Here is a 72,089-nt window from a genome sequence, read left to right on the forward strand (position 1 = left end):
TCGTGGCGCGACTATCCTTCTCATGAAAGGTGGATTTCACAAATTTTCCCAAACTACACCCCTTGCACTAATCTGACTGCACAAGAGTGCCTTTAGGAAGCCCAGTAGTGATCTGCTGCAGTATCTTCAAGGCTCCATGGTGAAGGTGACCCAATCTCCTGTGCCACAGCTCGCCATCATCCCGGATCACCAATCCTTCTACCTTGCATGCCATTGCTGCGCAGCCATCTACATGCAACTCATAAAGGTTCCTGACTCGAACCCCTATCTTCCGGGTTTCTCCAGTTGTCTTACTGCACAGGAAAGCCTTTCCCTCGCTGAAAACAACATCATATCCCTTGTCTTCTAACATCGCCACAGAGATAAGATTCTTCTTCAATCCTAGAACATGCATCACTTCCTTCAATACGAAGGGTTTGCTAGACTCCCTCTCAAAGGAAATGGTATCGATACCGGTCGCACTGTATCTACCATCATCGCCCATCTCGATGTGCACTCCAAGATCTTTCTCCTCCAGATCAGAAAAGAAATCTCGATCTCCTGTCATGTGAAAAGACGCACCACTGTCCAAGAACCATACCGATCCCATCACACTTGATACCAAGCATGCGATCAACGAAAAATCAAGCTCAAACTGCGAGGCTAAGGCCTCTCCCGCTGCAGATCCAGCAGCTTGCTTATTTTTCTTCTTCTGCGGACAATTTGTGGCATAGTGTCCGTGCTGGTGACAGTGAAAGCACTTCACCTTGGACATGTCCTGCTTCTTGTCTTTCGCACTGGACTGAGAAGATTTCTTGTTCTTCCCCTTCTTTACTTTGGCAGCCAAAGCGCAATTTTCTTCATCAGTTGCCTTTGATGAAGATCCATCCCTGGTATTCCGCCTGATCTCCTCCTTCACAAGATCTGACCAAAGTCTCTCCCATCCTGGCAATTTCTCCCAACCATTGACAGAGTCCTGATAGGAATGCCAACTCTTCGGAAGACCAAGGAGAGCCAAGCTCACCAAGTCCTCATCATCGACAATTACCCCCACACTTCCCAGCTCATCCCGGCATTGAGTGAACTTCATGAGATACTTGGGCATACTGTCTCCCTTCTCACACTTAATGTTTCTGAGTTTATCCTTGAGCGCCAACTTCCTCTGGTCACTCTTGCTTTGGAATAGATCTGTCAACACTTTCCACATCAAGTATGGAAAAGCCTTTCCGTGCAGGCTGGACACAATGTGATCCTTCACGCCCTCCAACAAATTCCTTCAACACTTTGATGTCTTCTTTTGCCAAGCATCAACTTGAGCAGTATCAGTAGGCTTTGGGACCTTAGCCTCTATGAACTCCTTCAACCCATTATCATCTAACACCACCTCCATCCTGTCTTTCCATGCAATATAATTCGAGTTGCCCTCAAGAGCATACTCCAATCGCAATCCGTTGAAAGACATTTCAACTTTGACACCAAGAAAACACTGCTGCAAATTCGAATTCCACCAGCTCAAAACTCAACCGCTTCTGATCTAAAATTCGTGAGAACAAAGTATTTCTCATACAGAGATTGACTGTATGGGCTTTTACCGGATATCTCACCTTCCAAAGGAAGGATGAATCCAGAGGCTACCTGACCCGATTACAGACTCTGCCTGAAGAAATAAAATGTAAACACTTTCTGAATAATAGATCTGATGATCAACAGCTCTGATACCATGTAGAAATTTTGAATAATATGACACTTATTCATAGAGATTATCCCGATTATACACTATTGCGGAATACATGCACAATACATAACCTCCTCTACGTTGATCATCAATTTTGTGGAATTAAAAACAATGAAACATCAATCGCATGCACACATTAACACAGTATGTAACCCGGGGAAAGCATACAGCTGAAAACCCACACTATCTGTATATTATAATGATTGAGAACATGTAACAATACATAGTACAATACTCCTCACAAGTACTCAGTACTATCTCCACCTGTTACACACAAACTAGCTCAGATCTGATGCCTCAAATCTCCTCCACTGTTTGCCTGCCTCCACTGCGCAATCCTGCATGAGAATATATGATGAATGGCTGAAGCAAACTCGTATTTCCTTGGTTGAACCACACAATCCTCATTGGCAATACTCAATCCATGCATGTGCAAAATCTCATGCACAACTATAGTCACAACTGATAGCAATCTCAACCTCTAACACCTGTCTCCACTGAACTGTCCATGCACTGAGTTAACTGATGTATTCTTTAGTTGCTTTATGAGTTAATAATTAGTGAATTAATTAAAAATTAATTCACATCACTCATCACTAGTGTATTCTACAGTTAAACTAAATAAAACTAGTTTAACCAAGTCAAACTGAACACAACTCCATCAACTCCTCAATCAACTCCACCAAACTCAATCACTTGAGTTCTAATTGAAGTCCACCATGCAATAGCTCAACTGACTCATAAGAAAAGCGTATTTCCTTCTGACAGCTGCATGTGCCACATCTGTAGCTCAAACTAAAGTGCTCCAAGAGGATAAGATAATGTTTATAGTCCAAATATTATTATGAGCTAATAATATTTGACTGTTCTATTTTTAGCCTGGCAGTCTAAAAATAGAAACCGCCCATATGTCTAAAAATAGAAGTCCATCTATTTTTACCAACATGACCAATCATCCACAAATAGCATCTTGAAACTCATAGACCATGATCCATATGTCTAAAAATATACTTTGCGCCAAAAATAGCCTGCGGGCCCACTTAGTGAAGGCGACTTCTTTCCACTAAACTCCATCATCTTGTTGCATTCTGAACATTTCTCGACTCTTAAAATATGAAAAGTCAAAGTTTTGTTTCAGTGTCTTAAAATTAACTACCCATGAAATATTCCTGGTTAAAATTATCTTCCTTAGTGATTCTTTAGGGTCGATTCCAATGGCAACATTTCCAGAGTCCACCAGTCAAGGATCTCCCTTGGATGGGAATCTTGGTCCTTCTCCTTCTTTTGGAAATGTTGGTGCTCCTCATATGAAAACGTTGTCCCTCCCTGGGTTAACCATTGGTTTATCTGTCTGGTTATTTTCGACCTCGGTGGTCCCGAGTGTCCCAACTCTTGCCCCGCCATCTCCTTCATTCGAATCACGTCACAATGATTCTAAGGTTGACCTCTTGCCTTCTTCCCCAATTTCTTCACCCTCCTCTTCTACTTCGTTTGGTGAAAGTTTGAAATCCAGTAACCAGGAGGCTAAGAAGAAGAAGAAGAAGTAAAATAAGTGAGAGGCCAACCGTGCAGCTATTACTCCAAATGCACCCCCCATTGACAAACCTTCTGATCCTTCGCGGAAGGTAAAATTCCCTTGCAGGTTGTGTAAGGGTGACCATCTCCTTCGAGGCTGTCTTGGAATTCTTAGAGTCTTAGAGGTATGGTCTCAAAACCTAAATCGACCATCCCCATCGACCTCTGGAGATCATGTTGATGCTACACCTTCAGCTAATGATGGTAAGAAGAAGGGAAAGATTAGATTCCCCTATAGGTTATGTGAAGGAGAGCATCTTCTTCACCTTTGTCCTCTTATGGATAAAGCTTCCAAAGTTTTGGAAAACCTTGCAACTCCTCAACCCCAACTTCCTGTTGGTGGTCAAAGGTTTTCTTCTAACCCTCTCCTAGTTGGTAAAGAGATTGACTTGGATTCCTCTCTTTCCCATCCTACTCTTCCTGAGCGAAACTCTCTTGTGTCTGTTCCCGACCAACCAATGGTCAGAAAGAGTTTCGACTTGGTTCCACCACCAGTTTCTCACTCTGTTCCGGAAGAGAGTGGTGATCATACTTCTCATGTTCTTCTCATCTCCTCAGATTCTCATGAATCAAAGAGTGACCCTCTCGTCCTGGTTGTTTAGGAGAGTCCTTCTCCTATTCCTGTACAGCATGGGTGTAATCATATGATACCCCCACCAAGTAGTTTTGTTGTCTCTTTCAATTGGGGGCCATTGACTGCTTTCTGCCTCCCATCTTATGTGCCTTTCCAGATTAAAGTACAAGCCTATAATATGGTAGTACATGGCACTATATTAGATGAAGGTGCATCTGTTAGTATCATGTCTTCTACTACTTGGCAAACATTGGGTTCCCCACAACTTGTGCCTGTCACCCAGATTCTATTGGCTTTTAATGGAGGAACCAATCAACCCTTAGGGATCCTTCCAAGGTTCCCTATTACTTTGGGGGGAAAGACCATCTATATACACTTGATGGTATTCCAAGGTCTGTTAGATTTCAATCTTCTCCTTGGACGTGACTATGTTTATGTCATGGGAGCTCTTGTTTCTTCACTTTTCCATGTGGTTTGTTTTCCGCATGAAGGGAGAATAGTGACCATTGATCAATTGTCATTCATTGGTCACCAAGCACCTCCTTTGCAACCATCGTCCCCTATCGGCTCTTGTTTACAAGTAGTACCTTCCCTGCCACAGGTCAATTATGTGGCTACCTGTTCCGTCTCCGCGTATGTTGATGATCACGCAGATGGTATAGTACATTATGTACTGGGGGCATTGGAACCCGATCTGTCTATGGTACCAATTGACATGTATTCCTCCCAGAGCGTGGTTCTTCTGTCTAGTGAAGACCTCTTGGGAGCCATGTTCTCGTATGGTTCATGAACAGACGTATGAGGATACTTCCTGGTCTTGTGTCAATATCATTAAAAAATGAAACAAGAGACGAGCATAGTTCCTTTTCTTGTGTCAAACTCTTTAAAAAATGAAACAAGGGTCCGAGGACAATTTATTCCTGTATCTACCTCGTTAAAAAATAAAACAAATGTCTGAGGATAGTTCTTTTAATGTGTCAACCTCATTAAAAAATGAAGCAACTCCCTTTTCCAAATCAAATCTTTTATTAAGATCTCGTAAAATCCCAGTCGAGTCTTTCAAAGATCTCGAAAGTGAACCTTCATTCCATCTACCTAGTTGACAGAAATGAAGCTTGGGGAGCATGTACCTCGAATTGAGTCATTATATTGGGGGCATGTGAACTTATTCAAGCATAGTTTTTCAGTTCAAGCTTGTTTAAACATGAAATTGAATCCAAGCAGAGTTATCCATGGTTCAAGCTTGTGTAAAAATGAACCCATGCCCTATTTACATCTCGTGATTTCCCTTTTTATCAGCTAATTTCTGATGAACCTTGTTACCATCTCTTTGGCCGATCATATTCTTTCACTTGGTTGTTTTTCCTTTCCTGAGGAACTGCAGCGATGAGTGGTTTTGTTAGCCAGCCTCTTGACCATTACATGTTTTGAGCAGTTCCTCCATTGCCGGAACTAGTTGTTACCGTTTATACTACTTGTTCCTCCAGGACGAGTCACCTTTAAGCTCTTTTCTCAACTCGTAAAACTCATATGAAAAGATAAACGAGTATATTTCCCTTTTGACTCGTAAAAGAGAATAAAATGGGGGGTCCAATTTCAAGCTCTTTTCTGACCCTTTGAAAGCGAAAGGATAGTTGAGCCCTTGTCGTTTTGAACTCGTTAACGGATGCAAAGCATCATGTGCCCAGTATAAGTTTACCCCTTTTTTGGGCTGGGATGCACTATTTACGAAAAAGGTTGTCCTTGACTGAAATGGTCAAGCGGTTCTCTCAAGTATCGTTTTCTACCTTTTTGGGCTCAAGAGACACAAATGGATGAAAAGGGGCCATGTGGAGTTTTATTTTCCGTATCTTTTTCAAACTCTCTAAACATGAAAAAGATACCGAGTTGCACCTTTGTTGGACTCGTTAAAATATTAAACGACATCAGATTCGTCGTCATGACGAACATGAGCTTCTCCTTCCTATGTCTCGTTAAACTTACTAGGTCAAATTCATCCGAAGGATGAACTTACAGTGCAAACATATGCTATCCCCTTCAAGCTTGCAATTAAAAATAATTGGGGTACCTGCCAGAGAAGGCGAGCGAAATTTGGAAATTGATCAGTTGTATTGGCAGCTCACTCTTGAACATGACACTTTCTGCTTCGTGTCAGGTTGGGATATCCTACTTTGTATCATTGACCTTCCTCGGTTGGGTCGTTCATTTTTTCCTTCCATTTGATATCTTCCACATCATCATGACCACCAATCCTACGAATCCAAAAGCTGCCAAAATTCCAGTCGTGTCGTCGATATGTTCAAGAGTTGTCCTTCTGCAGTTACATTTACCTCTGATTCTTTGTATCATCCACAATCATTTTGCATCTTTTTGTCTTGTGTTGATGATGTGGGAAACATTATGGCCCTCCTTCGACACAGTCGTTTCCCGTCAACTTAAGCTCATTATCCGGGATGTTGACCGAGAGACTCCCTTCCAGTACCTTAGAGCTTGCATGCCCTAATGGCAAGTTCTTCGCACTCGATGACAAGTCTACACCATTGGCTTTCGATTGAGTGATTTCACGGGTGTTCGACTTTAGTTCCTCTATTCACATTCTGTGGATTATGCTGATAGTACCTTGAGGACCATTGTCATTATTGGTGGTTTCTCTCGCGCTTGTTAACAGTTTACATCATTGACTGGTAATCAAGCAACATTGTAGCATGTTTGACATCAACACATCTATTCGGATGTTAGAATTTGTATTTTGATCAGGTCATGTTGGAGCGCAAGACCATAGACTCAGATCACAAAATTCAAGGTTGTGAAGTGATGTGACATGGTTATGTTGATATACATGTCTCTTTCAGATGGATGGTTGCGACCATACCATGAATTGTCATATGTGATCCTCCTCATTATTGGATGGCTAAGACCATACCTTGGTTTCATTATGATCCTATTTTATGGATGGTTGCACCCATACCTGGAGCCATTTACATGAACATTCTCTGGATTGTTGCGTCCATGCCACGATTCATGTATCATTTGACAGAGTCCTCAGTTATGTATGTGGATCTGTACTTGTTTGCAGGTTTTATGATGACAGACTGATGAGCCTAGGTATTGCAACAAGAATGTTGCAACTCCCGGGGCTACCAGCTTTACTTATCAACCTGGGGTTCATACAAACTTAGAGGTGATAGTGCTATATGCACAAGTAAAAGTGAAGGTACTACCTATTGTCACTGCTCATCTGGCAAGAGACCCTAGGGGTTCCAAGCCAGACTTTTATAGAGTCAGAAGAAGCTTAACTATTTGATGGAAGAACAACAAATATATCCTAAGGGAGAGCTACTTCTACTATAGTATTGAAGAAAATAGCATGTAATGATAAACCACACCATACCCTAATTAACCAATTAAACAGCTATGCTAAGCAGAATTTCTAAATTAATCACTAACCTAATGTTGCTATCTAAGTTACAAAAGCAAATATCATTAAACTATAATAAGGTGTAGCAAAGAAACTTAGGCTAAATCGAGCTTCAAGCGGAAAAAGCAGTCGGAGATCGAAATTGGTGAAAGGAGGATGTAAGGACGCAGTAGCGCATAGGGATTGTTGGATTGATCAACGAACAGAAGATGGATGGTGGAGATCTTATCGTGGCTCTTTAAGCGAATAAACGGATGAATGGGGTTAATGAACAAGATGAATGGCAGAGATCGTATCACGAGGGATTAAGTGAATGGATGGACGAACAAGGTTAATAAGAGATGAATGGCTGAGATCTAATCATGGAGATTAAGTCAAGAGATGGACGGACAGGGTAACAAAGCGATGAACGACTGAGATCTTATCGTGCGGATGAAGTCAAGAGATGGATGACGGAAGTCGTATCACGGGAAAAAGAAACGTGTGGAAATGGTGGAGCAGGTTTCTAAGGCGGTAAGTAGTTTCTCGCACGCCCTCAAGGCTGTAAGCTGTATTTTAAAATTTCACGCAATTAGACTAACTACGTGACATGTAGCACGAGAAAACTACTTTTCTTGCGTGCTCTCGGGCGGATAACGGCTGTGCACTAATCCTCGCGATAGCCATTGGATCAAACAGGGTTGATCAACATTGGATATCAGCCAAGCTAGTTGGAAATCAGGTGAAGCGATAGCCATCGAATCAAGTGAGGCAGATCGATGGTGGGGGTTTTAAAGTGCATGAAGTGCTGAGGTGACGTGATAGCCATCGGATCAGGCGAGGCAGATTGACGGTGGGGACTTAAAGTGCATAAAGTAAGTGGAAGACTTCACGCGAGGCAGCAATTAGAGAAAATAATGAATCAGACAGTGATTGTGAAGGTTTGTTGGGGATTGGACAGCGAGGAAGCGATGCATGAAGAACATGTTGAAAGAGGTTTTTAAATGAAAACGGCAGAAAAACCAGTGTGGGTGAACAAATAACTGCATCAAAAAATGAACTTCATAGCTCATGTGAGAACCAAAAACCTGTGTTTTTGGGGTTGTTAAAGGGTCTCTTCCTCAAGCCATGGTCCCAGAGGGAGGAGAAGAGGCCGAGACACCTGCACACAACCTTATGGTGATCTTTTTCACCTAGCTAACTTGTAAACTGAAAGAAGGCACAAATGGAAGTAAACTACAACACAACTGATCTTCTCTACACTACTATAATGAAAATGCAGCTACCTAAGCAAATAACTAGAAAAACCATGAATCCTACTTAAGAAAATGAACAGAACCAGGAAGCTACTTAAGCAAATAAACAGAACTAGAAAGCTACTAAGCAAATAAACAATGAAAAACCATGAATCTATTTAAGAAAATGAACAGAAATCTATGCTAACAAATATGTACAATGAAGAGGAGATTTTGCTGCTCGGTTCAGGCCCTAACCCAAGAGCTTCAGCCCTCTAAGTTAACTCAAAGATGGATTAAAATAGAACTCATTCTCATTATGAAAACCATGGATTACAGAACAAACTGTCACAAGTCTTGCAGCTTAGAAATAAAGCAGAGTTTTTACAATAGAAGTCTGAATCCTACTGAGGTCCTAAGCCTCTCTATTTATACATCTGAAGTCTCTAACGACTTCCTTCAAATTAGGGAGGCTTGGCTCCCAACTCAAGAAAAACTGGTTTCTGTCCCTTTCACTTGCTCGGTTGTCTTCTAGTCTTCAAAGTGATGGTTGTTTGCACTCCGAGTTGATGGAGGAATATTTGAATGGAGGGGTAGTAAATGAGGAGGATTTACCTCCTATAATTACTCTCCCTTGTCCCATTCGAGTTTTTACCAAGGTCTTTGCCATAGTTCCTTGCTTTTATCCTTTATGCCTGCATTTTTCCTTGCTTGTATCCTTTATTCCTACATTATATGCACATTAAACCACAAAGAAAAATATCCAACTCTAACTCATCTCATAAACAAAGTATAATCAAAAGTATGCAATAAGGGGTGAGAATAGTTGGTTTGACAAAGCTAGGAGGTGAATTAAGGCCCATATAATTACCCAATGATGAGACTCATCAACACCCCCTTACTGAAAGTGTTGCTCATCCTCTAAGCAATTTAGTCAATGTCCATGCCCTTCATGGCTCTGGTAGCCTCTCTAACATCCCATGCTTCTGTTGTGGTCTCTTCTTCTTGTTTATAGAAGCCTACTTTCCTTTCTACTTCTTCCCATTGCCTCTTTTCCTCTTCTTCTTTTCTCCCTTCTAGCATCCCTAGGAGTAGTGGTGGAATGAGTTTTAGGCCTATCTAATTGACCTTCAACCTTTTCATTGATTTCTTATACATAGGTGTCATGTTGAGTGCCTCACTCAACCTTTGAGGGGAGTGATATTCTCTGGTCTTCAAGCTATGTAGCAGTGTTTTCCATCTCCTTTAACAGGCATGTATATTATCATCTCTTAGCAGCCTAAACATATCCTCAAAATGTGAAATTGCTTGTTCTTGGGTACCAAGATATCTAAGTGTCAGCTGAGGATCATTTTCAATTAGATTATGGGTGTTGATTAGGGCCATGGGATCTGATTGTTCAACTCTAATGAAAAGGGGTTCATTTTTCTCTCTGGTCAATATCATTTTCATCTCTACAGCCCTTGACTTCTCATGGTTCATCGATGATGCCAAAGACATTAATTGTAGATCTTTTGGCTCTACATTAGGATCCCCGATATTCATGTCTGTGAGGGCCATGTTTTGCAAGTAAAACTCAGCCATTTTGGCCCTATCCTCTAGTGCACTTTGATCACAAAGATCAATAAACTATCTGCAGTCTTGAAATGGCATGGTGCCCCTTTGTGCTAGTGTTTTAATCTGAAATTGCAACCATTGTTCTCTGAGGTAAAGAGTATAGGATTTAGCTGGCATCCTACACTAGATGGCCTCCAAGGAGAGGCTGGCCATACATGCTATCCAGTTTTCCTTTTCCTACAGTTGTCCTCTCTGTTTTTCTTATCTTCTTCCTTTTGTTGTTCTTTCTCATCTCCATCAGTTTCTTCCTCTGTTTCAACATCATCCTCCTTGTGTTCTATTTCAGCATCATCCTTCTTGTGTTCTCATTCATCATGTTCCTTTGTATTAGCTTCTTCTTTCTCCATGACAAAAGGACTAACATCATAGATGAGGGTTTTGATGTCATCCTCTGCTAGTAAGTCTCTGAAGACTGACCATTTTATAGGGATCCTGAGGTTTTGGAGGGCATCCTTAATGAGGATCCTGATCAACCCATGGTGAGCCAACTGTTGGGAATTCCCTTTCTTTACTTTGTTGTTGGAGTCTATGGTGAACTAGTGTTTCTACCCCAAGTCTTAATTCTTCAATTCTTCTCAAATGGTTGCCATAAAAATACTGTATATATGGACTCTTGCATTCTCTTTTGACTTATTAAAGAATTTCCTTTTTTCCATCTTTTCACTTATAAACCAAATACCTCTTAACCTTTACAAATTTTGATCAAATGATGCATATGAGTGAGTGAGTGGGATACTTACCTATGGTCTTGATGCCATGTTGCAGTTGTCAAAGATCAGAGGTGTTGTTGATGGTCATTCTTCTTCCTCCTCTGCTGTCTGCTGATGGTTTCTTGGCTTTTGGAGGTGTCTGTGACTGGAGATCTGATGTTGTTGCTACTGTGGAGCTCCTGGATTTGATGTTGTTGCTGTTGTGGAGCTCCTGGATTACCACTTGGAAATTTTTGGTGTCTCCCTTAGAATTTCTTGATCATGTTGCTGGCTGGTGCTGTGAGGATGTTGTAATGAATGGACAGAGGGAGTAGGAGTGTATGTGGATGCAGGGATGATGGTAATGGTTGAGGTGATTTTGTAGAAAACACAATCTTCACTTGAATTGAAGCAATGAAGTGAAAAACAATGGAATTGATGGAGGGATGCATGGTAAGGAGTAGAGGAGATCAATATATGTGAGGCAGGGTTCCCTTTGGATCTTCTCTTTGCTCCTTTCTTGTCTTTTTCACCCACTTGCAAATAACAATTATGTTTTTTTTTTTTTTTTGAAAACACCTAGGCTACCTCAGAGAGGTTTTCACCCTAGATATCTGCCCTGGGCACCTCAAGGAAGGTTTTCACCCAGGGATCTTCTTACTCTTTTTCATTTCTTCTCATCCTTGGGCCGCCTCATGAGGTTTTCAACCCAAAGATGGGACTCAGGCGCCTCATGGAGGTTTTCACCTGAATCCTTATTCTTTTTTCTTTTTCAGTGTCTTGATGAGGGAGGAGTTGGAACTTGCTCCACCATCATCACTGTCTTATTGATATTGTCAATGAACTCTTGTTTTGATAAAGGCCTCTTGTACATTTTCAATTGGTGTCCATTAACTAGCAATGGAATGGCTTCTTCATCAATAGTTTTGATTTGCACTGAACCATTTTCATGGCATCTTTCCACCACATAAGGTCTGAGCCATCTTGTCCTTAGCTTTCCCTTGAAGTCTTTATACCTGGAATCATATAACAATGCCCAGTCTCCCTCTTGAAATTGCTTCTCCTTGATATGTTTGTCATGCCAGATCTTCCTCTGAAGTTGAACTATCTCTGTATGTAGGAGGGCCTGCATTCTGAATTCATCCAAGCCATTCAAATGTAACAACCTTTCTTTTTGTGCATGACTGAGATCCAAATCTAGTTGGGTTTCCATCCTCAATGTGTTATATTCAAACTCAATGGACAACAAAGCCTTTTTCCCATAGACCAGCTCATAGGGTGTAAATCCAATGGTGGTCTTCCATGTTGTATTATAGGCCTAGGTGGCCTCAACTAGTCTCTCTACCCAATCCTTCCTGCTGCTGCTCACTACCTTGGTTAAGATGTTCTCCAATGCCCTGTTGGTCACCTCCACTTGCCCATTAGCTTGTGGATGATAAGGAGTGGAGGTCCTATGCTTGATTTTGTGATGGTTGAGCAGTTCTTCAATCATGCTGGAGGTAAACTGGCTGCCTTGGTCTGTGACTAGCTCTCTAGGGTACCCAAATTTGTAGAATATATTCTCCCTTAGGAACTCAGCCACCTTCTCTTCTGTTGCTGCCTTAATTGCCTTGGTTTCAGCCCACTTAGTCAAATAATCAGTGCACATAATGATGTGTTGTTTTTCCTTTGAAGGAGGGCTAATAGGCCTAATGAAGTCCATGCCCCACTTGTCAAATGGCTCGAAAGTCACTTGAGGTTGTAGGGGCATTTCATCTCTTGGAGTAGGCTTTCCCATCCTCTGGCACCGATCACACTGACTAATGTACTTTTTCACATCTTGATGAAGAGTAGGCCAATAATAGCCTGCTTGCAACACTTTGAATGTTGTCCTCTTTGCTGAAAAGTGACCTCCACAAGGCCCATCATGACAGGTCAGAAGGATGTCAAAGACTTCCTCTTCCCTTACACACCTTCTTAAGATTTGATCTGGGCCAAGTTTGAACAAATTTCCCCCAATCCAGGTGAAGGGGGCGCTCTTTCTGACTATCTTGCTCTTTTCTTTGGAGGGCAAGTTTGGTGGAAACTGTGTTGATACCAAATAGTTTGTTGGCTGGTGTTGTGAGGATGTTGTAATGAATGGACAGAGGGAGTAGGAGTGTATGTGGATGCAGGGATGATGGTAATGTTTGAGGTGAATTTGTAGAAAATACAATCTTCACTTGAATTGAAGCAATGAAGTGAAAAACAATGGAATTGATGGAGGGATGCATGGTAAGGAGTAGAGGAGATCAATATATGTGAGGCAGGGTTCCCTTTGGATCTTCTCTTTGCTCCTTGCTTGTCTTTTCACCCACCTGCAAATAACAATTATTTTTTTTTTCTTGAAAAACACCTAGGCTACCTCAGAGAGGTTTTCACCTTAGATATCTGCCCTGGGAGCCTCAAGGAAGGTTTTCACCTAGGGATCGTCTTACTCTTTTTCATTTCTTCTCATCCTTGGGCCGCCTTATGAGTTTTTCAACCCAAATATGGGACTCAGGCACCTCATGGAGGTTTTCACCTAAATCCTTATTCTTTTTTCTTTTTCAGTGTCTTGATGAGGGAGGAGCTGTAACTTGCCCCACCATCATCACTACCTTATTGATATTGTCAATGAACTCTTGTTTTGATAAAGGCCTCTTGTACATTTTCAATTGGTGTGCATTAACTAGCAATGGAATGGCTTCTTCATCAATAGTTCTGATTTTCACTGAACCATTTTCACGGCATCTTTCCACCACATAAGGTCTGAGCCATCTTGTCCTTAGCTTGCCCTTGAAGTCTTTAGAATCATATAACAATGCCCAGTCTCCCTCTTGAAATTGCTTCTCCTTGATATGATTGTCATGCCAGATCTTCCTCTTAAGCTGAACTGTCTCTGTATGTAGGAGGGTCTGCATTCTAAATTCATCCAAGCCATTCAAATGTAACAACCTTTCTTTTTGTGCATGACTGAGATCCAAATCTAGTTGGGTTGCCATCCTCAATGTTTTATATTCAAACTCAATGGACAACAAAGCCTTTTTCCCATAGACCAGCTCATAGGGTGTAAATCCAGTGGTGGTCTTCCATGTTGTATTATAGGCCCAAGTGGCCTCAACTAGTCTCTTTTCCCAATCCTTCCTGCTGCTGCTCACTACCTTGGTTAAGATGTTCTCCAATGCCCTGTTGGTCACCTCCACTTGCCCATTAGCTTGTGGATGATAAGGAGTGGAGGTCCTATGCTTGATTTTGTGATGGTTGAGCAGTTCTTCAATCATGCTGGAGGTAAACTGGCTACCTTAGTCTGTGACTAGCTCTCTAGGGTACCCAAATTTGTAGAATATATTCTCCCTTAGGAACTCAGCCACCTTCTCTTCTGTTGTTGCCTTAATTGCCTTGGTTTCAACCCACTTAGTCAAATAATCAGTGCACACAATGATGTGTTGTTTTTTCTTTGAAGGAGGGTTGATAGGCCCAATGAAGTCCATGCCCCACTTGTCAAATGGCTCGAAAGTCACTTGAGGTTGTAGGGGCATTTCATCTCTTGGAGTAGGCTTTCCCATCCTTTGGCACCGATCACACTGACTAATGTACTTTTTCACATCCTGATGAAGAGTAGGCCAATAATAGCCTTCTTGCAACACTTTGAATGTTGTCCTCTTTGCTGCAAAGTGACCTCCATAAGGCCCATCATGACAGGTCAGAAGGATGTCAAAGACTTCCTCTTCCCTTACACACCTTCTTAAGATTTGATCTGGGCCAAGTTTGAATAGATTTCCCCCAATCTAGGTGAAGGGGGTGCTCTTTCTGACTATCTTGCTCTTTTCTTTGGAGGGAAAGTTTGGTGGAAACTGTGTTGATACCAAATAGTTTGCTATATCAGCAAACCATGGGGAGAGAACTGAAATAGAAAACAAATGCTCATCTGGTAACTGGTCATCCACCATTCCTTCTTCACCTGCAGGCAGATTCATCCTAGATAGAAAGTCAGCAACAACATTTTCCTTACCAGGTTTATCAATAATAGTTAGATCAAATTGTTGTAATAAAAGCAACCATCTTATAATTCTAGCATTCACATATGGTTTTTTCATTAAATATTTGATTTTTGCATGATCAATATGCACAAATTCTTGATAGCTTGTAATGTAGTGCCTAAATTTGTTTAATGCATGCACAACAGTTAGGATTTCCTTTTTGGTCACAGTATAATTCAGCTCAGCCTTTGACAGGTTCTTACTGATAAAATAGATGGCATAGGGCAATTTCTCCTCTTCCTGACCTAAGCCTGCTCCTATTGCTTTGTGTGAGGAATCAGCATGAATAAGAAAGGGGAGGGCCCAATTTGGGCCTCTAAGGATTGGTGCAGTGGTTAACTTAACCCTTAGAATGTCTAAGGCCTCTTGACAGCTCTTTGACCATATAAACTCAGAATCTTTGGCCAACAACCCAAACAAAGGAGAGGCCAACTTGCTGAAGTCCTTTATGAACCTTCGGTAGTATCCAACTAACCCTAAGAAACTCCTGACATCTCTCTACTTTTGTGGAGGTGGAACCCTTTGGATGATTGCTATTTTGTTTGGGTCCACCTGCAATCCTTGCTGAGATATTGAATGACCTAGCATAGTCCCTTCAGTCATTAAGAATTCACATTTTTCTGGACTGAGAGACAGATTCATTTCAATGCATTTGTGTAATACTTTGCCTAGGTTAGTCAGGGCTTCTTGAAAATCACAGCCATAAGGTGTAAAGTCATCCATATAGATTTCCACTGCATCATATACTAATTCAGCAAAAATACTTAAGACTGCTCTCTGGAAAGTGGCAGGAGCATTACATAGGCCAAAAGGAAGGACCCTATAGGCAAAAGTACCCCAAGGATAAGTGAATGTGGTCTTGTCCTGGTCTTCTGGGTAGGTTTGGATTTGATTGTACCCACTAAATCCATCTAGGAAGGAAAAAAACTTCTTCCCTGCTAGGTCATCTAGCACTTGGTCAATGAAGGGTAGGGGAAAGTGATCCTTCTTTATGGCTTTGTTCAACTCCCTATAATCAACACAAATCCTCCACTTACCATTTTTCTTGGGAACTAACAATAAAGGAGAAACCCACTCACAGTCTGAGATAGGGTAAATGAATCCTACATCTAGCAGTTTTTACAGTTCTTCTTTGACTATGTCTTTAAGAGCTGGATTCATCCTCCTTTGTGGTTTCCTGACTGGCTTGCAACCTTCTTTGATGTATATGTGGTGATTACACACTGAGGGGTGTATTCCCTTCATTTCCTTATAACTCCAAGCGAAGGCTTATGGGTTCTCTCTCAATGTGTTGCATAGCTTTTCCTCTTCTAAAGCAGAAAGAGATGGATTAATTTTCAAAGTTTTCTCTAGGCCAAATTCTATGGTTTTGACACTAAGTGGGTTGGAACTGGCCAAGCATAAGTTAATTGGATGATTATTCTGGGTTTCCCTTACTTCTTCTTCCAATGGTAATGAACTAGGAGTTGGATTTTGGAGCAGGTGTTCAATTAAGTCATCCTCATCTTGCTGTCCTCCTCTTATGGTTGCTTCCAAAGCATAAACTTGGGTAGAATAAACCTCATCTTCTTCCTCCTCCTCCAACCATAAAGGTAAATAAACCTCTAGGGAAGGTTGAGCAGGAGGGTATAGGACCCATTTTTTGGACATATGCCCATTCTTGATGGTCATATTCCCAGCTATGCAGCTAATGTAAGCATCAACTGTGGCCAACCATGGCCTCCCAAGGATGAGAGGGTAACTAGTAAGCTTAACCTTAGGCTAGAGAACTAGGAAATCTGCCGAGTACTCCCAGGAGTCAATGGAGACCATCAAATCCTCCACAATTCCCTCAGGGGTGACTGTGGAACAGTCTACAAGTTGCAGAACTATTGTGGTCTTCCTCAATGACCCTTGGAGGTTGAGCTTGAGCATGGTACCCTTGGTCATCACATTAATGGCAGCCCCAAGATCAATCAGGTTGTGTGGGACAATGGTGCCATTGATGTGCACATCTACTACATGGCTTCCAGGGTCCAAATATTTTGGACATATTACCTGCCCCAGCATTAAGTTAGACAACTGCCCAATGACATTAATGGTGGGGGCATCCCTTTTTCTTCTTCCTAGATGCTTGAAGCACTTCTCCTTAATCAGCTTGTTGTAAATGGGAACATCTTTCATTGCCTGGAGAAGGGGGATCTTTACTCATAGATTTTTCAATTCTCCCAGAAGTTTAGTTTCTTCTGGGGTAGGTTGGAGTGGTTGGGCTAATCTCTTAGGAAAGGGTGGATTTACTTTAAGGTTTCTTTCCTCCCTCTCTTCCTCAACCTCCCTATGTGGAGAGGGAGGTTGGTTATCAGGGAGAAATCTCCTGGATCTTAGGTTGATCTCCTGGATTTCTATAGCATAAGTTGGGTATGATGTCTCTCCATTGTATGCTTGTTGAGCCTACCTATTGCTTTGGTTCGGATTTGGTTGGGCAGGCATCTGGGGTTGCTTAGGTGGAGCAGAGTGCAGGAGTTGTAGTTGGGTAGGTGGTGGAGGCAATAGGGCTGGAACATTGTTGAATTGGGGCCTCCACCCCTGGGGTGGTGTCTTCCACTGAGGTTGTGGTTGAACATAAGGTTGAAATGACTGGCTGGCTCAATGGGAATGATACTGAGATGCATAGGACCAAGGAGGGGGTGTAGAACAGGAAGGATGAGCAATGGATCCCCAAGAAGCTATAGTTGTGGTTTGGTTGGGGTTGTAATATGCATAGGATGACCCTTGCATACCCTGCTGGTATGGTCTAGACCCAGGAGGCCTCCTTTGGTTGATGTAGCAAATTTTATCATTGACCCCTTCAGCTCCTTGATATACAGCTTTGAGTCCAGGTAAAGAAGGGCACTTGTTTATGGAGTGGTTTTCTTCACAGACTGAGCAAATCTTAATACAGTTCAATGGACATTCGTTCCTAGGATGCCTCCTGGTGCATCTAGGACAAAAGATGGCTAAGGCTCTCTCTGCTTCCTCTTGCTTCCTTTTGATGTTCATGGTGTCCAATTGCAAGGCAAGGGTTTGTAGCATATCACTTTTGAAATCTTCCAGCATATTTCCAATTTCACCCTTGATGGATAAGTTGGAGGATGATGTACTGGCCATAGGTTGACTACCCCTACCCTTTTTCCTAGTTGCCCTAGAATGGTTTCTAAAGATAGTCTTAATATCCTCATAGGGTAATTGGTAGACATCTCCTCCTACTATCATATGTAAGGTATCTAGAAGATCTTCCCTTACTCCTCTAAGCAGGACCAGCTTTAGTGACTCAGGGTCAAGTGTGCACCTGGCCCTTTTGTAACTGAGCTGGAATCTTTCTTCATAGTCTTCTAAGGATTCATCCTGGCCTATGGTCATCCTGAAAATATCTTCTTTAGTATCCTTTGACCTACAGTAGTCCCTATATTTGTTGTTGAAATTCTGCTGCATCTAAGCCCAAGTTGTGATTCTATCTCCAGGTAAACCCATGAACCAACGCAATGCTGCATCCTTGAGGGTAGATGGAAACAGTTTTAACTTTTTCTCATCATCTGTATAGTCATAGGTTCGGCATATAACAGCAAACTAAAATAGGAAAGTGTCAGGGTCCTCTGTGGTCAGGCCATGGAAATGAGGTAGAGCAGAGGGGCTTATATTCTTCATCTTAGTGTCCCCATTGGTTTCCCTGATGGGGAAGGCACCCTCAATTCTCTCTCTATTCCCTCTATCATTTCGGTTTTCAGCCATTGGTTTAGTAGGAATGGGTTCTTCCTCTTCTTCTTCCTCTGTAGGTTCCTCAAATAGGTAAGGTTGCTCACCTAAAGGGTCTTCCAATTCACCGTCATTGAAGAAGAGAGAAGGTTGACTGTTGGATGCAGTGGGGGTATTTGACAAGAATTTCCCTGAATTTTCCCTATTCCTACGAGGCATGAAAGGAAATGTTTTTGGGTTGGTTTTTGTAAGATTTTTTTTTTTTAAAGCTAGAAAGTACTTGCAGAATGGAAAGGAAAGAAGATAATGACAAATGAAAGAAAGGAAGCTAGATTACTTTTGCATAAATAAACTAATGGAGGAAAATTGAAGACTAGAAGTAGAAGAAAAGAAAGTTGGAGACTAGAAATAGAAGAAAGAAGTAATCACATTCTACTTAGACACCTCCCTGGCAATAGCACCAAAAAGTGATGAGCCTAGGTATTGCAACAAGAATGTTGCAACTCCCAGGGCTACCAGCTTTACTTATCAACCCGTGGTTCATACAAACTTGGAGGTGACAGTGATATATGCACAACTAAAAATGAAGGTACTACCTATTGTCACTGCTCATCTGGCAAGAGACCCCAGGGGTTCCAAGCTAGACTTTTATAGGATCAGAAGAAGCTTAACTCTTTGATGGAAGAACAACAAATATATCCTAAGGGAGAGCTACTTCTACTGCAGTATTGAAGAAAACAGCATGTAATGATAAACCACACCATACCCTAATTAACCAATTAAACAGCTATGCTAAGCAGAATTGCTAAATTAATCACTAACCTAATGTTGCTATCTAAGTTACAAAAGCAAATATCATTAAACTATAATAAGTTGTAGCAAAGAAACTTAGGCTAAATCGGGCTTCAAGTGGAAAAAGCAATCGGAGATCGAAATTGGTGAAAGGAGGACGTAAGGACGCAGTAGCGCATCGGGACTGTTGGATTGATCAACAAACAGAAGATGGATGGTGGAGATCTTATCGCAGGGCTTTAAGCGAATAAACGGATGAACGAGGTTAATGAACAAGATGAATGGCAGAGATCGTATCGCGAGGGATTAAGTGAATGGATGGATGAACAAGGTTAATAGGAGGTGAATGGCGAAGATTTGATCGCGGAGATTAAGTCAAGAGATGGATAGACAGGGTAACGAAGCGATGAACGGCTGAGATCTTATCACGTGGATGAATTCAAGAGATAGACGGTGAAGATCATATCGCGGGAAAAAGAAATGTGCGGAAATGGTGGAGTAGGTTTCTAAGGCGGTAATTAGTTTCTCACGTGCCCTCAAGGTTGTAAGCTGTATTTTAAAATTTCACGCGATTAGCCTCACTACGCAACACGTAGCATGAGAATACCACTTTTCTCGCGTGCTCTCAGGTGGATAACGGCCGTGCACTAATCTGCGCGAGATTGCGCGATAGCCATTGGATTAGGCGAGGTTGATCAACGGTGGAGATCAGCCAAGCTAGTTGGCGATCGAGTGAAGCAATAGCCGTAGATCAAGTGAGGCAGATCGACGGTGGGGGTTCTAAAGTGAATGAAGTGCTGAGGTGCCACGATAGCCATCGGATCAGGTGAGGCAGATCAACGGTGGGGACTTAAAGTGCATAAAGTAAGTGGAAAACTTCACACGAGGCAGCAGTTAGAGAAAATAATGAATTGGATGGTGATTGTGAAGGTTTTTTGGGGATCAGACGACAAGGAAGTGACGCATGAAGAACATGCTGAAGGAGGTTTTTAAATGACAACAACAGAAAAACCAGTGCGGGTGAACAAATAACTGCATCAAACAGAAAACTCCATAGCTCATGCGAGAACCAGAAACCTGTGTTTTTGGGGTTACTGAAGGGTCTCTTCCTCAAGTCATGGTCCCAGAGGGAGGAGATGAGGTCGAGACACCTGCACACAACCTGATAGTGATCTTTTTCGCCTAGCTAACCTGTAAACTGAAAGAAGGCACAAATGGAAGTAAACTACAACACAACCGATCTACTCTACGCTATTGTAATGAAAATGCAGCTACCTAAGCAAATAACTAGAAAAACCATGAATCCTACTTAAGCAAATGAATAGAACCAGGAAGCTACTTAAGCAAATAAACAGAACCAGAAAGCTACTAAGCAGATAAACAATGAAAAACCATGAATCTATTTAAGCAAATGAACATAAATCTATGCTAACAGATATGTACAATGAAGAGGAGCTTTGGTTGCTCGGGTCAGGCCCTAACCCAAGAGCTTCAGCCCTCTGAGTTAACTCAGAGCTAGCTTAAAACATAACTCATTCTCATTATGAAAACCATGGATTACAAAACAACTTGTCACAAGTCTTGCAGCTTAGAAATAAAGCAGAATTTTTACAAATGAAGTCCGAATCCTACTGAGGTCCTAAGCCTCTCTATTTATACATCTGAAGTCTCTAACGACTTCCTTCAAATTAGGAAGGCTTGGCTCCCAACTCAAGAAAAACTGGTTCCTATCCCTTTCACTTGCTCGGTTGTCTTCTAGTCTTCAAAGTGATGGTTGTTTGCATTCCAAGCTGATGGAGAAATATTCGAATGGAAGGGTAGTAAATGAGGAGGATTTACCTCCTATAATTACTCTCCCTTGTCCCGTTTGAGTTTTGACCAAGGCCTTTGCGATATTTCCTTGCTTTTATCCTTTATGCCTGCATTTTTCCTTGCTTGTATCATTTATTCCTGCATTATATGCACATTAGACCACAAAGAAAAATATCCAACTCTAACTCATCTCATAAACAAAATATAATCAAAAGTATGCAATAAGGTGTGGGAATATTTGGTTTGACTAAGCTAGGAGATGAATTAAGGCCAATTAAGGCCCATATAATTACCCAATTATGAGGCTCATCACAAACTACAGTTCCCCGCACTGATTTATAAAGTGTTTCATCCCTCGCTCTAGTTCGGCCTTCACGCTTTAGGGTGCATCTGTTACACAGAATTTTGTCACTATCCCTGTACTCCCCATTCCTTGATCCTCTCGTTTGAGTTTTGACCAAGGCCTTTGCGATATTTCCTTGCTTTTATCCTTTATGCCTGCATTTTTCCTTGCTTGTATCATTTATTCCTGCATTATATGCACATTAGACCACAAAGAAAAATATCCAACTCTAACTCATCTCATAAACAAAATATAATCAAAAGTATGCAATAAGGTGTGGGAATATTTGGTTTGACTAAGCTAGGAGATGAATTAAGGCCAATTAAGGCCCATATAATTACCCAATTATGAGGCTCATCACAAACTACAGTTCCCCGCACTGATTTATAAAGTGTTTCATCCCTCGCTCTAGTTCGGCCTTCACGCTTTAGGGTGCATCTGTTACACAGAATTTTGTCACTATCCCTGTACTCCCCATTCCTTGATCCTGGAGGAACTCTACAGTGAACCCTATATGCTTACCCTTCATGAAGAAACCCCCATTGTGTCCCTCTTCATGATCAGATCAATTCCCTTTTGTACCATTTCCCCTGAAACTTCTGTTTTGCCCAGTTTACAAGACCGACGTTAATGGACCTTGTCTTTCTCACGCCGATATGCAGGGATTAGCACTATCCCTAGTGCCGACTACAGTGACTGAGCTTTGTTCCAGTCACGTCGGTCCTCTTATGGAAATTTTTTTAAATAAAGAGCCGAAGCTTCCATCTCTAGAAGCTTCGTAAGGGAATTCTGGTAAATGGTTTGGCCGGGTGGGGTCGAGGATGTCAATTTGGGCTCCTTTCCCCTATAATGATGGAACTACCTCAAGGGATAAGACCTTCTCCCATGAGAAGAGGATCCATATCTCATCCATTCATCCTATATAAACCTCCCTTTTTCCCATTCACAAGCTAGTGTTAATGTTGGTGTTAAGTTTGGAGTAAACAGCAAGCTATTCATAGTTGTAGCTCTCTAGTTGTGTGAGGGAGAAGTGTGAATTTGGTTTGGAGTGAAGCCTAAAGGGAAGAGCCTTAAAACTATTTTTGTTGAGGCCATCATGGAATGCTAGCAGAAGTGTGTGGGAACCTGGTCTTGTTAGAGGAGAACAGCAATGTCAAGACAATGGTTGTAATCTCTTCTTGATTCAATATATATGCAACTATCAATTGATTTCCTACATGATTTGTCATCTTACATATTCATGGCTTAATGTTTCTTGACTTGTTAAGTAGGTTGAATTACAATTTGTCTATTATCACGGTTGTTGTTTGTTGTTGTTTACTTGTTTTAGGTGTTTGAAGAAGGAAGCGAGAGATAGTTGGAATGAGCAAGCAAGGACATCATCAAACAGGATAAGCGTACTAAGAGGTAGTCCCTCTTATTTGGTTCTAACCTAAGGAAATCTTCCATAGAATGTATCAGTTGTGGCTAGACCCATTATCAGGCTAGAGGAATTGTTTGTGTCTGCACTCATAATTTTACTTCACCACACTCCCCTCATCCTGACCCACTATCTCCTAGAACTATGCAGAATTTATTCAACCTTCCTCTCAAGAACTATGCAAAAATATTCCACAGTGGGCCCTCCTTTATCTAGACTCCCTCATCTCCAAAACTGCTTAGAATATAACCTCTCAGTCCAACATGAACTACACATTGCACAATTCTAGACCTCAAGCCTATGCTCTAGCTAATGGGACTACCAAATGCGCAGTCACTGAGCCTCCCTTCCCAAATTTTAACTTAGTTTTGGCTTAGTCCCTGGACAAGAATGTGTCATCTTAGGCTAGGAGGTTTTTGGGATGATTTTGTCTCATAATGAGTGAGTTGTAGATACAGGAACCTGGCAAGATGATGAAGAAGGAGATAAAGGAGGAATACATGCAAAGGACATTCTTGTAGCTAAGCATGCAAGATGTTCTATCAAGGCAAAAGGAAACCAACTCACAACCACAACCCAATACTTGAGATCATTAAAGACTCATGTCACCAAGGCGTGAGGAAGTGGAAGATAAGAGTATTCTCTAGAAGACATCACTCACAACAGCAACAATGGCCTGAAACTGCCACAACATCTAAGAAGTTTACATCAGCAGTGCCATGTCATGTTTTTTCATGAGCTGTCATATGCCACATCATCAGTGTGGACCATCTATATTATATTCAAATGTATTGTAAAGTAGAAGTCCAAAGGACACACATGAATATGGAGAGCCATGTAAGTTGAAAAGTCATAATAAGTTGAACATTCATGATGGTATTCAAAGAGTCACAAAGGGGAAGCATCACCCCTTGGTTATATATACCCCCTCATTGTATGAGCAAAGGACTTTTTCACCTTGGCTCCTCCCGCAAGGCATTAGAGAGATCAACTAGTTATTTGAGGAGCAAGGATTGGCTCCAATGTCCCACTACTGGGGCTAGTGATGTACATTGTAAACATGTGTCTTGGAAATTTTGCTTAATAACATAATCCTTTTAAGGCCAACACATTCTTCATGCATGGACTATGAATGTTTGTAAGACTATTATGTGGACATTTGTATTTCATGTTTTCTTTCACATGTACTAAGACAGTTGAGTTATTTCAGTTATTTTAGTGCTTATCTTATTGAGAATGTACTGTAATGGTTGTTATTATTCTCCCATCCTTGTGGACTATTCTGTGGGATACTAGACGTAGCTTTCCTTGTATGTTGGTTGTAACTACCATCGCACCCACTGTGGACTATTCCGCTGGATGTTAGACAAATCCTTCTGGTTAATGTGTGTCTCTTCCTGGGTGGTACTATTACCTCTCACTTAGAGGTTCACTTTTATCTCCCCTTTGCAGTAGAAGAACCTTGACACAGTCGCAACTGCACACTCACCAGGCACACCTCCCTTGCTTTTCGAAGACACCATTCCATCCCTCTCTCATGCTAACAATTAGAGCCAAGGCATATCTTTGAGATATATGGAAATTGGGCCAATATTCTGGATGGGGCTCCTACACCAAACGGTGTGAGGTCTAATTGGGACTTTACATTGGCGAGACCCCCTTTGTTAACGGATTTCCAGCACCGTCAACAAAATGGCGCCAGAAGTAGGGCCAGACGACAAGCTTTGCATGTTGAGTATGGTTTGAATCTCTTATTTAAAATGGATCTTCCCCAAATCATAATCCCAGGATGTTTTTCTAAAGATCTTAATTGTACCATCCCTGCGGAAGTTATTCATAACCTGTCTGAATTTAAGTTTGATGGTGAAGGTGAATCAACTTTTTGTGAACATCTATTTCAAGTTGTTTGTCTTTTTCTTTCAAGAAGAATACATTCTAAAGATGTCATGGCTATATTACTCACCCTCACATTTGAAGGTCGTGTTAATTGATGGTGTCATACATTACCCATTGCTTCTATCCATTCATTCGACCAACTTGCCAAGAAGCTTCATAAAGCCTTCGATAAGTATAACTACCAAGATGTTTGTGGAAGAATCAATATTTTAAGAATGAAGCCTAATGAATCAGTTGAGGATTTTTCTGATCGATTCCTTCACCTCTGTTATGAAATTCCTAAAAAACATCTGAACTGGGATTTCTTGAAACAAGAGTTTGAGTGCTTGGTTCTTGTCTCTTCATACGGTGAACTTGAACCTCCTGATTTTTCTACTTCCCCAACTCTTGTGAATCATGAGGCACCTCAAATTTCAGAGGAGGAGCTTACTACCCCTTTTGTTCTTTGTCCTCCTCCCTTTCTAGTCCCGATGTGGGTGCCTCCTTGCGGTGGTTGTAAAATTGGGAAATCTGCGAATCAAATATCCAGTCCATCTTCTCATTCTTCTTTTGCTTTTCATGATTTAGATTCAATGGAGGAAAGTCTAGAATGGATCATGAATCCTACGATGATGAATGACTCCTTCGTTTCGCAAGATGTTGTCACTGTTCACAACTCTAGTCTCAAAGCTAATCCAAATTTTTGTTATCCTCTATCATCTACACATCCTGACTCTTTGTATCATGACCTGCTTGATCGATCTACTCCACCAACTAGTTCTTCACATTCTCTTGATTCTCAAGCTACTAGCTCAAATTATGATCACATACAAAGCAGTCACATTACACAGGTAGAGGAGCATAAATATAAAGATGCTTTCAATCTTTCATCTCTTTTTCAAAATCTTCCATGTCAAAATAATGAATTTCCACTCTTGGATGATTCTCGATCTGCTAATATCGGTAGACAATCCAATGAAGTCAATTCTTTAAATCAACCCTCAGCCTTGGGTAGTAATCATTCTAATGGCGATGACTCTATTGATGTATGTCGTGACAAATGCCCAAGCTCATCACGTGATATTTCGGTTTCTCATGACGATTTTAATTTAGATCTAGAATTTAGTTTGGTCAAAGAAGATGTTCACATTGAAAATTCTTCTTCACCTCACTATCCCTTGTGTCCTACCATTTGTAATGCATCTTCTTGTGACAAAGATACTCCATGCTCTTTTGTTTCTTCATCTGATGAGTTATCCCCTAGATGGACATAAGGTGGTGAGGTTGTCCATGATGAAATTGAAAATAGTCAAATCATGGAGAACTCGTCCCACCCCTCATCATCTCTTCTATTTCATGAGGACACCTCTTCAAATAAACTTGCTCATGATATCTCACCGATTCATTTATCTTTGAATTTGTGATCAGAAGAGTCTTCCAACTTGAGCAATCTGGTTGTTGAAGTTGAAAAATCTAGTAAAATTTGTGACAGAGATGGCTGCTATCCGATGAGAAATGGTCTTACTAAAACCAGCAATAGAAGTTATCCTCAAACCATGCATGATCTAGTCCAAGCTTCAAAATATAATTCTACAATCCTGGGAAGTTTCGGGACCTACCAGGGAGTCAAGGCACTTCAACTACCATTGATGGTTATGTCAGGATCTCACGACTTTGGTAAGCCCCCTGAACTAAGTCAGATCTGGTTTCTCTCACACAATCCGTCTCTCTACATGGTTTCAGTCGATGTAAATATCCTTATGAAAAATGTTGGGTATTCTTAGTGTGACCTTTCGAATTTTCAAGATTTTACTTCTGACTAAATTCAAGAATTTGTTATAGTTCATTCATCTTCATGCAAATATCTCACATCAAACTTGGGTTGGGAATTTGCATCTCTCATAGAGTCATGGAATTGTGAATTTTATCATCTCAAGGACTATATTTTCCTGAAAGAATCATTCTTATCGAATTTATCTCTTTATGGACAGCTCCTGGGTCTTCTTGCAAATTTGATGTTGAAAATTTGTCCTCTCATTGCACCAGAAATCCTCTTGAGTGATAATGAATGCACAAGTTGTCACACGGATCGAGTTCTTCTCAGTTCGCCATGTCCCGATTGGTCTCATGTATTTTTGGTGTTGGCATCCTTTTTAAACTCTTTTTGATGACTATGATACGTGTACAATTTTTCACCAGTTGCAGGAAAATGGTCTATCATATTTGGCTCGCAAGAAACTTGGTTCGGTTGTTTAGAGCATTCGCGAGACTATTCAAATTGATTTTTCTTCGTCTATTACAAACTAGGAATCTAACGCTTTAATCAACTCATATGATCATTTTTCTGTCTTTGGTGACTGTCATTCATCTTATCATTTTCCCATCAGCACATCCAATGATAGTTATTTCACACCCCTTGATCTTCATTGTTCAACATCTCTCTATTCAAATTTTTGTCAAGCAGGCGAGGCACTTCAACCTTCATTGATGGTTATGGAAGGTCCTCACTATCTTGGCATGACTACTGAGAAGGACCAAATCTATTTTTTCTTACAAGATTCCCATCATGATCCCACTCCTCTAATTGAAAATTCACCTTTTCCAAGATTTCAGGGTTTTCAAGAGGGCCATTATGAATTTTACGATCCAATTGTTGAATGGATGGAACAATCTTACCTGGAAAGCTCTGTAGAAAACAACAAATTTCGATCTTTCCTCGTGCTTGCTAAGGGGCTTAGTGTAGATGAAGACACATCCAGAATAAGCTTCCGAGGTTTGTCGAAAAATGGTATTCATCGAAAAGGTAAGCATGTGAATTGGATGAAAGTAGTGGTTGTGACACACCTTTCAACCCACAGGAAAGACCTTCCTTTTCTTGTGCAAGTTTTCCAAGTTTTTATATTTTTTGTTGCACATCACTTTTTATCCATTTTAATTGTTCATATCTCTGTGGATGCAGGTCGGGAACAATTATGTTGGCTTCACTGGAAATTTCATTACACATGACCCAACCTACTAACTATTAGGTTAGGAGTAGGATTAGTTGCATCCTAATTTTCCCTCTCTTGCACCCATTCTGCACTCGTTCCCTATAGTCTGTCCTGGTTTTCTTATTATGGTTCTACATCATGTTTTCTTTAGCCATCTTGTTATCTTGTCTTCTGGTTATGTTTCCTTATTGCATGTTTTATTTCTTTTCGTCTTGTTTTCTTTCTTATTGATTTTCTCCTTTTGCTTTCATCATACGAATAAGTGTTGTTCCTAGACCTGTTTTAGCTTCTTAGTATCTGTGTGGTCGAACTATAAAGAGTCTTGTGACACTTCAACATTTGGCTAGCCATCTGTTCATCTTCCTTGTGTTGATTACATCTTTTGGCCGATGAAGTTCTGATGGAAAGTATGATCCGTTTGTAATGAAAGTTTTGGTCCAACCATGAACCCATGTCTAGTCTGGGAACCTCATGCGTATTCTTCAGTTTTTTTGCTTTCATGTTCTCAATATTATCCAACTAGTAGAAGCAGAGAATGGGAAATCTAAACGCGCAAACCTAAATTAGAGGTCTCTATATTCTTCTCTGAAGGAACAACCTCTTATGCTCTCAATAAGTCGGGATCCCTCTTCAGCCCCAAAATAAATAAGTACCAATGCACAGTTCTCTCTAAATAAATAAATAAAGGTGGACGAAGAGAAAGGCTTCCTACGCAAAGAGGTGAAGCAAGCAACTCCATTAGGGTACTTTCCAGGATCGTTGGCAGCGGAGCAATGTTTGTGTTCTTGTGTGACTCCACCAGAGTACTGTCCAGGCCTACTGGCGATGGAGAAACACCAAATATGAAAACTTATCTTCTAAAAATCTTAAGCTAGCAAGCTACACTACATTTTCCAACTCGAAACACTATGATATTGCTAAATATTATGTTGTGTTCGACCAATACGGTACAGAGGGGACCATGTCTAGTCATGGAGTAAGTGGAAAATTCCAAAGTGATCTACATGATGAATCAATACTCCCCAAAGAACCAAGGTCCTGCACGAAAGAGAACCAAAATAGAGAAATTGGATTCTACCAGTGTGTCCCCAAGTGTTGTAGTGGCTGAAACACCCTCCAAAATTTTTTTCTACACTCAAATTTTGGAGCCTACTATGGATCCTATGATCGGTCATTCCTTAGTCACTTATTGGTCAGCTAATGATTTCAAGCTCCCTTCTTGGATCTCAAGTGTTGTCCACACTTTTATCTTTATATAGATAGTGTCGTCTTTGGGCATGGGAATTATCGCTTATCATGCAAAGGGGAGTTTTGGTTTGCTTCAAGGGGAAATATTTGTGAAAATGAGTTGTTCTCATCATATAGACATGTTTCACACTCATTTCCAAAGTTTCACACACTATTACACAAGTGTCATCATTATCCTCACAAAGTCTATCGTCAGAGCCACACTTGTCGTAAGTTGCCACAAAGGTTGTTGCATTAAGGGAAGTATGTTTTCATATGTTCTGGATGATCTATGTTGTATCACTAAGTGTCCAAGTGTGTGGTCATAGTCAAGTTCTATCACTGCTCACATCAGTTCCACTGATCCCACACTTAGCCAAATTCTGGAAGGATTCTTAGCAACCTAGCCTCATCCAACCTTCCCAAACTGTGCACTTCACACCTTCAACCTTCAAGCTTTTCCTTTGTCTGTTGGAACTGCGCAATGCGTAGAAATCCCAACCTCCCTTGACCTCCAAAACTACGCAGATGCTTCCTCTAGTGTCCTTCCCTCAACGAGATCTCACTACCTCAAAAAATTGCGCAGTTCTGTCCCTAAAGCCTCTCACTGCCCAGACCCCCTTGCCTCCTGAAACTACGCAGTTTTTCCTCCCAGGGCCCCAACACATAGCAACCACTTCCTACTTGAACTACACAATTTTGTCCCTCAATAGGCACAGTGCAAATTTTTCCCTCAATGAGGACTGTACAAAAATTTCCCTCAGTCTGTCCTAAGTTATGCATTGTGCGTTCTCAGTGATCAAGCTCGACCCTTGGTTGCTTGAACAGCGCAATCACACAGTCATTGGGCCTTCTCTCCTGACTTGTCATTCAATCACGACCCAGTTCATGAATCCAAGTACTTTATCTTAGGCTAGGGATTTATCAAACTAATTTCATCTTATCATGAGTGGACTGCACATACAAGAATTCTACCATGCTATGGCAAGATGATGAATAAGGAGGGCATGCTAGATGACACTTAAGGGACTGACAAGAAAATATAATCATTAGATAAGAAGACCAAGGAAGCTTTGGGTACGATAGAAGATCGGAGATCAAGACCGCATGAAGACTCCATCTGATTCACAACCCTTTGGAGGGTAGGTACGGAAAAAACAAAGCACATCTTTCATGAAGTTGAAATACACCTTTTACTGTAATATGAAAAACAATTTATCATTTTCATATCATTATGTCTTCAATGATAGTTACGTTTGCAAACACTGAAAGTCATTCCATGTTTTTTTCTAAGTGTTTCGCTCCCTGACGCAAGATAGGAAAGATGTCGTCTTTTTGCATGCTAGTTGTCACACTTTATGCATAAGCTCATTCTGGTGGTTTCAAGGGCTCATCTTTTTTTTTATGAGGTTTCCTAACCATATAAACACCTGTCGCACTCATTCACAAAGTCTCGAGTGTTTTCGCACAAGTGTCGTCACGGTCGTCATAAATTCTATCTTAGGTGTCACACTTGTCGTAATTGGTCACAAAGCGGGCACACACGACCAAAATTGTTGTTTATGTGTCATGGGTGATCAATGTTGTTGATTCATGAAGTATTATTAGTGTTAGGACACATTCGAAGCTTCATTAGTTCACCTATCAGTCTCACTAGTCTAGTACTTAGCCTTTTCCGAAGAAGCTCCCCGACCCTTTAACTTGGCTTCACCCAGCCTGCCTAGACTATGAATTGTGTAGTTCTAGTCAATAGGCTATGACCTTAACCCTTGGATCTGTGCAATGTGCAGTTCCTGTTTCCCAGGACTACTGCATTACGTAATTCTTGAGCCCAAGACCCAGCCTTCCCTTCCAGAATTGCGCAGAATTTTCCTTCAGTGGTCCTCCCCTCATCCTGACCCACTATCTCCCAGAATGGTGCAAAAGTTAGTCAACCTTCCTCTCCACAATAGCACATAAATCTTCCACAGTGACCCCTCCTTCAACCGGACTCACTCATCTCCAAAACTGTGTAGAAGACAACCCTCTCAACCCAGCCCGAACTAAGCCTTGCGCAATTCTAGACCTGAAGCCTCTACCCGAGCCGCTAGGATTGTGCAATGTATAGTCACTAAGCTCCCTTACCAACTTGTAACTCAGTTTTGGCTCAATCCACGAACCAGAATGTATCATCTTAGGCTATGAGGTTTTCAGGTTGATGTCATCTCATCATGAGTGAGTTGCAGATACAGGAACCTAACGAGATGACAAAGGATGAGATGAAGGAGGAAGACATGCAAAGGAAATTCTTGTAGCTAAGCATGCAAGCTAATCTATCAAGGAAAAATGACACAAACTTGCGACCACAACCCAAGACTTGAGATCATTGAAGACTCCTATCACCAAGCCATGAGGAGGTGGAAGACAAGAGTATTCTCTAGAAGACATCACTCACAGCAGTAGCAATGGCCTGAAACTACCACATATTCTAATAGACCATGTATATTATATTCAAATGTATTGTAAAGTGGAAGTCCAATGGACACACATGAATATGGAGAGTCATGTAAGTTGAAAAGTCATAAGAAGTTGAACAGTCATAAGGGTAGTCAAAGAGTCACAAAGGGGAAGCATCACCCCTTGGTTATATATACCCCCTCATTGTATGAGCAAAGGACCTTTTCACCTTGGCTCCTCCCGCAAGGCATTAGAGAGATCAACTAGTTCTTTGAGGAGTAAGGAGTGGCTCTAATGTCCCACTACTGGGGCTAGTGATGTACATTGTAAACATGTGTCTTGGAACTTTTGCTTAATAACATAAGCCTTTTAAGGCCAACACGTTCTTCATGCATGGACTATGAATGTTTGTAAGAATATTATGTGGACGTTTGTATTTCATGTTTTCTTTCACATGTACTAAGATAATTGAACTATTTCAGTTATTTAAGTGCTTATCTTATTGAGAATGTGTTGTAATGCTTGTTTTTGTTGTCCCATCCTTGTCGACTATTCTATGGGATACTAGACATATTTTTCATTGTTTGTTAGTTTTAATGATTGTCGCACCCACTGTGGACTATTCTGTTGGATGTTAGATGGATCCTTTTGGTTCATGTGTGTCTCTTCTTGTGTGATACTATTACCTCTCACTTAGAGGCTCGCTTTTATCCCCCCTTTGTAGTAGAAGAACCTTGACATAGTCGCAACTACACACTCACCAGATACACCTCTGTCGCTTTTCGAAGCACCATTCCACCCCTCTATCATGCTAACAGTTAGAGCCAAGGCATATCTTTGAGATATATGGCAAACAGGTCGGTATTCTGGATGGGGCTCCTACACCAAACGGTGTGAGTTCTAATTGGGACTTCACATCGAGGAGACCCCCTTGGTTGACGGATTTCCAATAACGTCCACCGAGAAGGTTGGAGGATAGATTAATATGAGGGTCAGAATTGGTTCAAGAAATGGAGGAATAGATAAGGAATATTTAACAAAGGTTAAAGGAAGCATGGGATAGATAAAAGACTTATGACAATGCACAAAAGACCGATCAAAGCCATGAAGTGGGAAATCGAACCCAGCAAGAGAACCATTTGATTTGTGAAATGGATGAGCTTGTCACCTTGATTTATAATACCTTTTATGATCAAAGATAAAATTGGACTAGCTTCCTATCATCTTGTACCGCTACCCCACTCACATAAAACTCATGATCTTTTTCATGTATATATTCTATGACATTATGTTATTCAAGAATCTCACAAACTTGATTGGAGGGAATTGTAGGTCTCAAATGTGGGAACTGTTATGGTCAAACTTTTATGCATATTTGACCATAGGGTTTAATAGCTTAGGTGTTGGTTGGTGAACTAGGTTAAGGTCCTATGGGACAAGTATGGCTTATAGTATACTATCTAGGAGGATGCAGAGACTATAGGTTGAGACTAACCTTCACTTTTTGAGCATATGTGATGCCCATTTTGACCTAGATAGCTACCGCTGGTAGGCCCTATTTGTACTTTCATGAAATTTTGTTTATGAGCACTATGTAATATTGATGCATTTTAGTTGGAAGATGAACCTACTTGTATAAAACACTTTATGGATTATGTTTCTATTGATTAAAGTATTTGATGTATGGCTTATCTGGCTATGATTTATCTAGTATATCACTTGTTGGAGTTATGGCGTACCCGATGTATGATTTACTTCCAACATGTTGATGTTAATTGAAAAAAAAAATGGGTACATGGACACCAGATCTAATAACATGATGATTATGATCACACTCACACACACACATTGTGTTTTTATGTATATGCTTGGATGATAACTAATCTAGAGATTAGAATGGACTATGTGATAGCCAAAGATCCAAGCAAGTGACTAGTGGATGTCAAGACATCCAAAGAGGAATGGTATGATTTACATCATTCTATTATATTTTGTATCTATTTGATATGCACTATTATGACATGGGGTAAGGTGAATAATATTGCAAGTGAAATGACTACTTGAGTGAACTATTTTATGACAAGCATTCAAACCAGCACTGTAGTGTGTTCCATGATAGGGTGTTGACCCTAGTTCTTAAGGAGGGGTGGAGGCATTTCCCACCATGTAATCTCCAAGCCTAGAATCATTGGAGGCCAGTGATGGACACTCCCCTAGACATTTGATGTTGATTTTTAGTTTCCAATTGGGGAAGTGAGGATGATATAGTTGATGTTTTCACCATCTTGATTCTATCAATAATTAAATCAATATAGTCGATGCCATGGTATATTGCAGCAGAGGACATATAGGATGGGAATGGAATGGAAGTAGTTTAGGGAGGATAGGAGGCTATAGGTTAGATAAGGACTCTATATGGGAAATTATATCCTTTTTTGATTTACTCAAATTTTCCTTACTACATCTTTCTTCCTATTTTGTTATGCCTTATTTCCATACTACTTCCTAATGGCTTATATCCTCTTGACTCTAACTTCAGGATGAATATTTTTGAAGGAGGGGTGTTGGTAATGCCACTACCTGATCTTATAATCTTACATTATGCTATTAACCTACTTGTTGATTGATTCACTTCTATGATTGATGGTGATGGTGGCCAACCCCCTAGTTCCACATGGCTAGTTACTTGTCTTTGGGATTTTAATCGAAAGATGTTGGCTTGTGAGGTAACATTTTGGTGTTGTTGCCAAGGATAAAATCCATTTCCCTACATTTGTATATCAGCTACTTATTGTTTATGTGAAGATATTTATAATATTGGTGACTCCAAGAATCTCTTTTCCCTTTATAGTTTTTTGAAGATTTTTTATTGTAGGGTGAAACAAGTACATTCTGAAGGCAACAAGTTCACCTTAGCAACTCCACTCCACATTTTTAGGTTTTGAGATGAGGTATGATGAGAATATATTTCATGTTTCAAATTTGAAGAGTTATGGCTCCATCTTGCAAGTAGTTAGATGTAAAATTGTTTTACCCTCTAGATTTATCATGTATCCATGGATTCCCACATAAGTTCAATTATAAGTATGGAAGAAATATTCTCCAAAATTATATGGGAACTAGGATGTTACTTTATATTTTCCTATATTTATTCCACTATGTTGGTTTCGAGTTCTTATCCCATCCCTAGATTTTTATTTTTGGCTTATATTTTTAGTTATAATGAAAATTCCATTGGATACCTTATGACAAGTGAGAAGCTTTAGATCCATGCTTCATACAATATTGTTTTTGTAAGTTGCGTCCAAGAAGTTAAAACACATATTGAGGTTGGGACTTTATTGCATGACACAAACTTGATTTGTCTTAGACACCAGATCCGAGGGAGTATTTATTGCACCAAAATCAAGAAGGATTTGTGCAAGGACTTACCCTTGTTTGAAACATGTCATTTGAGTGGCACAGATCATAGTGAGCATGGATTTTAGTCAATAGCTTCATACTCCATTGACCTCACTAGTGAATAAAGGTACCATTGGCATCGCTTCATATTGTTGATTATATTGATGCTTTTATTTTCCTTTGAAATAGTGATGACATTACCCTTTCACAGTGGCTCCCATTTTTTTGACTTATCTTTTTATGATTTTTCGTTTTCTTTGCATTGTGGGTGTTTTCTTTGAACTCATTTTCATTTTGTTATCTATATAGTGAAGTTTTTGGATTGGGGAGAAAAAGGCACCAAAACATAATCTGAAATTGCTCAAATAAGGGTTTCATTTCAACAAGAAGTAGAGTTGTCTAGCATAAGCTTGACCATCAAAATGTTACAAAGTTTATATTCATTTCGATCACATTGGTTCATATTCACTGCTTAGCCTGTTGATTTAAAACATTACCTCTCACTGGAAGACTCAAAGAAACTCGTGAATGCATATTCCTTACATTCATTTTGGCACTAACATGTTTAAGCTGAAAATTTGTAGTATTGACATTGACTTATAATATTAGGTTTTCGAAATGGAAAATTTATGAATTTGTACACTACTTACACTTCAAAAATGGCTTGTGATGCTTGCCTACATTTATATTAATATGATTTGGCATTGCAGTTCACTGGAGCTTCAATGTAACTTTAGAACATAGAATACCTGCACAAAATTCTCTCAATGATAACCCTATTCAGGTGTCATCAAGGACTTGTTGTGTTGTGGTAGAGTATCTCGTTGGGGGAACACTCAAGAAATTTCTCATCAAGAACAAACGAAAGAAATTGGCCTTTAAAGTTGTTATTAAGTTAGCTTTGGACCTTTCAAGAGGGTGATTTTTATTTCCTTAACCTCCAAAATAAGGATAAATATTTTTTTAGAGGTTACCTTACTATATGCACGATATAATTTAGCATATTATGGAGGTTAAAATCAAACTATGATTTATCCTACTACATGTTGGCATAAAGAGTGATAACAATCTTACTTGTTGGATTGTATTCACGGAGTTGTATTAGCAATTGCATGATGTTTACTTTTATTAATTATTCTGTAATTTATGTCATTGAATCTTACAGATTGAGCTATCTTCATCTAAAGAAGATTTTACACGAGGATGTGAAAACAAAAATTACTTTGTTAGATAAGTCTTGAACTGTCAAAATAGTTGATTTTAGTGTAGCTCATGTGGAGGCATAGAATCCAAAGGACATGACTAGTAAAACATTCACACTTGGATATATGGCACCAGAGGTATTTTGTAAAACATATACATTCCATTCAACTTATACCTAGAAGTTTAACTAATTTACAATAACAATACAAATTATATTATGTACAAAATATGTTGGAAATTGACGACACACATTGACAGAGAAGTTGCAATCAAATATTACATAACCTTTATTCCATATGCATTTTAGTTGCAAAATTTTAGTACTTGAACCTTTAGAAATGTAAGTATGGTGGTATTTTTGTTGTGTCAGGTAAAACATGATATCAAGAGCTACCCAACAATATTTGACTTTAGAAGAAGTCTCCCATCTATTTCAGTAAGACCAACCTCTTCCATCAGGTTTAGAAATGTAAGTATGGTGGTATTTTTGTTGTGTCAGGTAAAACATGATATCAAGAGCTACCCAACAATATTTGACTTTAGAAGTCTCCCATCTATTTCAGTAAGACCAACCTCTTCCATCAGGTTCAGTATTAGCCAAATGGATCTTTGCAATTTAAACTCCCATGATTAAAATCCGTAACTAGCCATAGTTACCCTAAGTTGGTTTTATCTTATTTTGGCTATGCATATGTAGTAATATGCAAAACCTCTAAATTATATTCAAACTAGCATTCATGCAAAAGCATAAATCAAAACTCTTATCCATAATAGGAACTATTAGAGGTCATTGTAAGTGTTGAAGTGCATGGATCCATGAAAAGGTTCCTTCAAGTTCAAGATGAACATAACATAAAAGAACATATGTTTTTACTGAACACATTCAAACCATGTTTAGTCTTTATTGGACCTACCTTTGTTTTCTTTTCAAAATTAAAAAATGAAGAGAATGTGAATGTGTTAAAAGAAATAGCTTTGTTAATTTATAGTTGGTCCATACACAACAATTAAAATTTTTAATATATGCATGAAAGAGTAAGCTCGGGCCATATTTTCAAATGGATGTCTTAATGTAGCAAGGCTTCTAGTAGAAAAATCTGGTGGTGTAGTTAGTTAATTTATAGTTTGTCCATACATTGCTACACATGACAAATATATAAAAAGTGTCTTTCTTGTGCTACTGATTTTGTGGGAGACTTGAAGGACACGACAACTTCAGCAAAAGCGAAAGTATGTTGAGCCCCTCTTGTGGGGGACATGAACGTTAGATCCAAACCCTAGCAGAGTGTTCCCATTCTCTTTTGAAAAAATATATTAACATGTGCACCTGCAACATTTTTAAGTCATTTTATCCACACCTTGTTCCACTAGGTGTGGATAAAATTAGATTTAGTTTTCCATTTCTTTAATTAAGTTGAAATATGAGTGCAGTATTTCATGATAAACTATAATAAAATTAATGTGTTGCGATTTAAATATACATGCCAACGACAACCTATCCATTCATTTCCCTCCCAACATATGATTTTTGCATGTTAACGAAAACCTAGGCATTCTTTTCCCTCTAGGTGTTGGCAATGGTAATTATGTATGCTACCTTTCCCTCCTGAAGTGTGATGGTATTCCTTAAAATTATAGATGTGTGTTGCTGGTCTAGGTTGAAATATGGAACTATCTAGGTTATATAATGGAAATATTTAGTTCATGAGCTTATATTTTATATTATTTATGATATGATAATAAATAAATTCATATAAAGATACCATTGAAATATTAAATTCACGATAAGTTAACCTGCAAACTAAAACCCTAGATAGCTAGAAACTTAATAACTCTCAAAACTATTGTGGGTATGCTAGATATACAAATCCATGGCTAACTGAAAAATGTAACGGTGGGTAACAATGCCTACACCCTAACTCCTTAGTAATTTCTTTACCATTATATACTCATTTTCTATCTTCACTGGTCTATTGAGTGTGCCATCAACATCTGCAAATTGTTATAGAAGGCTTTGCTACATATTCTACTCATCACATTCTGCCACAAAATGGTCATCATTATTTCACCTCCTCCACTTTGATCATGATTGCATGGATATTCAAGACATGTAAACTCTAACACTCCCTCTTGTTGAGGACCACACTGTGATACTATCACAATCTATTAAACCTCCCCTTTTCTAAGGGCTTCAAAGAACATTGACTACCCATGAATTTGAAGTAATATAAACCAATACCACACTCCCTTCTGTTCTCTAAAATATCTTCTATAAAAGGAAATAATGTAGCAGACAACTAAAGTACAAGTCTCATTGAGGTTAACTCTCTCTTTCTGAGAAAATCCTATGCCACCAATTTTGGACTTAGATAATTCAATGCTAATATCAACTGCACACTTGGAATCAATCACTGATTCGATAGTGGGTTTTGGAATAATCTCCCAAATGACATCCTACCATACTTATTCTAGTTGTGCTATCTCAACACTGGAAAGGTTCTCCTCCATCATAACATCTATCGTACTTGCTATGCATGTGCCTCCTTGATTCTGGAGGAATACCCATTCATCATGATATCTCGCCATGCCTCCTCTGAAATCTCTTCAAAGCTAGAAGGGTACTCCACCATCATGGCATCTCGCCATAATTACTTTGCATGTGCCTCCACAAATATTGGAAATCAATGCAAACTAGTCAAAACAAATCAAGGACATATCACAGGTTTAGTGTGCCTATCTCAGTAAACAAACTCACTTCAATCACTGGAGCAAGCAACCTCTCACAGGTCCCAAACCTATCATAGGTTCAGTGAACAACACTCCAATCACTACAACTTCCCTTGGCATCACACCCACTGACTTGTTATAGGTTTTAGGGCCTATGACAGGCATGGATAAACTTTAATAATTGAAAATAAGGAATCACACATGAAATTATCCAACAACTCTCTTTATTATGCAACAACCAATTCCATACATGGATCCTTGAATATTGCAGATAACATGCTTTGTACAAATCACTCCAATCATTGGAGTATCATGGGAATCTCACCCACCAATCTTTCATAGGTTTAGAATGCTTCAATGCACGCCAAACACACTAAATCCCTCTAACTATTATTTCTCATAGGCGGCGCTGCACTCCATATATGGATATTGGAAGATTTCAGATGACATGTTTTTGTAGAACCTACTCATCACCTTGTGCCATGGCATTTTCATCAATGTTGTGTCTCCTCCCATGTCATCATGATTGTATGGATCTGCTAAAGTGAGCCATGTTGAAGTAAACACATCCAGAACAACATGTAAGCTATAAACTATAAAGTGCACATAAAAGTAAACTAAAAAAAACCATAAATGCACTAAAATATATAGAAAAAATACCAGGAATGTCATATTTTCAAAATGTATGTGTTTATAAATGAAAACTAATATTTATTTCATTTTTGGGGTCAAAAATTTATAGGAGAGGTTTGTGCAAGAAGAACTTACTATTAATGAATTTCACAATATTTTTTAAGGATTTAATATTTTTCCTCTATATAGTATCATAGGCAACTATTGTGGTTTGAAAATTCATATGTATAAAATGTAAGCAAATATTCAATAAAAAACATGTAATTTACTATTAAAATTAGTAATTTTTTTTGTAAATATCATCCATTTAATCATATATATTTAAAAAATAGTCGAATTTTTAATCAAACTAATGAAATTTGTTTTCAGAAAAATATCCGAAAAATAACCTATTTGAAATTTTGCCCTTAAAATTTTTTCCCAGTAATTTTGGAGTAGATAAATTTTTTTGAAAAGCCAAAATTGTAAGGGATTATAATAGGAAATTAACTTTTGGTTCAGCAAAGCTGCAGCATCAAGGCTACAAAACGCGACGAGGCCAACGCAGATCCATGGGCTCGTATTAGTTAGGACTGTAAATGTCTGCATTGGAGGTGGTTTCGTGTTTTGTCAAGTGCTTTTGTGAGGGTGGGTTTTGTCTCTTTCTGAGAAAACCAGAGGAAATAAGAAACAAATGACCGATGGTAATATAAATCCATAGAAGCAGGTATTGTAAACCATTGGAGTTTATGCGTGCACTTAGTTCACCGGTTTCGGTTTATTGAGTTGAAGAAAGGGAAATTAAAAGTGATTAATTTGTCCTCAAAACCTTCATTATGTTCTTGAAATGTAATCATTTCAGGTTCTGTAAGTTTATTGCAGTTAGTTATATATTTCACATGCAGAGCTTTCTTTTTACTTTTCTTTGAGCATATTAAAGAAACACAGTGTTGTTGTTTTGAAACAAAAGATTTTCAAATACAATGAGATTTTTTTAGAATATTTTTTGCTGTAAATCATATTCGAATGTATTTGTCGATTGTTTCGAACCAACTAGTATGGTTCATTGGATAATTCATTAGATATTAATTAAATATAGATAAACCATTAACTATTCTCAAAAAACTTGATATGGATCACAAAAGCTTAAATTCAACAATGAGATTTGTTATTTTCAAAACTTAGGGTCACCCTGTAAAAATTTAAGTGATTAAAAAAAGTCTTAATACATTTTATTAAGTTATACAAATGCTCACCAAAATATCCTCTTCTAGAGTAATGGGTTATTATTAATAAGTTATTGTTAAGCAATTCAAATTTAAAGTACTCCTAATTGTGATATAATTTTCTATGTATTTTACTTTTCTTTTGGTAAGAAAAATAAATCACTGCCCTTCACTAGAGGTAAAAGTAAATGGAGCTCTATTGTGATGGGTAAGATGGCATTCCACATGGTTCTTATTACTATTCATGATTCATTAAGCAACCAAAACTACATTATTTAAGTTACTAAAAAAAAGTTGGTTAAAATTTATGAAAAACCATAGTTTAAAGGTTTTATGTTTAATGTTTTTTAATTAAAAATTATTAAGATTATAAATTTAAATTAAAAAATTAAATGTTTTAAAAGTATTTTTAAAGTAATATTAAATTTGTTTATTTTATATAGTTAAAAATTATATTTTAATAATATAATTATGTCCTAAGGCGTTTTTTTGGAAAGAAATCTTCCAACTGCCACTTTGTGTCCCTCTGCACCGTCAAATCCAATGTTAAACAATTGAAAGTTCTTTCATCATTAGATCACATTTCTTTGACTATCAACTTAATCTTGATTTGTGCAACCGTTCAATTTGTTGATTTTTATTATAACCTATGAACATATTGCAGGTAGCCTTGCAGTTGTTGGAGTTATGGATTTTTCCCCACTCTCAAATACTCTGAATTCCATAGAAAAGTTGAAGCAACTAGAACGGATCGTGGTTCATGGCACTGGGCTACGAGGTGCAAAACTGTCGTTGTTGGAAGAATTTGTAACTTAAGGTCATTTGATTAGATATGTGGTTTGACAGGGTTTTTTGCCTTCTAATTCTCGCACATTGGTGTTCTTCCAACACCTTCCGAGTATAGAATTTATACAATCAGCTAAAAGGAAACATCGTTTGAGCTACGACACCTTTTGTTTTCAAATCATGGCTTGTATACGTATTAGGGTTAACGTTGAGCGTATGGAGTGCCTAGGTTCAACTATTCCTGGGGAAGTCTATTACTTAGCTCAAAAGATCATTTTTTTTTAACCATTCATCTAGATGCTACTCTGGGTTATGAGCAAACCCTTCTTTCTTTTATGACTTTTCCTATTCTTGAAGTTGTATTACTACTATTTTGCCGGGAAACTTCACCAATAAGGAGTTCATCCCTTCTAGTTGTTAAAGTTCTTCAACGAGCCTCTCAACTCAACCGTTGTCCAACTTCTGAATCTTGTTTCCTTGTTTTTATTTCGGGTTCATCCAACTATCAGTTGGCATTAGAGTTTTTGTTTGAAAAAGAGGGTTTTTTCGTAGTGGTACTTATAGTTGTTGGAGTTACAGAAGCTGGATTTACAGGTTTTTTCCCCACTTTCAAATATTTTGAAGTCCGTAGAAAATTTGAAGCAACTAGAATGAATTGTGGTCCATGGTGCTAGGTCACGAGGTGCAAAACCATCGTTGTTGGAAGAACTGCCAAAATAATTTGGTAACCTATGGTCATTTGATCAAATTTGTGGTTCGACAAGGTTTTCTTCCTTCTAATTCTTACACATTTGTATTCTTCCAATACCTTCCGGGTATAGAATTTATACAATCAAAAATAGAAGGAAACTTTGTTTTAGCTATGACACCCCTTTTTTTAAATCATGGCTTGTATACATATAGGGTTAATGTTGTTCATATGGAGTGCCTAGGTTCAACTATTCATGGGGAAGTCTATTACTCAGTGTTGGGTGTGGAGCCTAATTATCTTCCTAATTCAGAGGTCTTGTTTCAGTTGATTTTTTACCCTCGGAAGACTATACACCCCTTGTAAAATATTGTAATTCTGTAGTGTGTATGGGCAATTAATTAGGCGGATGATCTGACGGTAGAAGTTATGTTAATTTAGGGATTTTTTCCTAGAAGGCAACCCTCGGTTTATATGACAGAATTGTATTGGGGTGGTGCATTATTATTTTGAGCGAGAAAGAGAGACAAGACTGTGTGAGAGCGAAGAGGAAATTACAGTGGATCTGTTGTAGGTTGTATCTCTTCATTTTATTAGATAATATAAAAGGAAGGATTGGTTGTTTCTCCATGGGCGTAGCCCAAATTGGGTGAACCACGTATATCTGTGTCTCTCTTGTTTTATGTGTTTATGTGGTTGTGTTTCCACAATATTTTATGTGTTTCATTGCTCCGTTAATTATTTTATAACACTCAACTCAAAAGATCGTTTTGTTTTAACCATTTATCTAAATTTTACTTTGGGTTATGAGCAAACCCTTTCTTTCTTTTACGACTCCTCCTATTCTTGAAGTTTTATTGCTATTATTTTGCAAGGAAACTTCACCAGTTAGGATATTGATCATCCCTATTGTTGGATTTTGCATAAATTGTTTGTAATGTTCCACAATATAAAAAGCTCCTCAATCTTTGTGGTCAGTGGTACTTCACAGATTGACAAGTTGTTAGCAAATGCATTTTCTAGTCAAGTGAACCTTAAATTTGCATCAGTAGTTCAGGACAAGTCACTTGCTCTTATTATTTATTTTCTTTGCTCTAATATCATTCAATTGCATTGAAATGATATTAATATTATTTTGGACACTTCTATGATAAATATTCTAGAGTCTGAACCCACGGCCAAGTCTCTACAAATTCAATGTGGTCCCAATGATTCCAATTCCGGATGGGCCTTGTTAGAACGTTGGATGTCTGCTCAACCTTGGAGTTCATTTGGGAAAACAAGTAATAGCTCAAATCTGAGGTCTCAAAAGATAAGAGAGGGTGTACCCTCAACTGAGGCTAAAGCAGGAAGGCCAAAGCACAGTGTGAGAAAGGTACCTCCCAATTCAATTCACGAGCATATTTCAAATCAACTTGATATGGAATCTAAGAAGCCAAAGCGTGGCTTGAGAAAGGTGTTGAAATTAGCAGTAGATTTTGTCTCTGATCAACCTGAGGTCGAAGCTGAGAAACCTAAACAACGTTTTAGAAGGGGGTTAAACTCGGAACTAGTTAAGCATAACTTGAGTAAAGTATCACATCCAATGGTGAATTCTATGTCAAAGCAATCAGAGGTAGAAATGGATAAGGTTAAACGCAACTTAAGAAAAATTTCATCTCCCAGGGTGGATTGTGTATCAAATATAGCAGAGGTCGAGGCTGAGAAAATTAAGCGTATCATGAGAAAGGTATCAAATTCAACAGTGGATTCAGCATCAAATCATTTTGAGGTGGAACTTGAGATGTCCAAGCGCAACATGAGAAAGGCTTCAAATCTAACTTTGGATACTATTTCTTGCCCACTCAACATGAAATGTACAACATGAATCTCGATGAATATAACTAGAAATGATGAATCAATCCAATGTGTAGTTATGGATGAGACAATTCCAATTGTTCAGGAGATATCTCCAGTTCAACAATCAACAAGTTCAATTGAAATCATTTCAGGAGAGGATGCCTCGTTGTAACAATGGATAACTTATTTTGTTCAAAATGGAGACTTTACGCCCACCAAGCATGACAGTATAGACATGGCCTCAGAAAGTGAGGATGATACTCTTGTGGTAGAGCATAAGTCCTACAAGAAGATGCGGTTCATTTAGATCTATTAAAACTGAGCATATTGAACATGCTTCTCAAGGCACTCCATCGATTCCAAGTTACATGATTGCTACTAAGTCGTAAAAAGCAAAGCTTCGTGCTCATTCTCCAAGGTCGAGTCCATATGTTCAAGAGAAGGGGACTCCTATAATAAGGAGACATTCTCTTCCAAAAACTCCTAGTGGAAAACCAAGTTTTGTATCACCAAGGACTCAAAGATTGTTGCCACAAGTTCAATCAACTAGAGGACACATAAAAAGTGATTGATCTCATGGAACTGGTAAGAAGACAATTCTCTCATTATTTGGAGATTTATCTTTGTTCATCTTTCTTTGGAAAAAATTATTTAAATGCTAACATGTTGGATAATCAGACAAGGTCTTTAACTTCAACATAAGCCTCATGATTGAGCCAAGAGGCTCTATAAGTTTGTCCGTCCGTTCGTGCCCCTTTAAAATAAAATTAAAAAGTAAAAAATATGTTCTCAATAGAAAAATAAGGTAAGCTATAATTTAAAAAAATGATTATGTTGTAAAGTAATTAGAAGTAAAAAAAATGTGTGAATCAAATGTTTAAATCTTATTCTTTTCAAAAATATTTCAAGAAGAGATTTAAATAAACTATTTGAAGATCTATGTTAACTAATTTATGTCGATATAAACTTTATATATATCTATATATAGAAAAATAATTAAGTTTTTATGGTTACAAATTTTATGTGGTCTTATATATTCTCTATTTAGCATTCAAAAATACAATTTAAACAATGAAAAATAACACATTGTACTTTTCACTCTAAAAAAAATTGCGCGTGAAGAAATTTGATCCCTCTCGGCTCATGTTAGATCAGTACATAAGATGGATCTATGCTCGTTTGCAAGGCTCAAGGAAGTAGTATTACAGTAAAATTTCATTGTAACATGGTCCTTGCCTTTGTTGATATTTTTTATGTTTTTTAACAATTATCAAAAAACATTAATTAATATTATATGCTATTGCTTTATGACATTTTGATACAATTACAAATATAATTTAAATGAAAAAAAACAAATTATATATATATATATATATATATATATATATATATATATATATATATATATATATATATATATATATAGATATATATATATATATATATATATATATATATATTATTTCATAATTAATCATTATACCCGTAAAGGCATTTTATTTGATATGAAAGAATTAAAAAAGAAACAAAAAATATTAATGTGAAGTTGACAGAGTGATGTACATACACACATATATTATTATTATTTTTGTAAATTTCTTTGATAGATATCTATTAATATCAAAGATTTTACAGTGAAAGGTGTTCAACATATATCCAAAAGAGTGTCCTCAGAGATCATATCTACCACTAGAGATGACCAGAGACATAACTTGACCAACAATAGATAAAATTAGCAAGATGAGAGTATCCTACTTTAATACCTAAAACTAGAAACTATAACGTATACAATTTCAATCCTCCAGTTTCACTAGGGCTCTAGTACTGAGCCATGCAAAGTGCCAAAAGTGAAGTACAATAATACATATATAAACCCAATGGAAAAACTAACAAAACATGATAATATTGCTTACAAAAAACTAGTTGTACCCCACAGTAGACATTAAAACAGAGTGCATGCTGGACTTATTAGTCCAAAATGATAACTAGCAAAATGGAAGAAGAGTTAGTGTGAGGAGAGTAATGCGTTGGAGCATTGATGACCGCAGGCACCTCTGGTTCCTCATTGGATTCAGTTTTAGAATCAGAGACCACATAACGCTCCACGAAAGTCAATCTGACCATAATGTCATCCAAGTTATACTCGATATCCCTTAGTAATCTTTTGATCTCCTTTTGACCTGCAAACAACTTGTAGTTGGCTACTTGCTTATCTTGAATTACCATGCTTAGTAGATTTTCCAATTGATGATGTAAACTAATAGAATGAAAGAAATGAATCCTTCTCTTATGAAACTTCACTAGATCTACAACCCACTTGAGGCTTCTGCTTCCAATCTCTGAATCAAAAAAGTAAACATGACCACCGAACTCTTTGGCCTCCAATTGAATAATTTCCTTTCGGACCTCTAGAAGAGCTGCATCGAAAAATTTGGCCATGGATTCCCATCCAAATAGACGTTGGCGTCGCGAAGAGGATGACCCCAGTGTGCCACCCCTGCGACTAGAAAGTCTTTGCCAAGGAGCCATATAGGAAAATGACCTACAAACAGAGCAAGGAGAGACACTAGAAAACTAAATGATGTAGATGGCTAGAGCAAGGGGAGGGTAGGATCCCATAACAATACAGACACTAAACATTGAAGAGAAACATGAGATAAATTTATGTGGACAAAAGAAAAAAATTAGAAGCCCACGAATCTTCTAGACTGAAACCTACCCAAGTTTCCCATAACCCCAATCTTTAAGAGCACCAAGAAACGAAAGAGTTAGAAATACTTGAAATATTGAGATGCTAATGAAATTGTATTCGTTGTCAAAACCAAACAGAGAGGGTACCTGGGTACCACACTCCACAGACCAACATTGATCAACTGAACGAAATCCCAATAGGGTCAGATTTCTAAGGTGTCACCGAGGTAATATTTCCACCAATTCAAATGACGGACCAGACCCCAGATTGTGTAAAAAGAGCACAAATAACATTGATACCTATGGAGAAAAACCAACGAGCAAGAGAATATGTGACTATTTTACAGTTAGAGACAATACGACCAAGTAAAGATCAAACCTCTAAGAGGCTAAAACGGAACTATACAATGACAACATGATGAGAATACAATGAAAAAGGACCTCCACATAGCCTAGTATAACCCTCTCTTATCCACCATGAATAAATTAACAATTGTTGATATACACCAACAACAACCAAAACATAGTATTTTCGCCACCTTGGGTCCAAGCCCATGTATATATAACATACCGAGGATGTGAGAGGTTAGGCTTGTTGATTGAGGTGAACAGTAGGAGCGCTCATCATGGCGAGCCAAGTGTACAGTGCAAACCATTACTCTGCCTCCCTAAAACACTTGAGCATGATAAGCTCATAAATGGACTTACCCTGACTGTTTGGGATTTATCCATCCGAAACCAATCCGCCATGAAAGGGACATCCCATATGAAAGTAGACAGAATAAATTTCCTTGCAAAGAACACTTTCGTACAAAACCACATCCTCCCACTTGCTCACATTTAAGTCGATCGAACTTGGGTAGGTGTGGCATAGTTTGGACACCGTGAGATCGCCATGCGAGTGCCATGCGGTGCCAAGTGTAGAGCAAGGATCTAACACCGAGGGTCACCACCTTATAAACCATACATGATGTGTGCATGTCAATTATAACTTCGACCAAAAAGCTGACGCTGGAAAACGTCATTCCCGTTAAACCACCTACCGGAAGTCAATGTTCCAATTATACCTCCCACTGGGAACCGATGACTGTGAAAGCACCACCAACGGGGATACCCACATATATTATCATGTGTAAAGAGAAAGTCATTAAGGATAAAAAACAAAATAATTAAAATAAAATCAAAATAAATTCTAAATTTTAAAAAGAGAGATAATTAAAAATATACTAGCAACACATAAAGGTAATAATAAGTGGAACCCTAAAATATCCCATAAAACTTTGTGGAAAAACTAGTTCTTAATAATAGATTTATTATTATTTAATTTGAAGACATTTTACAATATAGTGATTATGCTCTTAAATAGGCAGCATTACATGAAAATACCATGGAAAAAAATTATGGGTTATTAAAACCTAGAGCCTATAATGACCATATCGAATTGATTTCGTGACTATGTTAGATTACCCTAACTACCCTAACAATTATCCCCTTAAACTTGACTTGGAAAAATTCATTTGATCCCAATATCTTTCTTGAAGTCCATATAGAAAAGTTACCATCCACTGGAATACATGGGTAACCAATTGTTTTATTTTTCAAATTTTTAGGACACATTTTCTCCTACATCCTTTGTCAACCATCTCACATCCTAAGATCTCAAATCCCTCCCCCCCTTAAGAGAACATGTGAGTACACTCGTCACCCTCATAACTATTCGAGTGGTCCATTCCACAACTTCATCACGCATAACTCCATGTTTTACTACACTACAACATGTATGCTTGAATAATAGGTCTTGCAATAAACAAACCTCAAGATAATATGCACGTATATCTACCATCCTAATACCTATTCAAGTGGTTTATTCCATGACTTGATCATCCATTATCTCCATGCATGAAAAGGAAGACATTATGTGTTATTGTGCTACAACATGTGTGCTTAAATAACAGGTCTTTCAAAAACCTTATGGAATACAATCTATTTATGGCTAGGGTTTACAACATAGTGTTCATGTAGTAATTCAACTCTCCATAACATAATGGCTCCTTCACCATCCCTCATTAGCATCAACTCCATCTACATTCTCTCATCCATGCAACTACATAATTTTTTTCTCACTATATCTCCAGCCCATGTTGAATCATAATTTGCATGTACTCCTTAACCTCCACTTAGTAGTCATCTATTACACTCATCTCACCTTGCCCTATCCTTTATACCTTATTTTCACATGTGGTCTCTCATAAACCCAACTCACCTTCATTTAGTAGGCATCCTTCTTCTCTACGCATCATGCCTACTCAGTTGCAACTACTAGAAAATTTCCTGGAAATCCTTCCATGATCCATATTAGATTATTATATTGTTTTTAATCTATCTCAATGCTTTCAAAGTGGAAAAAATGGAGGAATCAACTCACAATTCCATTTTTATCGACATGGCCCAGTTTTATAAATTGAGGTTTGAAACCTTATATGAGTAGTTTAAGGAATAAAGCATTGGTTTTTTAAGGGTAAAAATATTTTAAGTGGGGCACATTTTTATCCTCTTCTACACAAAAATGTCTTTCCAACAATGTAAGAATTGCCTTAATCGATGTCTATATGCAAAAGTTATGCCACTCAAAACTTGACATTTATGTTTTGACCACCATAACTCAAGAGGGTGCCATATTAGCCCCATTATTCCTGAAAAATGGACTAGCCATGCCACATGATGAAGGAGACTCTAGAAGAGTCCATATTGTAACTCTAGTTTATAATTGAGGGAGCCAAGCTTAACCACTAGTAGGCTATCGAGTTGTGTTATAATCAGGCCACTAAGAGGAAAAGGGGTTCCATTCTATTCGAGTGCATTTTGTTCCATAAATGAGCAGAGTACCTAGAGATTGGATAGGGAGATAAATAACAGAGAGTATTAGTGCAATATAATAGTTCATGTGCCATAGGCCTCACTTATTTGTACTTGCATCCATTTTCCATTTAGAAAAAGAGAATAAAGTGACCTCACCTTCCAATTGGATTTTATCGTGAAAGTGTTTCACAGGTTATATCATATGTTAATATATGGCTTGTGAGTTTTATTTTGTTATTCTTGGTAATTTTCATGCATACGTAATAAACAATAATTTACAGGTCCATAAATTTAAGGAGAAATAAACCTTCACAATGTATATTTCATATTTTAAGCATAATTTCATTGGATATGTTGTGATAATTTTTCTAGTAAAATATTCATGGTAGTTAACAAATGATTCCACTATTCCTTTCATCTTTGCAACCTCTGTTATAACCATGCATTCCTTTAGTTAATTCCTTGAATGCATCATGCATAGATTTGTGTAGATATCCATGTTGATCTAGTAAGATCAATTGAGATGAACGACTCACTCTAGGGATCAATTCCAATCACGTGCTTTAATAGTTATCACAACCACAAATATATGTGCTCTTTAGGCCTCATTACGCCACTCGTCTCCTACTCTCCTTAGCTCGATCTTCAAGGTTCCCACGAGGGTTCTCACCATACCTTGCACTCTGCTAAAAGCTCCTCATCGACCTTGGTAGTGTCTTTTATGTGAATGAACGCAAATTGTTGCCACTTTTGACAAAACCCCCCACCACATATTTGATGACTATGTTGGAGATAATTTTCCAGGCAACTATGTGGCCTCCTTATTGTAACTTGACTATCCTCAATGTAGCCTAGATCTACTACATTCAATCCACGTACAACCACATAGCATTTATTGTATACAATGCTCTTCCCTTAGCTATGATACCACTGTTATAAAAAGAGAGATAAATAAACACATAATTGCAACATATAAAGGAAACAATACAAGGACATCGTAAATTATCTTAGAAACGTTTGTACGGAAATTAACTCCTAATAATAGATTTATTATTGTTTGGCCGAAAGGCATATTACAATGGAGTCATCATACTCTTAAATAGAAAACATGACATGAAAATACCATGGGAAAAACCATGGGTTCCCAAAACATGAAGCCCATAAACTACTAATAATGACTCTATGATCGAGTCAAGAAAGTCAATAAAGGGCTAGGGTGTTGGATGAAATGATTACTTTTAAGCCATAAGATAATAAATCTATTAATTTGGTTTTCCCATACTGAAATTTTTGTAAAGTATAAAAATTGAAGTTTAGAGGAAAAAAAGTAGTGGTTGCAAATGTCAAAATGGTGTATATTAAAATCCATTCCAATGAAAAAAATCCTACAAAATAAACCAATATAAAGTTGAGCCTAAGATGCATAAAAATGAGTAACATCCATAAATCCATTATAAATCTAATATGAAAAACTATAATAAAATCAATTTTCTTTTTTAAAATATAAAATTGACTAGTGTATACATACACATATATATTATCATGTATAATGAAAAAATGAATAAATATATTATTATGTATAAGCATTAAAGCTAATAATGATATATACATTTTTAAATCAAAATAAAATTTACACCTCAAAAACATTGGGTTGTTGGTTCACGAGGTTCACGTGCATGTCCTTGATGTAGAAATATTATTAATTACAAGAAAGGTGTTTCTTTTTTAATATGTTCCATGCCCACAATCGTCTACCCTTTTGTTTTCCACGGTTGATTCATGCAAACAATTGTCACCACTACTTTTGTTTTCCATCGTTGGATCTGTGAAGGCACGTTGCGCATTGCATATGCTTCGTCTTCATGAATTTCCCTCCAATCTTGTGTGCACCGTGCAAGACTGGTAAAGGTTTCTCGTCCACAATATGAAGCTCCTGGTCACCAGGGATGCAGAATTCAAGCAACAAGCTGGTGATGCAGAATTCAAGCAACAAGCATATAGTAATTTTCTGCAGTAACTTGTTGAGCTTGCAAAGAAAATAACCGAGGGATCATCTCCACTCCATAGCGTCTCGTCATATTGCAATTGCAGCAGAATGTGTTGTTCGTCGGAGGTGTGAATCAGTTCAAGAACCTGATGGATGCACTTCTGGTGACACCAATGAACAGTAGAATTGCAAAAGTGAGCAACAAAATTTATGAATACAAATTGATTTGTGAATAGAAATCAAGTTTCTTTTATGTACATGGTGTCACAACCCTATAGAATATTTGTTGGTTTTTGTTTCAAAGATAGTTTACAAGGCACTCAGGCATCTGGCTTTTACACTTTTCTTTTAAAAATGTGTGTTGGTCACCTATTTTAAGAATGCATTAATTATAAAGTTACCATAAATTTTCTTTTCATAGTTGATTATAGTTTTGAATATCAAAATGTTCAAATTTCTTAGAATGTATTAATTTGCAAGCTACTGATACTTCTTCTTTAATTCCTACTTCTGATTTTAAACATCAATTCTACACAAAATAGATAACCACCATTTATTTTAAGGATGCCAAAAAGGAAAAAATATACACCATCAAATATTTTCTATCGCATTGAATGACACCATATAGGATCATTTTCTATTACTTTGGATGACACCGTCTAGGATCATTTTCTATTACCTTGAATGACACCAAATAGGATAAATCTTCATGCTTGGATGACACCAAAACATAGGAGTACAATCTAAAAATTAGGGTCTTTTACAACCCTTAGGTCCACCACTTCTGGATAAACTCTTCCATGCAAAGAAAATCCACCTTGTCATTAAAGGCTTATGATGAAAGTGACTATCAAACACTTGTTATCCATTTCTCATCCAGACTCAACTCATCCCCAATACCAGAACTTAAATATATGCCTCAGTACCATATGGAAATATTAAAAACAATTGCTAATACAACTCATGGAATTTCCAGAATTCTGTAGCTGCTAGCATTGGCTAACATATACATTGAAAACTACAAATTTCAGTAATAAATGTAAAAACAATCTTGCTTCCTTTATGTCTCAAGATAAATTTAGTGCTTTGAAACTTGCTACAAGAAACATCCACTTAAATATGTAGAGGTTGGGGCTCCAATGATGGATAAACATGTCATATAATTTACAAAATAATATGTCATACATCCCTACACTGTATAACAATCATTCTCGATCCAAAACAGAACACTTATCATTTATGAGAAATTTTGAAATAAGCAATCAAAATAATGGAAACGATGAGAACACCAATAATCTATTTGTTTCAGTTCATTCTCCTCACCATTGATGTCAAGAGTTTCCTGCTCTTTCCAATATTGTCATCAACACCATGAAGCTGCAACATGTATCCGAGCAAAGAGATTCAGATCATCAAGGTGTGCATAACAGATAAGTTGATAAAAACTCATCAATCCAAAGGGTATAATTTTGATACTATAACACTAGTACATTATTATTGTGTCAAAGCCAAAGACATGAATTAGGAGTCTCGAAAATGCATTCAATTAAGTTAGATTGAAGGACTTGCAATTGATGGTTTATTCCATCCAAAGAGAAATAAACATGAAATCTTGGAGTTTAGAGACAAATATATTCTCAAAACGTGAATTGGAATTGTGTTAGACTTTAGAGACCAATATATTATCAAATTTTCAATCATCTGGAACATGGTTATAACAATTGTTTCATGTCATAGGTGTCATGGTGGGGATGTGGCCCCTGTGGCATGAGAGTTTGAAACTGGTTTAATAAGGCACTGTCTAATTATTAAACATGTGGATTTTTTTTAAAGAATTATTCTGGTCTAAAGACATTTTCTATAACTCAGTGTGAGAAAGATATGTATAAATCTTTCCTAATTGCCTATATATGAGAAAGATATGTATAAATCTTTCCTAATTGCCTATATATGAGAAAGATATGTATAAATCTTTCCTAATTGCCTATATATATATGATAAATTAAACCAAAAAGAAAATTTAACAACCAAATTAATCGACATCAACATCAAACATTTTGAATAAAGCAATAGAATTTGTCATTTTATGCATACTTTCGAGGACATAAGGTGTATTTGAAGCACCAAGATTGGAAGTCAGTAAAAGAGATTAGGGTAAGAAGCAATAAGTTGTACAAGTTACAATTGGACACTCTAAAGGCACTAGTTAGAAACAATAGTAGCATAGATATGGGAGAGTTATGGCATAGGATGATGGGTCATATCCATCATGGATCACTTATGTTGCTCAGAGAGACCGTGACAAGTGTTCCAAAAGTGAGTACAGAACATGATAACATGTTTTGTACTTGGCAAGTTCACAAAGGAAACATTTCTAAGGAGTAATAGTCGAGCCAAGGGTGTGCTAGATTTGATACATTATGATATTTGTGGGCCATTTTCCACTATGTCTCTTAGGGGTTATGAGTATTTCATGACCTTTATTAATGACTTCTCTAGGAAGACCCGTATTTAATTCTTGAAGACACAAGATGAAGTCTTCAGTTACTTCCAATAGTTTAAGGCTCTTATGGAGAACTCAACAAGAAACGAGATTAATGTTATTTATACAAATAATGGGGGCGAGTACATTGATAAATCCTTCAAATATTTCTGTGCAAATGAGGGAATCAAGAGGGAATAGACAACTCCATACAACCCACAACATAATGGGGTTACAGAAAGAAAGAAAAGAACAATAGTTGGAGCAGTGAGGGCCATGTTATATGATCAGGACATGCATATATATCTTTGGGTAGAAGCATGTAACATATCAGTATACATTCAAAATAGGGTCCCGCACAAGGTAATGGGAAACATGATACCCAAGGAGGCATTTACAGGAAAAAAGTTAAAATTTGGTCATTTTAGGATTTTTGGTAGTATCAGATAATATCACATTTTAGATGAGAAGCACACCCAACTATATTTGACTACATAGAAGTGATATTTCATTGGTTACGACGAAACTTCTAAGGCATACAGGATCTACATTCTAGGTACCAAGAAGATCATTGTGATATGGGACGTAAAGTTCTAGGAGGAGAAAGCATTGAGCAAATCTCACAATTTACCAATAATTTATTAGAGTCAGCAAGAAAAATATCCAAGGGTTGAATAGGAATCCCAAGCTCGGGGAACTAGTATGATTATAGTGACTAGTACAAGGACAAGTATAGGTGCAGAGAAGAGTTCACAGCATGTGGAGAAACAACATGATGAGGAGCTTGAAGCTCTACCCACCACAAGTGGGAGAAGTAAGCATGAGTTGCTTATCCGAAGGAGTTTGTGGGAGCTCCTAGATCGAGCACCAGGAACAGGAGGAAACTAGATAGATATTCAGGATATAAGGAATTGATGAGTGAGCTTATTGACAGTGAGCCTTATAACTATGAAGAGGTTGCACAACACCCAATGTGGTAGGATGCAATGGTGTAGGAGTACAAATCCATGTTTGGGAATTCATGCTTAAACCATTGGATAGGGCAGTGGTTGGTTCCCACTAAATCTATAAGGTCAAGCACACTACAAATGGAAACGTAGAAAAATTTAAGGAAAGGTTTGTGGCCAAGGGATTCTCTTGGAATATGGGAATATATTATGAGGATATATTTGCTCCTATTGCCAGGCATACTTCCATTAGGGTTGTGATATCACTTGCAGCACAGATGGGATGACAAACCCATTAGATGGATGTCAAGACGACATTCTTGAACAGAGTCATAGAATAGAAGTTGTACATTGAACAACCAAAAGGTTTTGAGATTGGGAGGGAAACCCATGTATGCAGGTTGAAGAGAGCATTATACGAACTCAAGAAAGCTCCCTGAGTATGGTATGGTCGGATTGGCAGCTACTTGCAGGAGATGGGATTTGTGAAGAATGAGGTAGATTTGAACCTCTATTGTCTTATGGTTGGAGGCAGGAAACCCATTCTCATGTTATATGTGGATGATCTATTTTTGACTAGGTCACTAGGGCTCATAAAGGACTACAAGAAGGACTTAGCAGCAGAGTTTGAGATGGATTTGGGATTGACGCACTGTTTTCTAGGACTCGAGGTGTGGCAGACAGATGGGGAGATCTTCCTTGGTGAATGGAGATATGTTATGGAGATCTAGAAGAAATTCAAGATGTTGAATTGTATACCCATAACTACACCTATGATAACCAACTGGAAAAAGATTGATGCATTGAAGCAGGAGGTAACGGACCCCACCTTTATGGGTAGCTTATTTTCTCTCTCATGTATATAGTTAACACAAGGCCATATATTTGCTTTGCATTCAACACTCTTAATTATTTCATGGTGGAACCAAAGAGGGTGCATTGGACAACAACAAAACATGTGTTGCAAAATATATGAGGTACAGTTGAGTACGGATTGAGATATACTCTAGGAGGTGGTGTCAAGTTGATGGGATATACTGATGCAGACTGTGTAGGTTATGAAATGGACAAGAAACGCACTTCAAGGTGTTGCTTCAACATTGGATCAGGGGATGTCTCTTTGTACAAAAAGAAGCAGAAGTTGGTTGCGTTAAGCTTTGCAGAAGTAGAGTACATGGAAACAAGCATGGCTACAAGTGAGGCCATATGGCTTCGAAAGCTACTAGTGGCACTATTTGGTCTGAGGATGGAGTCGGCCTTTATCCACTATTTTCATCAGAGTTGCATGAAGTTGTCTAAGAATCTAGTATTTCATGATCAGTCAAAGCATATCGACATTACATACCATTTCATCAGGGACTGTGTATAATGTGGATAAGTTCAACTATAGTATGTACCTACAGAATTGCAGGTGGCGGACATTCTAATAATGACCTTGAATAAATGAAAGTTTTTTTTCTTTAGGGATAAGTTGGGTGTTGCGAAGAACACCTTCCTCGCTAAGAGGGAGTGTTAAATATTATAGCTTGGATAGGTGTTCTAGCCTTAAGAGGTATCATTGAATCTAAGAACATAAAGAATTTAATTATCTCCAAGCCCCTGTAATTTTTTCTGAAGTTTCACCTAGGGAAAATATTACAAAAAAATCAAAAAATCAAGTGAACTTCTAATCAAGTGAACTTCTAATCAAGTGAACTTTTAATCATGGTCATTCATTTGTGAATGAAAGATTATAAAGGGAATTGGTGGGAAGATTTGGAGACACATCAAGTGGGTGATTTTTAATGAGACACCAGAAGAGTTTCAACAACAGTGATTGGGAGAAGGTTTTTCAGATATTTTTTCTATTAGTATTTTTTGCAGCAACCGAGTTTTACCAGTGAGGTTGTGGGCTTTGTTGAGAAATGGAAACAAGAAATTCTAGTTTAATTTGTCCTTGAATTAAACTGAGAATAAAATCGAATTCTATTCTCATAGCAACTTCTAAATAGTTAATTAAGTTTAATTAACTTAATTAGCTAGGAATTTCAAGTTAGAAGTCTTTCTGAAGTCATGTATATGTTCTCCCTATATTATAGGGGTCCAAGATGAGTTAAGTATGAGTTGTAATTAGTTAACTCAGTGTATTGAGTTAAGTCCAGTTAAATTAGTTCCAAATTGTTTAAGGAACTAATAGTGAGTTAACAATCAATTGGTGCACTAATGCATTAACTAGTGCTACTCCAGTTAACTGATGATTCCCTCATCAGAAACTCATACATGTCGATTCTAAGAAAGACCCAGTCGAGACTAGAGTGTAGGGATAGTGTACTATCAGTTGTATGATTTATTGAGTTGTATAGATCATGCATGGAATTAAGAACTGAACCTTGAAGGGATTGCGCAGTTTTGGATGCACTGGCCTCCCATTAATATGGGCTAATCAGCCATAGGAATTGCACAAAGGAAATAGGGACTTGGAGAGCTGCAAAATTGGCTAAGTGTCAGCCAAGAGTTTGCTTGTGAGTTGGAGATTGATTTTACTGAGTGTTGGGATTGTTCTTGAGAGAACAAGCATTGTATTATCATCTTGGATTTCTTATATATGCAATATAGATAGTGGGGTTTTGAGTTGTGGCTTTCCCTGGATACTTATTGTGTTATGTGTATTTGATTATCTTCCTCTTGTCGATTATTGTTTTCATCGATCTATTTGCTTCAGTTGGTTGATAGTAGAAGTACTTTCTTGTCTCTTGCTTTAGTACATTGCATGAGCTTGTGAATCTACAGGATTTTCTATAGGCTTTAGAAGGAAGCCAAGTTGCTTAGTAAATTCACAACAGTAGAGACCAAGTTTATTTCCGGAAGGCAGCGCGAGTCTTCTAGAGGCCAATGTGAGTTTTCCAGAGGAGGTGTGAACTTCCAAGAGGGAAGATCAAGTTTTCTAGGAGTAGATTGATTTTCTAGAGGGTAGTGCGAGTTTACCGGGAGACAATACAAGTTGTCAGTTAGAGTTAGTGTAAATTGTCAAACTGTTAGTGCAAGTTGTTGGAGGTAGTGTGAATTGTAGAAAGGGAATCCATGGAGTTTTCCAGGTTGATTTGAGTAGCAAAAATGAAGATAAAATATTATCGGAGCTTTTCTAGTGTCATGCAAGAAGTTGTAATTTCTCAATAGCGGGTTTGTTGAAGATAATAATATAAACCCTCATAGCTAAAAATTAGTTTTCCCCACTTTTGGGTTTTTCCAAAGACGTTTGTCCAAAAACGCTTGTGTAAAGTGTATGATTGGTTTCTCGTATATTTTGCTGCAAATTTTTTGTAAATGGTGTTGTTCATGTTATTATTCATTACTTCCAGCAGAAGAATTAATTTCCCATGAACAAGTAATAAGAAATAATTAACTAGGTTAATAGCACCTTTTGTGTTGCCAGAAATTTCACACCCCGCACCCTATGTTGACGCGACATTATCATGTGGCCCCAACGGGGACTATGTGGAAACATAGTAATGATGTGGACTTGCATTATGCTAACGTGAAATATTGAATCCCTAAATATTATGAATTTGTTTTCCTATTTAAAAAAATATTATAAATTCAACTTTTTTAAGTAACCATGAAATCACCAAAATTTAAATATTAAAATAAAAATTTAAACTTTTAAGATATTAAATTTAATATATAAATATTAAAAATAATTTTAATTGTGTGATCAAAAGCCAAACTAATTGAACTACGAGACAAATAATATATAACAAATATCATTAAATAAAATAGATCGATGTTCGTTCAAAATTTATTGAATTTATTGAAAAATCAAATCATGAAAATTTAGAAGTCGGAGGAGCATAGAATAAATCTAATCATGTTAAAGGTTGATGTGACCCAAATTAAGTATAATCCCATGTAATTTGTAAATTTAACGACATAAATACCTTTAAATCACGATTACTCAATCAACAAATTAGACATAGCAATTATCTCAAAACTCACACATAATTAATCAACAAAAACAAGTCAAAAATAAGAAAATTTTAAAATCTGGTTCGTCATGCCTAATGATTCAAACTTTCGTGGAGATGACTGAAAGATTATTTCGGAGTTCGTGGACTTCTTTGGCATGGGTTTCAAGTCATCCACGGCAATGCGTTCAATTATTTATTCGAATATACAGTTTATTCGTAATGTATTAATATTAATTTATGCATAAAAAATGAAATGACTATACTTTTCTACGAGACATGATTTTTAATATAATTTTAATTAATTATGTAGTATTTATTTATTTTATATGTCTGATAATAAGTTTATTTATTTTAAAATAAAAACTTTAGAATTTTAATTTAATTATTAATAATTATTAAATAGATAATAGGAATTTGATTTCTCAATATTATTTTAAAAATAGTTATATATTTCTTTTTTTAATTATAATGAATAATTAAAAAAAATGTCATATGAATTTTTGAACATATGGTATTGATAACTTATGTATTTACCCATAATATTGTAACAAAACTTCTTTATAATTAAAAAATTTTCACTAATATTACAGTGAAGTATACGAAAAACTTCCTTTTCAATTCCCAAAATTGAATTTTGGTGTCAAAGATTTTTTAGTAATAAGATCAATGATAAATTAGAACACTTCTAATTTTATTTTGTTGAGCAAAATTTGATTCAAATGACTCCCATATTAGAAGATGGGATGATGATGACTCTGGTTTGTGTTTCACATGTTTCTCTTTCAAGCATAATTCACTTATTGTGTGGTTCATATTGGATTATTATGTTATTTGTCATCCGTCTTGATGCTTTCAAAGTGGAAAAATTAGAGGAATCAGCACATAGGACCATTTTCACTAATGGGTCCCAATTTCATGAACTAGGGTTTTAAACATTCTGGAGGCAATTTGAGGCATTTCTTGAAGTTCTTTTGGGGTCCAAAAACTCTCGCTTGTGCACGACCCCCTAAGTTGTTATACACTCACATACCTTTCTAAAAATGCAAGGAAGACCTCAAACAAAGTCAGTATGCAAAAGTTATGCTACATGGAAGTTGACCTACCTGTTTTAACAACCATGATTTGAAAGGATGCCACATTAGCAAATAGATGATATTCACATGAACATGATGAAGAAAACTCTAGAATGGTCAATATTGTAACTCCAGTTAAGAGTTAAAAGTTCAAGATAGCTAAGATTTGATCTATCATTGTTCATTATCATTAATCAATTAGGCATGTCTTGTGGTATACTTTATAATGAATGAAAGGCTAATTTATTGTGTATTGGGAAACTCTTCCTAAGTTAAATCATCATTGTTGTAGAAGAGTTTCATAAACAATGAAACTACATTTTGATTCACAATGACTACAAATAGCATTTTCAAAATAAAACAAAACAAAAACTTTTTGAGTTGTTGAAGCCCAAATGTCAAATATAATTGCATGCTCCCAAATATTATTAGACATATGGTTTCTGAATATTAAAGTAGGTATGGTTCTACTATTAATTCCAAATTTCAAATTTGTTACATGCTTCCAAATATAAATATACATATGGTTTTTGAATATTAATATAGGTATGGTTCTACTATTATTTCCAAATTCCAAGTTTGTTAATTCTCTTTTCGCACAATTGTTGTGCATTTTATTGTGATTATTATGTTTCCATGAACAATGAACATCACACATACTCAAAATATTGCAAAGTTTTTAATTATATCGAAGTACGGAGATATATGTATCTAGAATTGTTTATTGTATCTCAAAAATTCTTGACGACAAGATAGATGACATAAGAAACTATGTCAAAAAATTGTTTCTTCAAACTAGATTACAAAATAGAATATTGGTCACCATGATGCTTGGAGATCAATTTAATTGAGTAAGTGTCTCATTTCTTACTTGTTAGAATGATGAACCATTTGTATTTCAATCCTTTTGCAAAGGTCCGACTATTGTATATAAATGGCATATCCATCCAACAACATTTTCACAGGGATGCTAACATAAGCTTTCTGAAAAGACACACCCAACTTAGTTGTCTCGATCATAGAGATTTTCACAAGTTCTTTCACAACATTTTTTGATACAACAATTCTATTTGTATTTTGATTTTTGCTCATCTTCACAACAACTTAGTGATAAAAGTTGTTTCTCCCAAGTGAGAGTGGTATCATTAGTTGATAAATAAATGTTCAGAATTTATTTCATACCATTTTTAAAAACCCAAAATAAATTAAACTTCTCTACTATGTACTTTTTACCCACAAGGATTGTCATTGTTTTGGGACATTTATGTTAGTGTAACTTTCTTCTTAAATTTAGCCTATAACGACATTATTTAAAATATATATAAAAAACTCAAATTTCCATCTTTAAAAAAATAATAATAATAAATAAAATAAAATAATTATATTGATTATTGCCTTCCACATTTCTCACTCTCAAACTTATTTTACTCTCTTAATACAATTGCTAATAATAATAATAATAATTTAATACCAAAACTGAATTTCGAAGTCAACTGAATTTTGAGGTCAAAGATCCAACAATTACCTGGCAAGCGCCTGTCCACCGTGAGAACAACGTCGTTGTAACTTTTTTTCCAACGAGTGGTGGAATTCGCTTGACAAACGCTAATATAACGCAGTGCAGCGAAAGAAAGAAATTGCAGAGTGAGATCGCCATGAATCTGTTCCTTGAGGCTCCAAGGGATGCAATGAAATCGCCATGAATCTGTTCCTTGAGGCTCCAAGGGATGCAATGAAAGGGCAGAAATTGCAGAGTGAGATCGCCATGAATCTGTTCCTTGAGGCTCCAAGGGATGCAATGAAAGGGCTTCTTATCGCTGTCTCTTACACCCTAGCAATGATAACAGGCGTTATCGTATCCTGGATCCTCTACGCCCGTCGTCTTGCTCTCCTCATTTATCCCATACTCGCCACGTTTTTGTTCATCGCTGCTTTGCTTCTTTCCCTCTTTCTATTACTACGCCGCTATAGGAGACGCAGAGCATCTGCTGTCGAGGCCGAAGAAGCTCGTATTCAAAGAATGTGTAGCCCCTTGTGGAGGGTAACCGAAGAGGACTTGGCCGCAGCGACTGCCAACTTCAGCCACCATAAAATAATCGGGAGAGGCCGCTTTGGAACGGTTTACAGAGGAATCCTCTCCAACGGCCAAACTGTTGCCATCAAACGGATAAAATTAGAGGAACCATTGGCCAAGAAGCATTTCTTATCAGAACTGCACATTTTAGGGCAGCTTCGCCATAGAAATCTGTTAAAAATTTTGGGGTATTTCCATAGCACTCATGAGATGATACTCCTCTCCAAATTCATGCCCAATCTTAATTTGGACATTATATTGCACGGTGCACAGGGTTTTCGATTGAATTGGAGACAGAGACTGAACATAGCGGTGGGAGTGGCTTCTGCGTTGGAGTATCTTCATCATGGTTGCAGCAGTTCCATCGTTCACAGCGATGTGAAGCCGACCAACATACTTTTGGACGAACATTTGGAAGCCCATCTTGCGGACTTCGGGTTGGCCCTAATTATAAGCAACAATCATCGCAGCCAAAGCTCCTCCAGGCCTCTCTTTGCTTTTACTGTTGGTTATACTGCTCCCGGTACAGATCAACAAAAGGGGGATTTTCTCAGAAATTTATAGGATGGATAGATTTTTCTTATTTGTTGATAAAATAGAATACAGTATGTGTTTAAGTTTGCACCTTTACATCTAATTTTTTAAATAGAAGTAAAATTTCTGAATTCTCTGAACCCTTTTCCCCAAAATCCCCATTTCTAGCTTCAGAATTCAATGATTTCTTATGATTTCTAGCTTGTTTTATTTACTCACATTGGGTGTTTTGGTACATCAGAGAGAGGTTATCTGACCACGAAGCCTTCGCCAAAATCCGATGTATACAGTTATGGTATCTTGTTGCTGGAGCTTAGCACCGGGTTCAAGCCAACCAGTTCAAAGTTAACTGAGATGGGTATCACCATTTCGCAGTGGGCGAGGAACGCGCTTGAGGAAAATAATCTCATTGAACTCATCGATGGCTGCCTGAAAAGAGATTCAGAATTTCATGGTGAAATGCAGGGAGTTATCGAATTAGGAATTCAATGTACAGAGGAGAGTCCAGAGATGAGGCCGGCGATGAATGATGTGGTTAAAAGGTTGGAGGAGATTGCGAACATTAAGAAGCAGTGGAATATACCGCTTCAGGTTCTTGTATGCCAAGAAACGCAAATGGAGGAGCACTCTGTTCTCCACAGTGAGTCCAGTTCTCAGATTTATCAGTCCAATGTTGATTGAAAACTGTGTATTTTTAAATGTATAATGAATATGAATATGGAGCAGTCTGTTCTCCACAGTGAGTCCAGTTCTCAGATTTCTGTTCTCCACAGTGAGTCCAGTTCTCAGATTTATCAGTCCAATGTTGATTTCTCAGATTTGTGAGTCCAATGTTGATTGAAAAGTGTGTATTTTTAAATGTATAATGAATGGAGTAGTCTACCTAGGCGGTAGAATGGCCCGTTTTCCGTCACCGGTAGGAAAATCTACCGCCTAGGTAGACTACTCCTATAATGAATATGGATATTTTTTAGTTGTAGGTGCATTTTATCAATGAGAAAAGTCATTATATATATGATTTAAAATGAATTTCAAAATATAATTTAATTTTTAAAATTTGACTCACCATTCTTATAAATAGAAATTTGTAAATATAAAATTGATTATAGTCAAACGGTTTATATTTAAATTATAATAGTATTTTTATTTATATATAAATTTTATGTTTTTTTAATATATATAAATGGTAATAAATATAAAAATATTATATTTATATTGATTAATTAATTATATGTTAAAAGATTTTAGTTCAAATGGTTTGGTGAATAATTTTACGTCTTCTAAAATATGTTGTAATTGACATATTAATGACATTTATAAAATAGTTGTATATGGTATAATAGTGGTACCTAATATGAATGAGGTTACCTATTTTTCAAATTAGTTATATAATAATATTTTTATTATAACATATATTTAGACATAATATTGGCCTATTAGTACTTCACTGTTCTAATACATACTTTTCCCTGTGTTTCACTTGTTAATTGGTCACTAGGAGTTGTAACTTAAAGTCCATATGGTATATGTGATACTAGGCATTCCCTTTTTTGACACACACAACTTAAATTAGTACTTCCCCATTGGCCCATATATTGAGACAAAAAACATGACAAAAAGCCAATTCACCCTAGTCTTAGTTTTGCCTCCTTCAAACATGTTAAACCTCATTCATACCTTATTCTTATCCATTAGCATGAGGTTTGAGGAGTTATTGAAGCCTTAAGTTGAATAGAGAAGACTAATACCCATTTGCCTTCGGGTTTTGACCTTCCATCTCATCCATCCACCTCATCCACTCATGCACACGTCCCTAGGTGGTGTACTACATTAAGAGGACATATCCACTTCCCATATACCTTGTTCACGATCATTTGACTTAGTCAAAGGGTGCTTATATGCACACATTTTGAGGAGATTCAGGTCTCATGGATTTGATGAAGACCCATTTACACAAGTGTCAAGGGAACCCCTTTTAGAGTGAACATTTCAAGTTTGACTTGGTCAAACTACACATAAAGGCATAATATTCTAGAGCTAATTCATGCATGACAAGGGTTTGGATGCGAACACAAAGCACAATTCTCAGTGAAATGTCTTCTATAAAGAAAACTTTACACATGGAGAGCTACTAATTTTCCTGGAATTTTTCTTTTCTAAGATAATATTATTGTTTGGAGGTGGTTATTTCTATGAAAATTCCTTCTCGGTGAAATGTCTTCTATAAAGAAAACTTTACACATGGAGAGCCACTAATTTTCTTGGAATTTTTCTTTTCTAAGATAATATTATTGTCTGGAGGTGGTTATTTCTATGAAAATGCCTTCATCAGGGAGTTTTACACTTGGCACATATCGAATATTCACCTTACCTATTTGACCAAGGATTTAACCATCATTTTCACACACGAAGAGGACAAATGGCACCCAGATTTTAGCTTTGTATGAATATAAAGATGGAAGAAGGGGACATGGCACTATAATTATCTAAAACATTATATTCAACCACTTTTCTATTGGAATTTTAAACCTAATTAGCCCTCTTAGGTAGTTCTTGTAAATATTTTTAATATTATGCTTAGAAAATGTCATGAGTAAAATATTAGTTTGTTATAAAGTGGAGTTGAGCTAAAACTAATATAAAGGTTTGTTCTCTCCACTTCTCACAAGGGAATTTTCTTGTAAGTAAAAGAAGCTCAAAGCTATTGGAGTATCTTTGTCTTTAGTTTGTGTAAGAAACAAAGTGATGTATAGGTAATTTATTATGTGTGGATATTAGTTCTATGTGCTACAATTGAGAATTTGTTTACAACTGTAAGGATGAAAAAATAAAATCAAGGGTCATAGAGGAGCATATGTGCAACATTAGAAATGGATATGGTAATGGCTTCCTCCCTCTTATCTCCCTTTTGTATCTTTTACCTTTAAGATGAAAACATTACACATTTTATATCACTTGATTAGGTGTGTTGTATGTAGTTTTTGGTAGGGCCCACTTTTGTATTTTGCTTTAAGTAGTGGATTTTTTTATGGAGACTGCCATCAAATTTATATATTAAGGAACCAAGTTAGGTGCATAGACATGCATATCAAGTGATTGCTTGCTACCACTAATATTCCTTTAGAACCACCCTCTAAGATTATTCATATGACCCTATTTCCCAAGTAATTGAATGCTCTAGTCTCCTATTTATCCATAAATCTCCAACTGTCTAAACTTTATTTCCATTTTGTTTATGTTGTTAATCTTTCACAAATTCTCACTACATAGTCCATAACTATTAAGCTTAATAACCCATAGGAAAATCCTCCTTAGTTAAGATTCCATTTACCCTTAGTCTAAAGTGTAAAGGAGTTAGTGAGGTGATAGTGACCAACCTCCTAGTTCCACTAGGCTAGTGTCATATTTTTAGGACGTTAATCTAAGGGTATTAGTTCGAATGGTAACAGAAAGAAAGCTTTATTTAAAGGAGAATCTTAAGATGTGTGTTCATCCAAATATGATAGGCCTAAATGTAATTGGGCTTAATTTGAGTTACTACGATGATAGATATTTCTCAGTTATTGTTTTCTAGGAAACACTTGAAGTTATATTGAACTCAACATCAACATTAAACCAACTACCTAGAAAAAATTATATATATAATGTTCACATTGTTTGTCATCTCTCTGACTATATTATGAAATCACAATGAACTAATCTTTGCCCATGAAATATGGGAGCAATGATATGGATGGAATATTTTTGGCGTTAATAAGGGAAAAAGATTCATAAATGCTTATGGACATAGAAGATATTGCATAGTTCAAAGCATCAATGCATATAACAAGTAGTAGTTAATGAAACAATAATGCAACTTGTATGGTGGCACCCTAGTCAAGTTTTTAAACCTTGGAACTATAAGTGCAAACTATTATCAATCTCTCCAAGATGATTTTAGCAATTTCTAGAGGACAATTTAACATGCAACATCAAAGGTGAAATTTTAAGGTGAGTCTATTGTCAATTAAAAAAAGTAGCAATGAATTACACTACTCTAAATGGTAGTAGTTGTTGTTGTTATTATCCCATAAAAGTAGTAATTTACTATTAACTAAACAACAATAGGTTCTAGTATCCAAGCTTCATATCTGGGGCTAAAGATTAGGTGTTATTGGATACTACATGACATCTCTTTGGTAGTATAGTAGGCACTAGTTGAAAATCAGCATTTGGTCTGGTAGTATGACCTAAACATGCTCCCAATTAGCTAAAATCTCATTTTTCTCTGACATAATGAAATAGACTAACAATCCAAGATACAGAAGTTGAAAATAATTATATTATTTTGTATTAATGGAGAAAATGGTTACATAGTTGTAACGTATCTCCCTAGTTTAGGATTAGTTCCTAGAGTTTAGGGGTTTGGTTGCAACTTCCTAATTCCTAGTGTTGTACTTAAATGATGTAATCTTTCATTCATGAATAATAGAGTGTACGAGAGTGATCTCTCTGTTCTGAGTGTAGTCTCCAGGTGCAGGCCTCACCTGTGAGCTACATCTCCTTCATTTTCAATTATGTTCACATTTTATCTTGGTATCAGAGCTCAGATTGGGTGAGCCTGATCTTGTATCACCTCTTGTGACTGAAGTGCCTTTGTGGCCAGCTTGCCTTGTGGCAGAATTGCCTGTGTGGTTTGAGGTGCCTCTGTGGCCGCGTGTACACAAGAGCTTTGTGCTCAATTGAGCAGGTGGACTGCAGAACACCTGGCTCAGATTCGGATGTTTTTTATTTTTTCTGAATAGAAGGAGATTGGCGCGCTTTTTGCACTGAAAGTAGCGCCAGGAGCAGAATTGGCGCGATTGTTCGTCTATTAATCGCGCCACAACGCCAAATTACCCAATTGGCGCAGAAAATCACAGAAAAATCGCGCCAGGAAATTTTACTCTAACCGATTTTATTTGGGCATGGTTTTCTCGCTCGGGAACGCGCCAATCCGCTTGGGAACGCGCCAATCCACCTTCAAGGGGATCTGCGGGAAGCCTCATCTTTGTTTGACGATTTGCGAAGGGAGCAGATCGGAGAAGTTGTAGATCTATCCGAGAGAGGCAGATCAGATCAGTTTTGATCAGATCGATTTTTCAGCTGTATTGAAAAACGACGAATTTGCTCATCGGAGCAGGATTGATTTTGCTGAGTTGTCAGATATTGCCGGATCTGAATCAGTGGGTAGATCACAAGATCAACAGCTCGGTGACAGATCGATTTGAAAGGTATCGATTTTTTGTTACTATTGGGTAGATTCATTTTTTAAATCTGATCAGAATGAGTAATATGATGGAATCTTACCTCCACGAGTCTGGCAAACTCGATGGATCTAACTTCACGAACTGGAAGTTTAAGATCCAGACCTTGCTTGAAGGTGTGAATGCTTGGTCCATAGTTACAGGTGATGAGCAGAGGGTGAATGCGGGGATGCAGGAGCAAGATTGGGATAAGTGAGAGAACAAGGCGAAAGTTTTGCTGAAAATGTCTGTGAAGGACAACGTTATTCCGCACATCAGAGATTGTAAAACGTCTGCGGAGATCTGGACGACCATTAAAAATCTATATCAGACCCAGAACACAAGCCGAGTTATGGCACTTAAAAGCAAGCTATTTTCGATGAGGATGAACAAAAATGAGACTGTTGCTGCATTTGTTGCACGAATCAAAGATGTGAAAGATGCATTGGGGAACATCGGAGAGGCGGTGTCTGACTCTGATCTTGTCTCAATCAAACTGAATGGGATGCGAGATGAATTTCAAATGTTCATCACTGGATTGGTGGCAAGGGAGAAAGCGCCCACATTTGATGATCTGACAGGGATCTTGCTGCAAGAGGAGGAGCGGCGGCAGAACTTGAACCCCCAGAGTGATGATCTTGCACTGATGGTGAAACGGCGATCATTCAGAGGGAAGCAGCCACAGCAGCAATCACAGCAGAAAGAAGGAACATCGCAGAAGAGTCCACATAAAGGTATGATTGCAAATAATTATGTAAAGAAATGTTATTATTGTGGAAAGAAGGGCCATGTGCAGAATGTATGCTTTAAGAAGCAGGCTGATGATGCAAAGAGGAAGCGGGCAAAGCACAGAGGATACTTTATTGAAGAAGATGTTGAAGAAGATAAAGATTTCAGTCATGAATTTCGACTGTTCATAGTCGACCATGCCCTTTCAGCATCTGATGAGGACGATATATGGTATGTTGATTCCGAAGCATCCTCTCACATGACAGGTAAAAAGGAATTTTTTGATAGTCTTGAAGAAAGTACATACGGATCAAAAATCTATTTAGGAGATGATAGTGGATATGAGATTAAAGGTTATGGGGTTATTCCAATCAAGTTACCAAATGGAAAAATTAGTCATCTTCAAAATGTTTTATATGTACCTGGAATTAAGAAAAATCTGATATCTGTATCCATGATAATTGATCAAGATATGCAAGTCGAGTTCTTCAAGACTCATTGTGTGATAAAGGATTGCAAGGAAGAAATAGTTGCAACAGGCGTGCATGTTGGAAGCCTATATAGACTAGATGTGAAGAGTATATCAAAGCGAGCCATGGTTGCAGGAGGATCGACAGCCGAACAACTCTGGCATCAGAGATTCGGTCACTTGAATTTGCAGGACCTCATGCTATTGCAGAGAAAAGGTATGGTTGAGGGGCTCCCTATCTTTCGTAATATTCAGTTAAATTGTGATGGATGTGCCTTAGGTAAAATGCATAGAGAACAGTTTCCTGTGCATGATAGGAGGAAGGAAACAGATATTTTAGAACTAGTGCACACTGATATATGCAGACCTATGCAGACAAGGTCGCTAGGTGGAGCATATTATTTTTTGCTATTTACTGATGACTGCACTAGATACTCATGGGTTTATTTTCTGAGTAAGAAAAGTCAGACTTTCTAGTGCTTTAGAGAATTTAAAACCTTGGTGGAAAAACAGTTTGGTAAGAGTATAAAAATTCTCCGATCCGATCAAGGGGGAGAATACAAGCTAGGGGAATTCATGAAATTTTACAAATCTCACGGGATTGTTCAGCAGTTTACAGTGCCACACACACCACAGCAGAATGGAGTTGCAGAACGCAAAAATAGAACCTTAGTGGAGTGCGCAAGGAGCATGTTACAAGGTAAGGATCTATCTAATAGTTTTTGGGCAGAAGCTATTAATACTGTTGTATATTTGAAGAACAGAAGTCCTACGAGGTATCTTAGCTTCAAAACTCCTTTTGAAGCTCTATATGGATTCAAACCAGTAGTAAATCATCTAAGAGTATTTGGGTCAAAAGCATTTGCCCATATACCCAAAGTTGATAGGAAGAAATTAGATCCTAAAGCTGTGAAATGCATCTTTGTTGGTTATGGCATAGAATTTAAAGCATATAAATTGTTCAATCCTGAGACTCATAAGATATTTGCAAGCAAGGATGTAGTGTTTCATGAACAGGTACAGGAAGGGAAAGATGACATTGGTGATGATTGGCACATTCCATTGTTGATGGATGAAAATAGTGAGGATGAAAGAGAGCAGGAGCAGAAAGAAGAGCAAAAAGAAGAACAGGAAGAAGGTGATAAAGCAAGCCCATTTAGAGCTGAAGAAAACAAATTTGAGGTAAGTCCCCTACCAAGGAGATCTGGTAGGAAGACTCAAAAACCATTAAAATTGAGAGACTATGCTTTGATGTCAAATGTTTTGAACATTGTAGAGCCCACTAATTATAAATAAGCTAGTCAATTTAAGGAGTGGAGAGCTGCAATAATGAAGAGATGGAATCAATTCTTAGAAATGACACTTGGGATTTAGTTGAACTGCCTAAGAATAAAACACCCATAGGATATAAATAGCTGTTTAAACCAAAAATGAATGCAGATGGAAGTATAGAGAAATTAAAAGCTAGGTTGGTTGCAAAAGGATATTCATAGCAGGAAGGTATAGATTTTGATGATACTTTTTCACCTGTAGCAAAGTTAAATACAATCAGAATGCTTATTGCTTTAGCTACTAAATATAATTGGGAGCTACACCAGCTTGATGTCAAATCTACATTTTTAAATGGGGAGTTAAAAGAGGAAATTTACTTAGTACAGCCAGAAGGGTTTGTAAAGCAGGGGCAGGAACATCTTGTTTGCAGATTGAAAAAGGCTTTATATGGTTTAAAACAAACACCCAGGTCTTGGTATGAAAAGGTTGATTCTTTCTTTTTAGAGTATGGCTTTCACAGAAGTTTGAATGACCCAAATTTGTATACCAAGTACAATAAGCAGGGGCAGATTATTCTAATTTCTTTGTATGTAGATGACATGATTATAACAGGAGATGCAGATGATTTAATCAGAGGAATCAAAAGGCTTATGGCACAAATTTTTGAGATGAAAGATCTTGGAAGACTTCATTACTGTCTGAGATTAGAAGTATGCAGAGATATTGGGCAAACTTTTCTTACCCAAGGGAAGTATGCCAGAAATCTGTTAGAAAAGTTTGGTATGGATCAGTGTAGATCAGCAGCAACACCTTTGCAGCAGAATCTGAAGTTGAGTAGTGACGATGGCACTAAAGAGGTTGATGCTACAATGTACAAACAGCTGGTTGGCAGCTTGATATATCTTACAACAACCAGACCTGACTTAGCATACTCTGTTAGTGTGTTGAGCCAATTCATGTCAAAACCGCTTGAAAGTCACTGGGTAGCAGCAAAAAGTGTGTTGAGGTATCTTTGTGGTACTGTTAACTATGGCATTTTATACACTGACGCATCTGATGTTATTCTAGCAGGTTTTTCAGATTCAGACTGGGCAGGTAACTTGGATGATCGAAGGTCCATCACAGGTTACGCATTCAGCATAGGATCCGGGGTCATAGCATGGAGCAGCAAGAAGCAGAGTACTGTAGCTTTGTCTTCATGTGAAGCTGAGTATCAAGCATTGTGTGCAGCGACGTGTGAAGCGATCTGGTTGAGAAGGCTTCTCAATGATGCAGGAAAAGAACAGAAGAATTCCACTTCCATCAAAAGCGACAACCAGAGCACCATTAAATTGGCATACAATCCAGTGTTTCACAAAAACACCAAACATATAGACACTCAGTTCCATTTTGTCAGAGAGAAGATACAGTCAAAAGAAATTACTGTTGAATATTGTAAAACTTGTGACAATATGGCTGATATTTTTACAAAGCCTCTTGCACGTGTGAAGTTTGAATTGTTTAGAAGGATGCTAGGAGTCCAGGACAACCCTTTCTCCATTAAGGGGGGGAGTTGAAAATAATTATATTATTTTGTATTAATGGAGAAAATGGTTACATAGTTGTAACGTATCTCCCTAGTTTAGGATTAGTTCCTAGAGTTTAGGGGTTTGGTTGCAACTTCCTAATTCCTAGTGTTGTACTTAAATGATGTAATCTTTCATTCATGAATAATAGAGTGTATGAGAGTGATCTCTCTGTTCTGAGTGTAGTCTCCAGGTGCAGGCCTCACCTGTGAGCTACATCTCCTTCATTTTCAATTCTGTTCACATTTTATCTACAAAGACATATAACA

General features: G+C 37.6%; 1 protein-coding gene and 2 pseudogenes across 1 annotated transcript; all 3 read left to right on the top strand.

Moving 5' to 3' along the window:
- Positions 1 to 19,599: 19,599 nt before the first annotated feature.
- On the top strand, positions 19,600 to 41,433 carry LOC149153315 (serine/threonine-protein kinase 52-like; annotated as a pseudogene).
- A 1,595-nt stretch (positions 41,434 to 43,028) lies between these two features.
- On the top strand, positions 43,029 to 44,592 carry LOC149153316 (uncharacterized; annotated as a pseudogene).
- A 16,912-nt stretch (positions 44,593 to 61,504) lies between these two features.
- LOC149153317 (receptor-like serine/threonine-protein kinase At1g78530) lies at positions 61,505 to 63,386 on the top strand. The gene is made up of 2 exons (XM_089439997.1): positions 61,505 to 62,510; positions 62,763 to 63,386. Exons 1-2 carry the CDS (start codon positions 61,613 to 61,615, stop codon positions 63,200 to 63,202), a joined length of 1,338 nt encoding a protein of 445 aa, XP_089296123.1. The 5' UTR covers positions 61,505 to 61,612; the 3' UTR covers positions 63,203 to 63,386.
- The last annotated feature ends 8,703 nt before the right edge of the window (positions 63,387 to 72,089 follow it).

Source organism: Pinus tabuliformis, chromosome 9, assembly GCF_031772625.1.
Source record: "Pinus tabuliformis cultivar Carrire ecotype Pingquan chromosome 9, CPIR1, whole genome shotgun sequence".
NCBI classification, from domain to species: domain Eukaryota; kingdom Viridiplantae; phylum Streptophyta; class Pinopsida; order Pinales; family Pinaceae; genus Pinus; species Pinus tabuliformis.

What these genes read in the sequence shown, in the direction of transcription:
- LOC149153317 (XM_089439997.1), top strand. Translation starts at nt 61,613, where the DNA reads ATGAATCTGTTCCTTGAGGCTCCAAGGGATGCAATGAAAGGGCAGAAA. An exon ending in TGTTGGTTATACTGCTCCCG is followed by an intron (nt 62,511 to 62,762) that starts GTACAGATCAAC and finishes TTGGTACATCAG; the next exon opens with AGAGAGGTTATCTGACCACG.